This window comes from Larimichthys crocea, chromosome VI (genome assembly GCF_000972845.2).
Source record: "Larimichthys crocea isolate SSNF chromosome VI, L_crocea_2.0, whole genome shotgun sequence".
NCBI lineage: Eukaryota > Metazoa > Chordata > Actinopteri > Sciaenidae > Larimichthys > Larimichthys crocea.
The window spans coordinates 21179447-21251535 of record NC_040016.1 but is presented as its reverse complement, the minus strand read 5'-3'; the positions used below and the strand labels follow the sequence as shown (position 1 = coordinate 21251535).

The 72089-nt window shown below is 41.5% G+C and overlaps 1 protein-coding gene and 3 non-coding genes across 4 annotated transcripts; 2 read left to right on the top strand and 2 right to left on the bottom strand.

The window, feature by feature from the left end:
• Positions 1–39893: 39893 nt before the first annotated feature.
• On the top strand, positions 39894–48966 carry zgc:171566. The gene is made up of 9 exons (XM_010743497.3): positions 39894–40266; positions 41294–41408; positions 43275–43325; positions 44131–44215; positions 44703–44841; positions 46105–46211; positions 46912–47002; positions 47275–47412; positions 47871–48966. The coding sequence occupies exons 1-9, from the start codon at positions 40155–40157 to the stop codon at positions 47990–47992; spliced, it is 960 nt and encodes a 319-aa protein (XP_010741799.1). The 5' UTR covers positions 39894–40154; the 3' UTR covers positions 47993–48966.
• On the bottom strand, positions 42872–42928 carry LOC113745955 (U7 small nuclear RNA). The gene has a single exon (XR_003462538.1). It is a non-coding gene; the product is annotated as a U7 small nuclear RNA (small nuclear RNA).
• Positions 43705–43760, bottom strand: LOC113745954 (U7 small nuclear RNA). The gene has a single exon (XR_003462537.1). It is a non-coding gene; the product is annotated as a U7 small nuclear RNA (small nuclear RNA).
• trnat-cgu (transfer RNA threonine (anticodon CGU)) lies at positions 46662–46733 on the top strand. Its single transcript has one exon. It is a non-coding gene; the product is annotated as a tRNA-Thr (tRNA).
• Positions 48967–72089: the final 23123 nt, after the last annotated feature.

Below are 72089 nucleotides of genomic sequence, written 5' to 3'. Positions count from 1 at the left end.
CACCTCCTTCATCCTTCCCTCTGTCCTAACTCATTTTCTGTCTCTCTGAACAAGTACTGCACTTTAAAGTCAAGTCCCAGGCAACCTGAAACCAGTCCCTCCACCTCACGCACCCTGACCTATTCTTTAAGGTTTACCACAGTGATATGAGAACGAGGCTTCCTCCACCTTTGCTTGAACAAAAACACGGTTTTAAAAAGGTTTCAATCAACGACCAATGTTGTCATTTTCAAGAACGATCAGGACAATAAGGTAACGATGTAGTGGTTAAGAACATTGAAGACCATGACTGTCTAATATTAAATGGTACTTGGACTTTTATGGCCCTTAAGCAAAACCCTCTCAAACGGTGCCAGGTCAAAGTGAGCTACTCAAGAACTTGGCATTCTCCCAAATAACCAAGCAATGTCGATAGCAAGTCTGGCGTCATGAAGGCCAGCCAAAGAGTTATCAAATAACCAGTTAACCAGAAGTAACTTGCATGGCTCGTTGGTGTATTGTGCATCGGATTGGTGAAAGTTTTCCAGCCCCGTTTTCTGTTGATTAGAAATGTAAGTGTGTTTCCACATCTATGCAACCTTGGTGTATTGTTTCCGTTGGGCTGTCATCTCTTCAGATATCTTCAACTACTACAGATACTTCTATTTATTTCAACAAAAGTTACTCAACATAGCACCAAAAGAATGTCTCACTCTACAAATACGTGGCCTTCAATCAAACACATTCATCCATCCATTTTATGTAACTGCTTATCTTCATCGGGGTCATGGAGGGTTGGAGCCTATTCCACCTGACTTAGGGTTAGAGGCGTGGTACGACCTGGACAAGTCACTGGTTACATAGTCAAGAGTTACACTGAGACGGTGCTAACCACTGTGGAAGCCCCTATCAATCACAACCAAATAAAATTCCCAATAAAAACGCCCCCAAAAAATCAGTTTTTGATTCAATCATAAAGTTGAATCCAGAGCTGTGTTTACTCAGTTTGATCCATTTCCTCCTTCGCTTCCCTTTTTCTCTTTCACATTCTCCTTTTCAAATGACCCTTCAATAAGAAGGACTGGATTTTAAATATCAAAGTTAAGTTGAATTTATTCTTGCACAAGAAGGAGCGTTTAACAGCGCAACACAGAGAAAAAGGCTCCCTGAGGAGCTCCAACAGTTGGTTCTTATACACTGTATAATGGGCTGTGTCATTAACCTGAACTTTACCTTACCCTGCCAGCTTCAGCAACAAAATCATATTAGAGAAGTGAAAACAGAACTTGTGAGGAGTAGGAACTCACGTACACATCATATGATTTAAGACATCTGAAACATGTTTATAACAGCCCCGATCCCATCCTCTCTCCATCATGTGCACCATCCGAGTGTTCAAATATAATTGGCATTATGAAAAGAAAAAACTAAATACTGATCTCTGGTTTGTGTCTGTGTGTCTATGCTTCAATAGGGAGGTGAGCTGAACTGGAACAGACACGGACCAACATGCGGCGCACCCACTGGCACAAATGAAGACTCGCTCACACGTGAACAAGCAAACGCAGGCCGTTACAAAACGCAGACACAGACACCGCCTCCGCCTTCCTACCTACGACGAGGGTTGACAGCGGTCTGACGTCTCGGTGTCAGCGAAACCAAAGCAACATGCCAGGAGGAATTCTTCGTCGGTGGGCTTTAATTGCTTTGTTCAATTATAAAATCAAACTCAGTTATGATTCAGAATCGCTGTCTGACACTCTCGCGGCTCCACAATGTAAAAATTGCAGCATGTGTTTCAGTTTCTAGTGTGGAGCTGTCACTGTGTCGCACCAATAAATTACTGTTTTGGTAAATCAAGTCGTTGTGATTAGGATATTTAAAAGTCCATTATGAAATGTCGGCTTGTCAGCTGAAGAACCATGAAGTGAACATCCATGGAGGAGCACACAGCATGTCTGATTATTCTGTTTATGATACTGGAGAAATGATACGCTTCTCTGATCAGCACAGTATTGATTATGAAGTAAGTAAAGCCGCAAATTTCACCGGCACGGATGCGATGCATTCTGTGTGCGATGCAGCCGTTCTAGTCAATGTTTCAAACACCACCGGACGACGGACAACGGACGCACAGAGCAGCTCACGTCAATCTGCACACAGGAAGTTAGAGAATCCACTCGGTTTTCAAAATACTGTACAAACTGTTGGTCGTAAAAACAGACAAAAGGGGAACACATTAACTATGCAGCATATTTAAACAATTAGAAGCACATGTAGGAAAATTACGTAAATCAGTCTGCCACAACACTCCCGTTGGGGTTTGAAGTCGTGTGGAGGACGGGGGTGTGGAGGATTTTGGGGTTTGAGCTTCTGTTATGATCCCCAATAATGAAAACCATTTCTAAAGGTCTCCCACTGAAATCCCATAACCAAAAGTGTCACGGCTTTGATCAGGTTCATGAATCATGTCCTTTTCATGCACTTAGGCATCAAACCAAATGGGTGAATCCGCTCTGTCAGTTGCATTGAACCAATGCAGCAGCTAAATGTGTAAATAAATAAATAAATATATGAATAAATGTGTTTGTGTGACCTACTAGAGAGACTTATTTATTTCTTTTATCAGTGGCTCAGAAATCCACTTAAGTGGTCCTTTAAAGATTTAATATTAGGAGGTACGGCGGAGGTTTGGGATATTCTATCCTCTGTGTGCTGAAGCCAGAGGATGTGACAGAGAAATGATCTTTCAGAGAATGATGTGAGGTGTGGAGAGACGAGCTGACAGGGTGACCACAGGCCACACACACACACACACACACACACACACACACACACACACACACACAGTCGCAAAATCATCACAACACACGGTCCAACACGACCCATCAGGTGTGAATATTGGTCTGCGGCCTATTGTTTCCTTCCTGTACCAATTCCATATTGTGGACTCAGCCGAGCGTGTTCAGCAAACACCTGTAGCGAGCACGAAAATTGGCGCGTGGGTGGAGGTGTGAAGATCAATATTCCAGCTTTGTAGAATGAGGCAGATGGATTGTTATGGAGCATTACAAAAGTTTTAAAAAGGATGGGGGAGCGTTTCATTCGAGTGAGTGCAGTTTTAATGAAAATACAGTAACCTATCCCCGAATTGTGGCCAAATCTCTTGCCAAGATTTTTAGATATCCAGCTGACTAACGGACAAAAAGATGAGCCAACGAAAAGAAGTAAAAACATCACTGCTGTTTGAACTCAAACATAAATGTAACGAGTTCAGATAGCGAAAGCAAACCACATTTAAAAAGAAACGAGAAATTAATATTCCATAAAGTTTGGGAGATTTAATGATGCTCCTTTGCAGTTTGTAACATCCTCATCATCTTCAGAGTGGCTGAGCTGTGGACTTCACACTTAATAAACTCATCTGGATATGTAAAAACAGTGTTCTGTAATTGGATTTCATTACGGTATAAACGAACTTGAACCTTGGATAATAGAGTTAAACTGTCGACTGTCGGGTATCGCATCATTTCCTGACTCCCTGCACTCCCAGCATCACTGGCCTAACCATGTATGAAGAGCTACCGCCTCAAACATAAAGAGATCATCTTTATTTTTTGTCTTTTAACTTCCACTGTAGATCACAATCTACTCCATGCAGCAGACGAGACAGCTGCCTGTAGGGGGAGTGAAGCAAACACCCCTTATGTTCACCCTCTTCTTACTCTCCGTGTGAATCATATACCGAGCGGTGCAGAACAACAACAGCTACAGCTGTGAGATAATATCAGGCCTTCAGCAGATAAGGCGCTCGCACGCAGTAACATACTGTAAGCGCTAACAGCTCTGCATGCACACTTGGACGCGCTATCACCGGTAAGAGGATCAGGAGGTTGTGTGAAGTTCAGCGTGAGGTTAGCTGCAGTTCACATGTAGATACCTTGAGAGCCGACACGCTTCCGGGATCGTGCATCCCTTTTAAATCGAGGTGGAGGTGGATACATTTTTCACACCAGTACACACCTGAAATATTTCACAGAGCTTGGAGCTTTCTGTTCGGCAACGACTGGTGATTAATTCCCAAATACAGAAACTATTTATCCTGGATTCCTGCGGCTAAAACCAACCCACTCTGCCACTGCTGGTGCCTGGCTCAATGGTGCGTGAGAAGAGATGGAGACAGTCGTTGTTTTAAATTATACAGAATTTATTGACCTGCTCTACAAGTCAAACAGGTGTGTACTAAATGTGAAGAGCTGGCTACTTGTAACTCAGTAAAAAATTCACCATACATTTTAGCAAAGAGGTTTGATTTAATTTGTTCTTCTAAATCACTAAAACACAGTGCTGTGGTTTTATTTCCACATCATCAACTTAGTTTAGGTTTTGGAGAGACTGAAACAAACATTAAGATGCATTCACTTGTCTTTAGTTTTGATTTACACGGACAACCCTAAATTCAAAAACAAGTTGAGATTTGCAAATCGTTTTTGAAATATATTCAGTACAATATAGTACAAAGAACACATTTAATGTTCAAACTGATAAACTGTATTGGTTTTTGTCAATATAAACTCATTCTTAATTTGATGTCTCCAACCAGTTCCAAAAAAATTGGGACAAGATTAACCAAAAAAACAAAAAACATACGTTTGGATCATTCCACGGGTAAACAGGCTCTTTGGTAACTGTGTGGGCAAATTGTCCAACAATTCAAGACCAACGTTTGTCAGTGCACAGCTGTGAGAAATGGATGGACAGATCTACAATCCATTTTATCAATAAAAGATTCAGAGAATCCAGAGAAATCTCTGCACGTCAAAGGCCAAAAAAACCTTTGACCCGTCAGACGGCACCGCATTAAACTGACATGACTTTGTTTTCAAGCTCATGTAGTGATATCCTTTATACAAAGAAAACACAGTTCGACACTCCATCTACAAATACAAGTTAAGACTCTACCATGCAAAGAGAAAGCCATTTATCAACAACATCCAGAAGCACCCCGAGAACTGTTTTTGGGTGTTGTGTCCTCCAGGATAAATCACATTTTACAAAGTCCCAAACTTTTATAGAACTGAAGTTGTAAAAAAAGTGAGAACCTTAGAAAAAAAACATAATTTAGAAACAGTAAATGTTTTCTGCATAGCTGAAGTGGAAGTTTTTGTATCAGTGAAAACAAAACGCAATAAAAACAAGTTTAGTGATTAAATCATGTCGTACATGAAGCTTGTGACTTCAGGTGACGACTGACTTTTTTCTCTGAGCGACAAAGGTGGAAGTAGTGCGACGTTCTAACAATGTAAAACCTCTTCACGTGGTCGGCGTGGACAATTAAGTCAACAGAGCGTTTTGACATAAGAGTCCACGGTTTGCATCCAGCCTTGGAAACCAATAGTCAAGTTTCCATTCAGATTCTGAATTTCCATAAAAGCAGCATGCAAATGTAAATGAATGTTCATTTTAGTGTAAGTTAGGAGCTTCAGGTCAGCTGCCGTTAAATCTTTGCAGCAGAGGATTAACGAGATGACGTAACTGAAAGATTGATATTGTTTTATGTTTTAATTTAAAGAATGGGACTTGCTATTTGCTGAATTTTTTTTCTGGTGAGGGCAGTAACCGTACCCTCAAGTCAGAACTGTTTGATGGCAATATTGGATTTATGAACAGGAGTGTGGACACACATCCAGACCAAAAGAGGACAGGTGGTGAGCCGAAAATGAGCAAATCATGAAATAAACCCACAAAAAAAAAAACCCAGCTAGCACTCACAGGTGCAATAAATAATGAACGAGCTGTTTGTTCATTTCACAATATTGGCTTTTCGGACAATGTGATGAAACACAAACCTCAATTATTTCATTAACTGGATCAGCCAAAATCAATAACATTCCCAGTTATTTGATCTATTCTCGTATATTTCATTTTCCGAAGATTTATACGTATCTTTGCGTATGATAAAGATTTAATTGGTCACTTCAGTTTGGAAATCAGTGTATTACTTCACAACACAAACGACAGAGAGAGAGAGAGAAAACAAAAGGTGCTGTTGGCTCTGAGAAAACTGAGCTGAAAAGAAACTGGCAGTTTAGTGACGGCAGATGGAGAAAGGAATAAAAAGCAGATGTAAAAATCACTTTGTGTTAATCCTCCACACAACGGGCTTCACGGGAAATCACTCCCATTTGGTAAAACACCGACTGACAATGCGGTTTGTTTAAGACAGACTCAGAGTCAGCTCAACTCAACTGCCAGTCCTTACATGTGTCATTTAACTCGTCATTCCAGTGTATCCTAAAATCTGATTTTCAGTCAGCTGACATGTAAGCGAGTACGTCATTATAAGATGTCACAAATCCCACGACCTATAAAACGGAACCAGCTTTTGTGTTTTGCAGATGCCGGGTTGTACATTAGCCACCTGCTCATCTACTGTCTCACCAAAAAGAAAGAAATAAACACACGCAACCCAATTTCACATGCCATGCAAATTATTAGTTTGGCAGCATGCATGAGAGTCGAGGAGAGGCAGGCAGTGTGTGTGTTTGTGTGTGTGTGTCTACTAAAGTGTACGTGTTACTCCTTTTCATAGCCCACGATCAGTTTAGCCTATAATTGACTTATAAGCTGCGTGTGGGTGTGCAATTAACTGAAACCTAATTAAGGAACTGCCTGAAATCTGCATAAGCAGTTAAGCCAACCCAACAACAGCCAGCATCCACGGTGGAGCCTTTTATAGACGTTTGATTAAACAAATACACTGACATAAATAAGCCCTTTGATCAACATGCTGTTGACAAATGATGCATTATATTATATATATATCTATATATATATATATATATAGTTTTATTTGTTAAATTCTGCACATGGTCCTTAAACTTGCATGAGCAGTTCTGGTTCCACGCTGCTCCTTGAATCATTTCCATCCTGACATTTCATTGGCAGGATACAACATTAGATGGATAATTATGCTCATATCCTTTTAAATGCTTTAACATTTAGAAACTTAATGGGAAGTATCCAAGAACACGAAACAGATTAATTAAATATGAGTGCTTTGAAAATGACTTTATAGTGTTATTGCTTCATTCATCTTTTATAGGGAACCTGCTACAGAATGATTCTGTTGGCTATTGTATGAAACGTGTCATTTCTAACATCCCCCCCATGAAGCCACTTCAAACTATTAAAAATATATTTCTCTTACTCTACCCTGAGGTCCTCAAACAGCGATGTTTTGTTGTTCCAAGGTCAGATACCAGCATGTGTTGGACGTCCGCCACCTGAGCCCACGTAGAGCTCCGACTATAACAACATCTGTATCGAGCTTTTTAATGAGTAATTGAGATTTATACTTGACACATCGGCCCTGCTGTAAATATAACGTTTCGCACAGGGTTGGAATTATAATTCGGCATTGGATTTCACGTGTTCGTTCGACAACTGTAACACCAGACAGTTCTGTTCTGTTCTTTAACCCGCTCTGTGATGAAGAGCAACAATGGTAGGGTTCACCTTGTCTCTTTATTAAACAGTACACTGCACAGTTGCTGTGTCTTTTATTCGAGCGGGGATCACAATGAGCAGAGGCGTGTTTTCTTCGTGACTAGGACTGCATCACAAACTCGTAGGACAGCATAAAAGCAGCCGAGGCTGGCCAGTTACACTATTTGTGTTCTGCCATGCTGTGCCCACATTATCACAGCAACCACATAACAACTGACTACTTGGGCCAGAACCTCCCAAGAGAGTTAATAGTTTTCTAAACTGGAGAAATGACAAAGAAGAAATAAAAAGAAAGACCATGGCAGTACAGTACGAGACATAAAAATACAAGCAAAAAAGAAGTTTCTATCAAAAGTCTGATGTCGCAACACTGCCAATGGGACCATGTGCCTACAGTGAAGGCGACACCACAGAGCATCGTGCCTGTGGTTGCATCCAGCTGGCGGCGGCATCTGCAGAAAACACAGGCAGCACCTGCAACACTGCCAGCACGGCAAAGAATGGGGAATGTTTGCTGTCGACTTTTACAGAATTACCATTTTTCTAAAATTTAAATGTCATAACGGAACAGGGGGATTTAACCCATAACAATACTATTATTATAAATTCCAAGACACCTGATGGGTGAAATGGTTTTTTTCAGTGCATCTGGAGCGACTCACGTTTTGCTCTTGCGTGAGCCGCTGGCTGGGATTGAACTCGAGAGCGTGGGATGGGAAGGCGGTATCTGCAGCCACCAGGCCACTCTCTGCTCAGAGTGCAGATACCGTCAGTGTAAGTGGCTTCAGTGCTGATCTTGTCGATGGGCATTTTGTGCAGAGAGGGGTGGAAGCCAAATGAGAAAACTAACTGCACGTGGTTTGATTCTATTTGGAGGAGCAGATGGCAAAGCCAAGTGTTACACGGGAAATATTAAATAAATCATTTAGCTTTTTTATTTTATTTTATTCTAAAACAAAAGGATTTGTTTTCATGTGGAAATAGGACTTCGGTTTGAAACGCATGACTGAACCATGTGCAGCGCTGCAGAGGCGAACGAAGCAGACATGGAATACACGTTGGGTTTGTGAGGAGATGGAGAGACGGATGAAGCACACACACATGCAGACACAAGCGTGCAAAGACAAAGGGCAAATCAACATTAACAACAATGTCACACACGGCAAAGTCACGTGCGTGCACTGTGCATGCAGACATTTGTCCACTCTGGCACACACACACACAAGATATAAAACTACATGTACACACACACGCACAGTGTTGCAGAAAAGGCCATAAGGCATAACTCTCTGTGGAGCTGCCCTGTCTGTCTGTAGGTCAGCCAGCTAAAACTACAGAGCAGAAGGGGCCACACACACACACACACACACACACACACACACACACACACACTCGTTTGCGCTCTCGTCTAACACATGCACGCACACACCCACAAACAGTGAGAATGCTCAGGACTTTTAAGGATACAAAAAGCGAATCCACATGGCCTGAGACTGAGACAGTCAACACACACACACACACACACACACACACACACACACCGTGATTTATTCAACTAGAAAGTTGAGTTCCAATGGAAAAAAAAAAATAATCAATAACATTTCCTTTACTGAAATAACGCTCGCTTGAAATAAAGAACGTATACAGCGGTAATATGCATCTGATGAATAGTTCAATTTAGTAATTTAAAAGTGGCCTAAAATGTCTTCTGTAAGGTATCTGTCTGCCTCGTGGTTGTATGGCCGTTAGTTGAAACATTATCCATAACTAGTAAATATGTTTTCCTCTCATATGAAAAGTATGAATTATGGCATTATCTGAATGCAAATTCCCAGTCGTCATAAATTGTTCATTTCTCTTGTGGCTGCATGTTTTCCAACACTCCGGGAGCTGATTTATTCTCCTCCACCTCGGTCGAGTCACATTTTATTCCGTGATGTTTCGGAAGTTCATCCCACAGTCGGATTGAAACAGTAATTCCTCCTCTGTCATTCTGCTTCTCTTTGTCTCTTCTACTTTGTTAGTCTCTTGTTTTTTTATCAGTTGGAAACAGGCTGATGTAATTCTTCTTTAAGAGCTTTTCTCTGATTCAGACACGGTTGACTGAGCGCTGCTTCACAGTCTTGCTGTGATTTATTTTTTTTTATTGAACCCCATAATCTGTATAAAACACGGACGTAGTACCAGCGATGCCACCCACAGGTTTCTGAAGAGCTGTAGTGAAGCTCAGAGTGTTGGTGGATTTGGCCCTCACCATCACCACAGGAACTTACACCAGTTTGACACGTCACCACTTTAACTTTTATTTGTCAATTCCCTCCGAACTTGAACGAATTCTTGCATTTCTAATAGATAAGAAACTACGACATGGAAGATGAAACGTACTCTACAGAAACGAGAAATTCTGCAAAGATGTGCTCAGACTTAATATAAACTCAAGCTTAGACTTGGGTAATAAAGTCACACGAGTGGACGCCAACACCCCCTGGAGACACGAACTGAGGCGAAGACCCATCTGAGCGAGCTGAGAACGTTTCAACTTGAGCGATGACTGTGATTTGCTTGATGCTTGAGTGCCGCCAATTCATGAACGTACACGGACTCCTCTGGACTTCTGGGAGAAAATAACATGACAAACCGAAAGCTCCCTGATAAATTTGAAATCAGTCAGTCAAACAGGAAAACACTCCAGGAGTTAAACTTGTTGTGAAAAAGGCAAGGGAGAAAACTGGCTTTGCGTTCAGTCTGAATACGCCTAGATGTCTGATTTATAGGTTAAAGACAGACAACGATGGAAGACAAAAGTATTTATGGCTCTTTTCAAATGACCACGCTCGACGTTGAGGTGAAGTGCCTTTGAACACGGGTATAACCAGGGGTTAAACTGGACCGGGGCTCTGGATCTTTTGTCATCACGCAGAGTTGGGCAGCCGTGCACGCTCAGTACACAAGTTGTGTATAGGGCAAATTACATGCCATCCCTCGTGTCTCAGAGAGCGGATGAAGAGAAACCGTCCTCCCGTCACGAAAAACCGTGAGCGAAATATGTGGAACACCACTCAAGTAAACTTGTGTTCTCTGCTCTCCCGGTTCGATTTGGGGTTAAATTTCCTGCTCGGAAGCTCCTCGTCTGTTGCTGAGGGGGGAGCGAGCGCTCGTTCCATCCATCTTCTGCTCCGCCGTCTGCTTTTGATATCTTTCTCTTCCCCCCTCCTCCTGTTCCCTTGCTGGTTTTACTCCGTTGTATTTGATGTTGTTGTTTTCTTGGACCACGTCGAGGGAGAAAGGCGGCTGATGTAACTCTGCGTTTTGACGCATTGAAATGCAGCTGTAACATTCTGCTGGCCGATCGATAAAAGGGCATTTTAAAATTCAATTATCTCTTTTTTTTCCTTCTTCCCTCTTACACTCGGTCCCTTACGACTTTCTCTCTCTTTCTATCCATCTATCTATCTTGAGCTCATTTCTTTTTCCCCTCTGCTTGGCTCTCTCTGGCCCTCTACTCGCCCCTACCACCACCACCATTACACACACACTCAATTCTCTTATCCTCTGATATTGCTGAGCTCTGGCTTATACTGTGGAACCTGCAGCAGAATTTTGAAGTGCAATGGAGAGGTTACAGCAGCAGAGTGACAGGGACATGTAGTAATATATAGCTCTTCACACATTCTCATCCCCCACACATCGATTTTATAAACTATGTTACAATATTATGTCGTGGTCTGCAGAGTATGTTGTTCGTCTGAATCAGACGTATGGGCATCTTTGACTGACTGCCTGAATTACCCGACTGTTACAGCTGTGCCAATGTTCGTACCTCGCAGTGGTTCCAACAGCTGATGGAGGAGGTACTGCAGCATAGATAGAGGGACATAAACAGGACAAATTAGACCAACAGGGATATGGCTAACCAAACCTGTCTCCTCTAATTTATGTACACATATTATTTATTTCTTTATTTCCAGGAAAATAGGAAAATAAGTTCTGCTGCTGTTTAGTTCGTGGTCATTCAGGGAGGTGATCGTGGATTTAGACACTTAAGTCCGACGTTTGCCATCCAAAGTTCTGCATGTGGTTGCTGGATGTTTATCCTACGTAAGTTAACTTTGTATAATTTGATATTGTAGGAAAACAAATTAAATACATTGTCATTCAACAGTTTAGCAATTAGCAGCATATTAATGTCATATATTGAATACAGGGTTGTTGCATCAGTAGATCGCTGTATAATAGGCGACCCAGTTTCCCTTGAAATGTACATCATGTTCAACACCAACATTTGGTGTTTTCCAAATACAGCGATGCTGTCCATCCAACTTGAACACCAAAGGATTGTACTCTGAAGAAGCCGGGTCTTAACTTATATAAGTTTGTTCAAGGGCAGGTGTCAGAGAGAGGGTAGAGACAGAAGTGCATAAGAGTGGCATGCCGCTGACTCTAACTCTTGTCCCTCAAGTATTTTATCCTCGACTCTGTCTCCTATCTATTTATCTAAATGGACTGGATACAGACTCGGTGCATGATTGGCGAAACGCAACAAAAAGGACCAGACAGGACCCATCACAGGGTGAGCGCTGTTATGGGGAGATGAGAGAAATGACTGCAAGTGAGTCAAGCTAATTGATAATTAAATCCCCCTAACAACAACTAATTTTACCAGTACCTGTGCTGGGACACCATGTACTGATAAAATGTTCTAAAACATTGTCACCACGAAATCCAGCTGTAGCCAAGAAGTAATGTCGGGGATAGCAGGGACGTTGATGGGCGGCGGTGTGGCTGGATACAACTGTGAAGTCTAACTCACGATATATCGAAGGAATAAAGCAGGTTTCAGCCAGAAAACAGCGGTTATGCAATCACAAACTGGATGTCTCATCAATGGGAGTGTTGGAGAGATTCCTTTAATTTAATGCATTAGGCAAAAAGCAGCACGGCCTAATGGCTCATCAGCACCATTTATCTGGCAAATAAAGACGGTAGCCACAGAGATGGTTTGGCCAGTGATTGATCAAGGTGTCAAGCAGTTAGCTACAAGTGACTTTCTTCATTTGAAATGCCTTGGAAAAGATTTATCAGACAATACAGGATGTAGAAAAGTGAAGCCTAACCTTAACCCAACAAAAATAGGGAGATATTAATAGAGTGCACTGCAGAATGTGCAGTGTTGATGCTATAAAATAGAAAGGGTACAGTACAGGGTATAGCAGGGCAGAGTTTGGGCAGTGTAGCGGGGCTTGCAGCGATTTAAATTTAGGACGCAGTGAGGACAAATGCACATGAGCGCAGATAACGCTCCCTGCTCAGGACAAATGATTGCCGCTGTTAGCAGATAATGACAGCAGAGATGCAGATAGACTGAAGAGCACACGGATATATGGGGTGTAGGAGAGGAGTAGATTGAATGCTTGTGCGAAAAGAGAGGAAGATGAGGACAAAGAACATTGGGTGATTGCCGTGCATATGCAGTGGACATAGAAACATAGGGGTGGCTACAGAGTGTTGTTAAAGCATCAGAGAAATGAAAGAGAGATGTTTGAGATGTTCAGAAAGAAGAGATAAAGATAAAGTTTGATTAAGTGTAAACAAGTAACCCGAGATTAGAATCTGTTCGAGAACCTTTGTTGTAGGTCACCCTTCTTTTTCCGTGTCCCTCTTGACTGCACATCCATGAAAAATAATAAAAATGCAGACAGGGCTGATGTGAAAGGAGGTAAAAGGCCCAAAATGAGAAGGGGAAAGAGGACAGAGCTCAGACAAAAGCAGAGGAGAGCAGATGAAGTAGCGAGGCTGATAAGTCGATGACCTTGGTGATATGGGAAATGAGGGACTTGTACAGGCTTCGGGTCTGCTCCATCAAAATACTTAAAATGTCTGTAAAACAAATGGAGACGATGATAAAACCAGTCCCCTCGATGAGGAGTGTTTCGTTATGGAACAATGCTTTACACCGCTTTTTAAAAATCTGCCTTCTGGGTCACGCACTGACGAAAATTTCATTCTGAGGCTCATAAATCTCTCGTCCACGGGGATAGGGCTAATCTCAGTTTGGCGAAGGAAACCACATACCTCTGCAAAAAATACACATTTCTATCCCCTGGAATAAAGAAAAAAGAAGAAAAAACTTGCCGACACCAATGTGTTTGTAAGATTCGACAAGATGACTCAAATAGGTTTCAAAGGCCCAAGGATCACGAAACAAATCAACAGAATTGCAGTTGCTCTTTGTGCGAGAAGCTCCGAGGTGTGCAGCTCAGTCGCACAGAGGAGTGCCTCGGAAAGCAATCAGCCCCAAGACAAGCACGACACACTTTAATCAAGAGCGAGGCAGAGAGACAGACAGCGGGTCCACAGTTGTAGTGTTACATCACTGAGCATGTATGTGTGGGTCTGCCAGGTGAAAAACAATCTGCAGCCGGCCTGTCTCGAATATATAACGATTCTGACCAGCGCTCGTGTTTACTGGGGAAGAGGCAGGTGAGAAGCAAAGTTTGTTATGTCCAAGAGAAGCTGATTGAATCATCTTTACTGTCCCTGATGACGCTGGAGGAAGGAGGTGTGATTGTGTTAGACGGTGCTTTTGTCTGGGTTAGATAAAATTGTGATGCAACCAATGTAATATTGTACTTGTTTTTTTATAGTTAAGCCCAGTATAAACTCCATGAATGGATGACCTGCAGGCTGACATCTCAGATTTTTTTTCAGCTATTTAAATGTGTCACTCTCACTGGTGGCTGTTTGTTGTCTGAATTGGAAAAAAGAGTGGTACCAAAAGTGTATTTAATGACTGTAGCTGTACCAGTTTTTATACAAAATGATAAAATAACCTGCTGGTACATACAGTGTTAACTCCATCCAATGGAGGCTGGATGTGGCTGAAAACATTTTGTCTGATTTTTATTTGAATTATTTTGCCGATCTTAAGTTTAAACTCGTGTTACTGCAGGTTCTATGGAGACTTGATATTACATTGGCAGGTTGGATCGTCACTCACCACTGAAACAACACAAACACCCCTAATGTACACGTCAGCCTGAATAAATAAAGTGGAACAAAATGGCAATGCGGTCTGATTATGAGACTAACATCATCTATTTTAATGCCTTCAGACGGCGACAACAGGTTGTTCTGATGAACAACGGAAGCTGTAAAGAAATAAATGAATAAATCACTTCTTTTCTGTCGGCTAGCTCAAGTGGAATGGATTAATGCAGGATGTGGATGCGGAATAGAGTTAATTGTTGGTGTCACAGCTTTGATCAGAGCAATAGAGATCAGGGAGTGATCCCAAGTGAGACTTCAGGTAATCTATATAAACATATAAGCAGAATCTGCAAGTGATGGACCAAGATTCTGGTACAGGAAGCTTTCTGGTTTCTGTTTGTAGTCCGAGTAGTACTGACCAATCACATCTGCGTAAGGTTTGGTTGGACCAGTCTGTGTGGAGAGCAAAAGAAGTGTCCGAAACACAATTTAGGACCCCAGCTGTAATTGGAGATTAGCAGAAATTAATCTCATGACTCTTATGTATCAAGTTATTATTCAGACGAAGTCTTGGCCCTTTATTTGTTTAAGAACAGGCCCAGGAACTTTGGCCATTGTCCCACCAAGCCTAACTTGTCATCAGGCTAATGCCTTCTGAGCGTGGACTACAGGTAGATGCTGACGTGGAGACAGAGCTTGAGACAACGTGTCTGAGGAGAGAGATATACAGTGGAGTGTACAGTTGTGTAGATGTGTAGAAGTGACATGCAAACTTTGTTGATAAAACTTAAATTCAGAATTCTATACACACATCATGCTGTGGCCGGCTTCAAATCCCTGTTGACATGAACATACATTTGTTGATTCCATCTGGCAATTTGGCAGCGAATGAGGCATCATCTGGACATTATTACTTTTTTAATAAAAGAAAAAAAATGAATTTGGCTAGAGAAAAATACATAAAGTAATTTTGAAAAATAGCCCAATATCTATTCAGGCAGGGAAATTATTATATTCAAAGTGACTGAAGGGCAGAGGAGAAGAGGAGAAAGAGGGACAAGATTAAAAAGGGGGAAAGACAAGAATATGGAAGAAAAAACAAAACAAAAAGGAAGAAAAAAGGAGAATGAAGAGACTAGAAAAAATTTAAAAAGATGGGGATTAAATCAGAGGCGACACGGGAGAGGAAAGCTGTAAAAATGTGGGAAGAAGAAAGGAGGAAGAAGACAGTAAACAGTTAAGATGCAAGAGGGAACGATGCATGATGTGATAAGAAAAGAGGAGAGAAGAGGAGGAGGCAGAAAGACGGTAAAAGACAGAAAAAGAAAGGAATCAAAGGAGACTGGGAAAAGAGAGTCTGTCATGAGACGGCAAAAGAAAGAGAAGATGAGAGGAGGAAAGAGAAGAGCGTTTGTTTTTCCCCTGTGCATGAGTCATCGTCAGATCCTATTATGACTGAACCAGAGCTACCGCTCTCGCCCACTGCTAACCTACGGCTACACGCCTTCAACACGCATCACATGCACACTGACATGCACACACAGGTTCCCACTGCTATTTTTGGAAGACTTTTCTGCTTTATTTGCAGGGTCCACAAAAATACATTAACAAGAACATTTTTTTTTAGATACACTGACTACAATAAGATTAGGACTCGTGGTTTTGTACATTTGACAGCAAAATGTTCACAGTCACTTACATTTGCTTTGTAACCCTTGGACCTCATAATTTAATCAATAGCTTAACCTACACTGTTATATTGTGCTGTTGTACCATTTGTATCTCCCTATGTGTAGTGGCATTTTATTACTGCTGGGCGTCCCCCACAGTGTATTACAATAAGTCCTCAATTCAAACCATGAAGAAGCAAACAAAAATACGGTGAACTACAGTGAAAAAGTGACTCCTCATCTGTCTAATAGGCTGGTGGTTAGTGATTCTTCAACAACTCTGGAGTTACTTCCAGTAGTCCAGCCAGTGTGACGCGGATATATGTGATGGCCGGGTCGTTGGGTTAAATTCTAGTTTTGCCGATCCATCTAACGAGCTATTCTGGTTTAGCAGAGTATGTTATGCTCTGCTGTCTCTGTCATTTTAGACGAGTTCAAATTAAGTGCCAATAACTGCTAAAATGGCCACCACTGGGCTTCTGCCTGCCAGCCCTAATCAGCAGAGCAGTTACTGAATACACATATAGTCTTTTATTTTGAAGGGACTCTTTTTTGAAAAAAGCCCCTCCCCTCTCTCCTCCTTCAGGCAGGCTTGAGGTTGCTAAGCAACCAGGACCAACTGCCGGCCCTAATCAGCAGAGCAGTTACTGCACCTGTTAGAATGTCAGTTGGAAATGCTGACAGAGAGAGAGAGAAAATGCTGAGACCACCCCTCGAACAGGAAGGATTTCTGGCCAAACCGTATTTCCAATCATTGAACCGAAATCACTGGGAGCATCCTGAGCCCTTCCTGAACGTCTACATAGTTATTTTGTGTTGATAAAGTGAAGAAATGTGACCTTTAGTGCGATTCAAAGAAACGTTACTTCTGCTTTCCTCCAGAAATGTTCCCGCCTTTTTAACATGGCAGTCTATGAGGCTGTGGATGGGTGTTGGTGGCGCATCTTTGTGTGTTACGCCAAAACTATAAGGCTGACAGCTTTAGCAGAAGAATGTGAGTGAGAAGACAAATTTTCCTACGTTTCTATGTATAAATCATGTCTGTAGTGGGGCATTTGAGGCCACGGTAGTCGAAATACGTTTTATTTTTTCACTGATTTTTCTCTCTGCTCCTCACTCTAGCTGATGATGTCATCCACTCTAGCTCAAACATTCTGTGCAATACACACCCATTATAAACCCAGAAATTTGAGTAAAAACCTGCTCAACTTTCAGCCTTGATAGTTTAAAAATGGTAAAAGCTGTAAATCCCTGAAGAGAAGGCAAGAGTACCTACATTTTAAAGTTTAAATGAAGTCTCTCGGTGAAAGTATGCCAGAGCAGTTCATTGTTGAAAATGTCAAATGGAGTTGGAGAAAATTCGGGATTTGGGAACAGAATAACTCTTAAGGGCAGACTGGGCTTCTGTCACGGGTAGGTACATGTGCTGTTTTTTGAAACACCGGCATTACTGGTTGTTGTAAAATGCGTGGTGCTCAAGCGTAGGAAAGTCACCACAGGCGCTGGATTTAAAAACTGCGTATTCTGAGAGATTAACTTGGTGGTGATGAGAGGCTTAATCACTTTACCATCTTCCTACTGGATCAGTGTAGAGTGATGTTAGAATCTCCTCACCGGAAAAAACAACTGAATTTGGGTTACTGGTCGTCGTGGACTTGGACACCAGAAACTTTTTAAAGGAAAGTGTAGGTGTGGGCATTTACAAAGCATTGAGGCCCTAATTAAAGATGGTATCAAGTTGCATCGATTTAGACCGTCCATTTTTAATCTTGGTCTTGTAAAATTCACCTACTTTATGGAGCTTCACCATATGGAAAAAAAAAGTTGGCCTCTTTCAGTAACATTTCAGTGTTATATGGTCACAATAACCCTTTAGGAGAGCAAGTCTGGATGGATTGTTCAATAAATGCATGGCAATAAAAAACAAAAAAACTAGGGTTTGCATCCTGTTCATTCATCCAGTTGCCTAAACTTAAAGGACGATTGTCTAGAATTTAATGGCATCTAGTGGTGTAGTTGCAGATTAAAACCCCATCACCTCACCCTCTCCTCCTTTGCTGAACATCAGCATCGGCATCGGTGCATCCCTACAGTTCAATATGGTGGACAAAGACCTGCGGCATCTGAAGATATGAAAGGATACTTATTTTCAGATGACTGTACACTATTTATGCATTTTATATTCCATTTCTGGATATTAAATCGAGCCTCCTAAATCTTACACACTGGACCTTTAATGAGACCAGGGGAGGAAATGCAAATGCAGTCATTGCAATGGTCATATCGGTAGTTTTAGAAGGCACTGACAAACAACCTGTTTGTTGTTTACCTGAGTAATGTGCCTGTGAAGTAATCTGTAGATCAATCAGGTAGATTCAGGCAGTAACACTGCCGAGGTGAAGGGGCTGATTCTCACTGGAGCACTGAAAGAGGAGATCAATCTAAAATGTCTGGAGAATACAAAAAAGTCACACTGAGATGGCTTCATTTCAGCTTCTTTGCTTACTCTTGATGTTCTTTCTTCTCTCTTTCTTTCTTCCAAGCTGCCTGTCTCTCGCAGATTACACATTTCCACGATCCCTTCTGGTGTTATGTACCACACATACAAACATGGAGATAAGATGCTCTCCGAATGCTCTCTCGCTGAGGAGACACTACAGGGACAAACAGGATGAAACCATGTGCCGGAGGCTACCTCCACATGACAGGCGGTCTGAGCTGCACTCTCTGCTGGTTTGAGGGCAAAGTCAATGCAGGGAGCTCTGCTCGAAGCCGATATGTCATCATGTGACTCATACACAAGTATCAGTTCTTGCTATACTACATCCCTGGAAGTCAGACAAATTGTAAGCGTCAGGAAACAGTTTTAAAGGTTCAAATAATCTGAATTTTCGGTTAGTAGCGTGCAACATCCAAGGTGGCACCTTCGGCATAACCTCTTTCTCCACAGGAAAACACTTGTTGATATGTTTGGAATCAGAGTAAATACCGTTTCAGTCTCTTTTGCACGACTTCTGAAGAATGACAATACGCTGTCTTAAAGTCTTCAACAATCCACAGTATTCAGTATCCCGTAGATACTGCACAGGCACCTACAAGATAGGTGCTCGCCGATGTGTGAAAATCTTCCATCGCTGGCAGATTATTCAGAATCAGACACGAAATCAAAAGGAATAAAGTGTGCATCATATCAATGAGCCCTTCTCACATTCAAGTCCTCTGTTGATCTGATATCAAAGAACGTTGTGTGTTTGCAGCGTAGCGTCTCTTCAGTCTTCAGAACAAGCACAAACATACAAATTATTAGGAGCCTCTCTGAGCTACTCAGATAGCTTCACTGATTGATACATTTTTCTTTGCTCGCACAGAGCCGATGCTCTTACTGAGAGCACTTCACAATCACAGAGTGTTTGGTGAGCTCCGTGTCTTACTGACAAACACTTCAGCGCGATCGCTGATGGATGTATGGGGGCTGCTGCCATCATGTGACCTTTTCAGCAAAAGGTCCTGCATGTGGCATTTCCAGACGTCAATACATCATTGGAAAATTGATTGTCATGAGATATGATTGGTGTAAATAAATGAAACCTGTCTATCTAACGGCAGTAATAGAGTGTCATGAAGTAGGACGGTGTACATCAGCTGGCCAAGACATAACGCACAATGAGTAAGTGCATTAAAAAAAAAGAAGATTCTGGATTATTCATAAAACTCAAGGCCATCTTTTCCCAGTCAATAACCAATGAGGCTTAGAGGTACTCACATGCAGTTCTCTTTCCAGCTGCAGCTAACAGTTATTTTCATTATTGAATATTCTCTCTTTTTTCTCTATATACAGTTATTGAGTTCTCGTTCCAATAAACTGCCGCACAATACTGGAACAGACTACCAAATGCATCTAGATAGCTTGTTTGGCCCCACCGGTAGCCAAAATCCATTCCATCCATCCACTAGCTGCACCTGATTATCCTTTGGAGCCGATCCCAGCCGTCACTGGGCGAGAGGCGGGGTACACCTTGGACACATTGACCCGGTCAATCAATGGGCTGACGCGTGGACAAGTTACACACTCACATTGACACCTACAGGCCATTTAGAGCTGCCAATTAACTTGACCTGCATGTCTTTGGGCTGCAGGAGGAAACACTGCACCACTGTGCAAACCCAATCCAAAACTTCTGACACGTTTATTAGTGACGAGTGCCTACGACACGGGTCAACTATTAATCTTCTGCGTGTTTCTTTCCTATTATTCATCTTCCGCCCTTTTTCATCATTTAATTTTATATCATATATTTATATATCAAAACGTGTGTTTTCATCCCGAATCCCGTGCTATTACTTCTCTAAGAGATTCGAGAGTTTTTTGCGAATTTATTCACGAATAATTTGTTATAGCAATCAATGGGAAAGCAGGAAAAAAAAAATTCAGACATTTTCAACAATGAACTGCTCTGGAAACTAGACTAGAGACTTAATTTAAACTTTAAAATGTAGATACTCTTGCCTTCTCTTCAGTGATTCACTTCACTCATTGACAGCTTTTACCGTTTTTAAACTATCAAGGCTTAAAGTTGAGCAGGTTGTTACTCAAATTTCTGGGTTTATAATGGGTGTGTATTGCGCGGAATGTTTGAGCTAGAGTGGATGACATCATCAGCTAGAGTGAGGAGCAGAGAGAAAAATCAGTGAAAAAATAAAACGTATTCGACTACCGTGGCCTCAAATGCCCCACTACAGACATGATTTATACATAGAAACGTAGGAAAATGTGTCTTCTCACTCACGTTCGTCTGCTAAAGCTGTCAGCCTTATAGTTTTGGCGTAACACACAAAGATGCGCCACCAACACCCATCCACAGCCTCATAGACTGCCATGTTAAAAAGGCGGGAACATTTCTGAAGGAAAGCAGAAGTAACGTTTCTTTGAATCACTCTAAAGGTCACATTTCTTTACTTTATCAACACAAAATAACTATGTAGACGTTCAGGAAGGGCTCAGGATGCTCCCAGTGATTTCGGTTCAATGATTGGAAATACGGTTTGGCCAGAAATCCTTCCTGTTCGAGGGGTGGTCTCAGCATTTTCTCTCTCTCTCTGTCAGCATTTCCAACTGACATTCTAACAGGTGCAGTAACTGCTCTGCTGATTAGGGCCGGCAGGCAGAAGCCCAGCGGCGGCCATTTTAGCAGTTATTGGCACTTAATTTGAACTCGTCTGTCTAAAATGACAGAGACAGCAGAGCAGCTAGCATGTTAGCTGTAAAGACATGCTAATTGCTAACATTAGCGGCCAATGCTAAAATTAGTGCTGACACATTAGCAATTAGCATTAGCCACTAAGAATTAAATACATGCTAATTGGCATCGGCACCATGCTACCGTGCAAGGTGCTGGCATTGTTTTTGATGTGCGGATAATGGCCGGAAATCGACCCGTCAACTTTACAATTAACGGACACAGCAGTTCATTAAAAATATTTAGAAGAATAATAAATCTGTGATTTAATAGTAAATTAAATGTTAAAATACAAAAGAGGAGGGAGAATAAATGTAAATCTATCATCTAATTCTTCCGTTGTTCATTGAATTGCACTTTTTGAAGTATCAGATAATAAAAGTTTGACAAATCGTGCACAGTTTTGCGAAAAGATGCGAACTTTAGGTAAATGATCCGCTCCAAAAGTCCATAATACATTCATGTTTGCTCCACGGCGATTTGATGTAAGTCTCCTCACATTAATACGCGTGTGAAACATCATATCTGTCATGTTTTCTGCATTCTGTCGAGGTTCAGCTGGCATTCTTTTAATTACCTTTTCTTTTTTGCGTCCTCTTCTTCCAGTTTTCCAGCTGGACAATTGGCGCCACCTTATCTCGTGAACCAACTCAGTCGCATTATGGCAGTGGATGGATGCATGTTCTTTTGCCAAATCACACAAAATTCAGTAAAAGTCTCAACTTGGCTGCAAACACAGCCATATTCGCACCATTAGCCGGACAGATCTGCCTCATAGGCCTCGGGCTAAGTATCACAGGTGTAGAGGTCAGTAGACACTGCTTATTTTCTCACTAATAGTCTCATCCAGTAATTACACTAATGCCTATAAATATGCACTTTAATGATACTGATGTTAAATGTTGCCAGTAGCACCTTCGCTGCTGTGTTCTGCCCTCTGACTCATGTCTTTCCTCTCGTCCTCCTTTATTCTCTCCCGCCGCCTCCTCTCATCCTTCTGCCGTCTTCCTCGCTGCTCTCCGCCCGTCCATCAGCGATAACACAACTAAGCCTTATTAAAACGGGTTTCTGGGGGTTGAAGCTAAATCACACACAGTTTATTAAACACCCACACGTACAGTCGCACGCTGGCTCTTCACTAACCACCACATTTGATCTTCTCGCCGCCTGATTAATGGGATCTCTGATAAAACTACAAACCAGGCCTTCTATCCTTCTCCTTCACGCTCCCATCTGTTTTTTGTTTTTTGTTTTTATCTGTTTCTCTCATGACTTCCTCTCTCAGGTCTCGCTCACTCAGACTTGATTTTCATTTGCCTCTTTGTCCTCTCTCATTTCCCTTTCCTCCTCCTCCTCCCTCTGTTTCATGCAAATCACGGAGGCCATTATTATTTGTACCCTTAAATTTCCCCACATCGGCTGCATGATGGATGAGTGACACAAACACACACACACACAGTGACAGGGTTGCTTATGCATAACCTGTCCTTCAACGGGGGAATGAGATGTTTTGATCAAACAACTGTTATGCGATGGTTGGCAAAGCTACTTATAAATGCATTAGAGTGGTCATTTCCTTTTTTCTTCTAACCAAACACACAATGCGGTGATATATGCAAAAAGTGACTGCCATTCCCATCTATCTATCTGTATATCTAGTGTTTTATATTTAACAATGCCTTAGGGGTTAGATACCCAACCACAAACCTCAGCATGGCTGTTTTGAGTCAGCTCAGGGTCTTTCCTGCATGACTTTACCGAGAAACTGGGAACTCCAGATCTCCACACGTCACTTTAGTACTGTGCCAGTGCTGGAGAAAGGTTTATCTGGACCTATTATCATTATTCTAAGAATAATGCTGGCTTATTTGTATTTCTTTAAGCCAATCACAACTGTCTTTGGCAGCATTAAGCCCAGGATGCCCTGACGTTGCCCTTGCAAAATAGTTTGAGAAAGCAGAGAAAGGAGACGAGAATTCCAAAATAAGTCAACTCTTATACCCACAGTCTACTTCCTGTGAGCAAGACGAACGTTTTAATAACGCTGCCTGATGCTGAAACTGTATTACATAAATTTGAGCTAACTGTTTGTAAGACTGAGTGTGTGAAGGTGTGTGAAGAGTCTGACGGTTAACAAGGGAAAATGGCCAGTTTGAGGAATTTGAAGTCAAAAACTCCTCAAATCTAAAATATAGCGGCTGGATTTTTAATTTATTTTTTATTTTATGTTGCTAATTTGATGGTCTGACTCCAAACAACAGTGAGAGTACACACATTCACCAGAATATTTTCACTCGGCGGATTAGAGGTTTACCTCAACCAAACTGGAGTTGCTGATTGTTTGTCCGACAGTTGAAAGACAAACCAAGATGGTTTTGCTGAATTTCATGACGTTCCTGACTTAATGCTTGAATGAAGTCTGTTTTATGACGAGTTAACGAGGTAGTTAAACTTGTCACAGTTTGGAAAAATAAACTAAAACTCAATGAGGCTGAGTAAAAGTATAAAAAATATTTAATTTCTTGACATTTTGAGAGCTTATTTTCTTTATTCATTGGAACGCAGGGAACTTGCCACTCACATCTCCCGGCCGAAATTCAGAAAACCTATTTAAAAATGTATTTCTTACAGTTGTAGAGAAAGTCAAAAACTCAACATCTTTATAAGACAAAACCAGGCTGATCCAAATCTATATCTACAGCTCGATTTGTTTATCCAAGGAAGGGAAGAAGCAGTGCCTTGCTCAAGAGCAACCAACATAATAAAGAAGAGGATGAACTCACCTCCACTTTTTGAAACGTATTTTATGAAGTGCCCCCCGATTAAAAAATGAAGGACTTGTATGATTAGAGGCCTCAAAAAGCCATTGATGGGTCCATAAGGCAGTTATCATTGCACAGCAGGGTCACTGTGTAACCAGCATACTGATTTAAAAGCTGCATACACACTAACACATACACACACACACACCATGAGCAAACACAATTCTCGCACAATCTCACTCCGTGTCTCACACCTCCTGCTCTCTCTCTCTCTCTCTCTCTCTCACAGACACACACACACACACACACACACACACATCATAAACAGACATCATTCTCGCTCGCCCCATCTCTTTCCGTCACACACACTCATCTTGTGCAAACACCTTTTCTACTTAGTTGCACACACATAAATATAGCCTTACACCAAACACACACGGACACACACACACAAAGTCTACACTTAAACACCTATTCTCATCATGTACTACCTCACACACACACACACACACACATATTAAAGTAAACATGCAGAGGATTTTCAATCAGAAGATAAACATCCCTGCAGGGTTATAGGGTACATGGTCTGCTGGTACACAACAACGACGGAATAAATCACTGTTTTTATGGGCGGATACAAAATACAATGGGTGAACACAACAGAACACATGTGCGGCGACACAAACAGATGCATCACTCCATCACATAACTTCAAAATAATGGTAAGACTGACGGCAACAAACAGTCGAGGTCATGACAGAGTTATGAGATACAGCGGGTACATTTGTAAATGAATCAGTAAGTGTGCATGTCTCGATAATGTGGAGAGGAAAAGCACAGAAATCAATGAACTCCTGTATGAGAGAGAGAGAGAGAGAGACGTTTGGGGGCGAGTTGTAGTAGGATGGGACGGAGCTTGGGGGCTCATTAGACCTGAGGAAGATGGCCGGCTACAGAGGGAGTGAGTGCAGAGGAAGAGGGAAGCACAGGCCGGACCAGGGAGGTTTATTGATTGGTCTACGGTCTTGCTTATTTGTCCGTTTGTCTCAGTGCCACCCCTGACCTGGGACCTCATTCCTCTCTGCCTGGAGTCTGGAGAATCCCAACTGGGCCACCCACTGGTCATGTACCCATAAACAGAGGATTTGATGGGTAGGGGTAAGAAAAAGAGAGGAGAACAGAGAGTAGTAGTAGTAGTAACAAGAAGAGGAAGATATATTTCTTTGGTGAGGTTTATACGGTATATTGCAGTGTTCCAGTGTGAAGAACTGTTGGGAAGTAAAACAAGAAGAGACATGAAAAATAAGTAAATCAATAAAACTACAACCACAAAAACAAACAAATAACTAGACAAAAAAGAAAAAGAAAAGTAGTGGGGAGGTTATCTAGATTATTTTTATTCATATCATCATCAACATTACTACTACTAATATTAAAATTAAAACACTAATAAAGACTAGAAAATTCCTGCAGAAATTTGCAGTTACTGCACCTGTTAGAATGTCAGTTGGAAATGCTGACAGAGAGAGAGAGAAAATGCTGAGACCACCTGTCGAACAGGAAGGATTTCTAGCCAAACCGTATTTCCAATCATTGAACCGAAATCACTGGGAGCATCCTGAGCCCTTCCTGAACGTCTACATAGTTATTTTGTGTTGATAAAGTGAAGAAATGTGACCTTTGGAGCGATTCAAAGAAGCGTTACTTCTGCTTTCCTCCAGAAATGTTCCCACCTTTTTAACATGGCAGTCTATGAGGCTGTGGATGGGTGTTGGTGGCGCATCTTTGTGTGTTACGCCAAAACTATAAGGCTGACAGCTTTAGCAGACGAATGTGAGTGAGAAGACAAATTTTCCTACGTTTCTATGTATAAATCATGTCTGTAGTGGGGCATTTGAGGCCACGGTAGTCGAATACGTTTTATTTTTTCACTGATTTTTCTCTCTGCTCCTCACTCTAGCTGATGATGTCATCCACTCTAGCACAAACATTCAGCCCAATACACACCCATTATAAACCCAGAAATTTTAGTAAAAACCTGCTCAACTTTAAGCCTTGATAGTTTAAAAACCATAAAAGCTGTCGATGAGTGAAGTGAATCCCTGAAGAGAAGGCAAAAGTACCTACATTTTAAAGTTTAAATGAAGTCTCTCTGTGAAAGTATGCCAGAGCAGTTCATTGTTGAAAATGTCTGTTGAATTTTTTATTTATTTTTTTGTCGGGCTTTCCCATTCATTCCTATGAGAATTTTTTTCTCTCAGGAAATCTCTTAGAAAAGTAATAGCACACCATTCGGAAAGAAAACGCACGTTTGATATATAATTTGTTGGGGTCCCGCATTAAATCGGCGAAAAAGGGGGAAGATGAATAATAAGTAGGAAGAAACCTGCAGAAGATTAATAGTTGACTCGTGTCATAGGCACTTGTCACTAATAATACAGATTGAAGTAGGTTAAGAAACCAGAATCATGATGTCATGATATGATCATAAGAGACATAGATCCAGAGAAAAACAGGTCAGAGAAGAGAGAGGTTATGTTTTGTCATGAGGATTGAGAGTTGGGTGCAGGAGCGAGCAGGAAAGAGAAAAAATGTTTTGTTGTTTTATGTATTGTGGCGAGTGTGAGTCAGGCTTTTGTGTAGTCATGGATCAAAAACCAGTTTTTCCATTTTTATGTGCTCTATTGTTTGTGTTGCTTTTGGATTTCCAGTTTTAGGAATATGGTGTTTTTGGCGATTATTCAGGCGGTGATGAGGATTGTGGCAGTGATTAGACACCTAGTCAGAGTTTTGGGGTGAGCAGCACAGTGTGTGCATCATTTGATCAGTGACTTGGTACCGAAAGTGATTAATAGGTGGGCAGTGCCAGGTGGCTTGCCGGGAAGTGTCTACTGAGTTTTGTGTCCATGTGTCTGATCAATTAAGTCCCGTTTTTAATAGTCTTTCCTCCTGGGTTGTGTTCTGTGTGAAAGCTCAGAGCTGCTAATGCAAAGCCAGTTTATTTCACACACACATCAATCCAGAAACTGGCTTCGGTACCGATAGCGAGACCTCCAAATGCAGAACTTCATCATCAGCTACGTGCACCAGGTGTGTTAAAACTGTTTTCTTTCCACATCGTGAAATTGGGAGGTTTGTTTGTTTCCCAGAGAAACCCTAAATTGATCCAATCCGTGGAAGGTGTGCATTCTGAGTTGGTTTTCCAACAATCTGTCAAAGTTGTTGCAATGATTCGGAAAACAGCCGTGTGTCCTAATGGCTGGGCTAACGAATGGAAATGAGGAAATCCTGGCATAAGGTCTGTTTGGGAATAAACCGCTTTAACTGTGAAAGCAGCACCTTCTGCCATTCATTTCATTCACACAAGGGAACCCCTCGCCTTATTTAACGCCGTATAACACACTGCCATCACTGTCCTGTTTTAATGGAGTAGATATTAGAGAAGTGTATGACCGAAAGTATGCGCACACCCGAGCATCAATTCTCCTGCCTCATTCCAAAGCGATTAATCTGCTGCTATAAAAGCCTCCAACCCGACTTCTGGCTTCAGGCTTTCCACCAGATTTTGGAACCTGGCTGCAGGGATTTGCTCCCATTCAGCCACAAGAGCATTAATGAGGTCTGTCACTGATGTGGGGCGATAAAGGCTGGCTCTAAGTCAGCTTCATCCTAGAGAAAAAATAAAAATGTTGGACTGGGTTGAAGTCAGAGCTCCGTGCAGGCCAGTCCTTCCACACTAAGCTCTGAAAAGCCATTTCATTTGTGCAGAGGAGCATTGTCATGTCAAGAGAGGAAGATGGCCCACACATACTATTCTCATAGAGTTGTAGCATTAAGATTTGCCTTCTTTGGAACTGAGGAGGAGTTCAAACCATGAAGAAAACATCCCCAGATGGAAAGTAGTGTCCACAAACAGGCCACGTTCTGCACAGCAGAAGGCGATGTTGTGCCGCTCTGGGTTTTAGGGAGCAGTTAGTTTGTTTTCTGCTGCAAGAAGACATTAAACAAAGTAGATCACAGTTATCAGCGAGTGTTTTTATCACATATAGCACTATGCATCAGCAGGATCCGACCCAACAATGACAAAAAAAGTTATTTTAAAGACATTTTGGGGTATTTTAGAGTTTGTCATCGTACACTCAGGGGGGTATACTAATTTTGCATCCAGTGAAACTCTTCATCGTTCATGGTGGATCTACGGCCGGGCTTCAGTGATTACTGTGCGAAAGCACAACTTTGTTCAATGTTTTTGGCCGCACAGCTTCAACTCCTTCAGAGTAATTTACGATTTACAGAGTTTCCCGATGGTTTGACCAAACGACTTCCGACTGTAGCTGAAGGAACTGTATCTGTCGTTAGCAGGCAGCAGAACTGACCAACCGGGACTTAAATTACACTACCAATGTGACTTACAGTCTTTCCTGATAGAAAGATTGCTAAGAAGTGAACTTCTAACTCCATGGATGCCAGGAGCCAAACCCGGCAAGAAAACCACCTCAGCCGGTCACTGCAGGCCCTGTCGAAGTGGCCCACGCTGGTTTCAGAAGTTGTGTTGGCCGACTAGAACTAGTTTATAGTCCTACCTGCAATGCACAGCAGTGGGGCTGTAACACACACTGAGCACTATCGGCTAATGCAAATGCCGATCAATACCCGCAACATATCCACCTGTTTCTACAGGGAACAAATATCGTTCTGCTTTCCATTTTATGGGAAAAACTTTAAAAGATTATAGAAAATAAAACACAAAGGAGCTGTTGCACACAGCATTTAAAGTATATCTGTCTTGTGTTTTCGTGACGAGTGGAAGGACAGTGACACACAGACAAACTTTTTTTTATCTTGATTTGTTTAAGTCTCAGATGAACTCTTTATGTATTTGTGCTCTGAATAAGAACTGTTTATTTGGTCGCCCATCACCTGCATTGAAACAGCTTTGGGAACAGATCTCTGAACGGCCACACCGAGCAAAACAAGAACACATAACATGCACAATAGAACTGGTTGCTATTATATTTATGATATTTTTAGAAATAATGTTTAAAGCTTTACCTTACACAGACATACAGTTTTGTATTATTGGCCATTTTATCTCATCGTCATACATGTATTTGATCATAAATATTGAAACTGACGCTCAATGTGAGGATGTTTATTTAATAATTCAGACAAAATGACAATATACAGCTGACATAATCTTGTCCTGAGGGTCTAACTTTAACTCTAGTGGCACATGACCTGAACCTCCACAAACACACAGTCCTCTCTGTGCCATCAACACACCACCCTGTGTGTGTTTGTGTTCACATGCGACACTTCCTCAGCTCCACACACTCACATATGCGCACAATCACGCACGCACGGGCGCGCTGTAAGCTGACCAACATCATCAATGTCTGCCTCCTCCTGCGTTCATGCTGCAGGACCAACACGCAGCGTCTCTCCCTCTCTCTCACACTCACACACACACACACACACACACACTTAAACACGCACGCACGCACGTGCACCCTGACCTGCCAGCATCAGTAGCCTCGCGCAATCTCTCCTGAAACGGCGGAACAAACCAGTGGTGACACGTGTGCGCACACAGCGCGCAGCTCCAACAGACCAAGCGTGTCCACGCACACACATAGGCTGCACGCATGCACAGGCGCACGCACACACACACACACACACACAATTAACCAAAGCTGCAGGTGCTTCTCAATCAGCCCACGCAACACACACACGCGCACAGGAAAACGCGCGCACACACACTTCCCAGTGAACCAGAAAAGTCTGAACACATGAAGCAGAAACTACAAAGTGTCTCCAGAAACAAACTGGAGCGAGACAAAACCCACGCCCGCGTAAAAAAAAAAAAAAAAAAAAAAAAAAAAAAACACGCACTGGCACACACGCACGTGCTGGCGCAAACATCAGCGCGCGCATATTCATTTGTTGTTTTTTTTTGCTTTCCTACCTTCCTCGTGCATCCGCTGCAGACAGAAAGTGAGGTTCCTCCGCCAACCCGGCATGGTGATGGAGGAGAGGAGGAAGTGGAGGAGAGGTCTGAAGATGAGGAGGAGGAGGAGGAGGGATGATGAAGAGGAGGGATGATGAGGAGAGAGTAGATCCTGTCAGGTGGAGGTGATGACACGCAGGAAAAATATAACGATTCCCACTGGTTCTTCTTCTTCTTCTTCTTCTTTCCTCCTGCTGTGTGTTTCTCCCCCGGTTTGTCTGTCGGTAAACGGCGAGCAGCAGCTGCTCTCTCCGGTAACGACCCCGCTGACAGTCCGTGTGACAGTCGGTCCCGCTGCGGCACCAATGCTTTCTCTCTCTCACCCTGGCGCGCTCTGCTAACCGAGTCCAGTCACCTCTCTCTCTCTCTCTCTCTCTCTCTCTCTTTCTGTCTCTCTATATTTGTCTCTCTCTCTCTGTCTGGAGTTCATTGTTAGTTCAAATCTTTGTTTTTATTTTCCTTATCAAGACCAAATTAATTCCAAGACAATTTCATAAATAAATGGGAACGCTTTTATCACTAGAAGTTCACATGTGGAGGCTACATACAGATGAATGAATGTATTGACTTAATATGTACACTGACATGTAGGGTCCTACCAAGAAACAGCTGCTGATGGTCTATTTATTAACTCATTCTGGGCTTGGGAACCAGAGGGTGTCCGGTTCAAGTCCCACATGGACCAAAAATATGGAATGTGGACTGGTAGCTGGAGAGGTGCCAGTTCACCTCCTGGGCACTGCCGAGGTGCTCTTGAGCAAGGCACCGATCCCCCACAACCGCTTGCTGGGCGCTTCTCATGGGGGCTGCCCATCACTCCACCATCTCTCTCCACATTTGCATGTCTATGAGCCCTTGTACCTTGTACTGCATGTGTGTGTCTGGGTTAAAATGCATGTCAAAATAAAAATAGAGTGAAAAAAGCCACATCTTGGTTTTCTTTTTGAATTCTTAAGGAGATTCCAAAGTTGCCGAAATATCAAATATGTCAAGCTGAAGTTTTGGGGAATGACGGATAAAAGGTTGGAATGAACTCGATGATCAAGCACTTACATGGCAAAATAAAACATACAGTGCATGTTCAGAGAGGAGCTGGAGGAAGTTGTTTCTTCCTAACACGTCTCTGCTCAAAGTGTTAACACAAAATGTGACATCGCGTGGAAGCTTTTTAGGAAGAGAGACACTCCAGACGCCCACGCAGGTGTTTTGACTTGGTCTAATTAGACCTCTGCTCAGGTCAAAGTGAGCTGCAGCCTCGCTGTGACTGTGTGAGGGCACCAAACTTTGTGGACTGATTGATCATTTTCACAGAAAACACAGACGTCTGGCTTTGTAACAGGACACTGGACAGAATTTCTTAAACCTGTGCTTTTCCTGCTGTGGCAGTTCAAAACAGGGTGTGTGTCCATTACCTCTGATGTGATGACACATAGCACAAATCAAGGCGTGTCACTCCGCAGTGCTGGACTGGTTAGGATGTGCCGTAACTGCACCAAATAGCCTGCACCGCTCCCCATGTGGTGGAAGCGAGGCGCCGCTGACCTTGTATTATGTGCGACAGCATCTGTGCTTGTTTTGTTAATTGAGCTGTCACCAAGACAAATCCCCAGTGCTGTCTCCTAAAAATCCAGACTGGAGATTACATGGTGTACCGTGGGCACTAACTAAAAGAAATATTACCGTGTTTGTCTATCAATAATTGGTTTATATGGAGACGGCATTTCCAGCTGTTAGTAATATTAAAGGCAGTAAACAAATCTGTAAAGGAAATGCATCTGGACATTAAAACTCAGTAAGAAACTTTAAAATCTGGAGGACTGAAGAAGAAGATTGAACAAGAACAACATTGCTCATATACGGTTTAATAATGTTTCCGTACTTATAGTTTTAGTGGCATCTTGGTAGATCATCTTGAATCAATTTCTTATTAGCGTACTACAAGAGACTGAAGCAACAGGAAGTCCCATGACGGATCCCTCTCCCAGTCGTTACTGAAATACTTTCGCCTCATGGAGATCTGGTTTGCTGTTTTAGTTCTGAAGATGATTAGTGACCCACAGCTGATTTCAACATGTGAACACAGAAGAACTAACATGTTGGAGAGGAAAAAAAGCCAATCAGGCTTTCTTGGACGCCTGGACAGCTTCATGTACAAGACAGATGTTGGAAAACTTGTTGTTGGGGTCAAGGTTCTGAAATCGTCCTGCTTTTAGTTCAACTTAGTTCAGTTCAGTTTTATTTATATTGTGCCAAATCATAAAAACAAGTTTCCATATAGAACAGGTCTAGGCTGGACTCTTTATAATAAAACTTAGAGACTCACAATTCCAACCATGGGCAAGCACTTGGAGACAGTGGCAAGGAAAGGAAACATTATATCCTGAAGTAATTCTTCAAACAACGTGCTTCTCAGATGGTTGAACAATGTCTGAAAACCTCCACACATTTCCACTATCAGAGTCTGAAACCAACAATCTGACAAGCACAACAGTGCAAACAAGTGTTTGGCCTGGCATACAAAGCTGAGAAAGTACGCTGTCTCTCTTACGACTATTACTGCCATTTCTCGTGTGCAAAACCACAAAACCAAAAAAGCTTTTGAGGTAAGACTGTGTGCATCTTTACCTGAAGACTGCAGGCTTTTTCAGATATATTGCCTTTAGATGTGGTTAGATGACACTTTGTATGAACACCGCTATCAGAACTTATTTAGTTTCCTTTTTGATGCCCTCACTTACTTAAGGAAGTCATGTTTTCTGTCCACAGGGTGAATGCATATCCAATATTCACTCTTGTTTTCACGCTGGTCTGGTTTCCTCCAATTTCCACGATTTTCCACCATTGACCTGCAGAGCTACAGAGCTGGCGACGGTCTCTGTGGTTTCAGCGAACCGCCCTTTTTGTCTGCTGTCGATACAGAAAGTATTGATTAGCGATGCTTTAAGCTTCCTTTCACATTTAGAATTCAAGAGCGTGTCCAGTCAGCACACGTAGCTCCACTACCACACTAATCTACTGCATGTTCCCTAATTCAGTCTATGTGGAGTTTGAGTTTACATCGGCGTGACATCGCGGATGAGTGGAACGGTTCTTCTTCATTTGTCGATTGCAGAGACTGAAGAGAGAGAGAGTTCAGAAGTACAAACTAAACTGCCCCGAGGCCTGGGAAGAGCAGATTTGAATACACATCTGCAATCATGGCGCAAGTTGGCATGCAAACACACACACACAATCACACATATTGTAGCTGTCCTTGAACGTATTGCATTCTCTCTCTTCGGCACACAGACTTTATTTTACTGTCAAGAGCAAAGCTCAGTTCTGAAGTCATTATGTCCCTGCCTACCTACCATTATGTATCTTTTTATGAACACTTGACCTTGGAAATAGCAGGTTGACATAAATTTCTCCCAGTATCTTTGTAGGCAAATAGTTTTAGTTTACTATTTCTTTGGCCATTCTGCTTGGATGTGTGGAAATGTTGGTCTGCTGGTTTCGATCCACCACTTTGATCCAGACTGAAAGTACAATCAATCAGTTTGATAGGTTTCTGAAGAGCTGTTGCGAAGCTCAGAGTGTGGTCGCTGGAGCGTGGGTGGAACTGAGGCGGGCTGAATAAAGCCTGATTGCTCAAACAAGCCACCTGTAACGGCACTCACCTGTCAATCAAAGCGTCCACTCTCTTAACAATGCAAAACTTCAACCCTTGATATGATTTCAACAGGTTGTACCAGGCTGTAAACATGTTTATTTTAACATGGGGACTTATGGAGACTAATTTCTGCTGCCAGCCTCAAGTGGACGTTTGGAGAACTGCAGTTGTTGGCATTGGCACTAAACACTGAACATTTGCGAGTTGTAAACCAGCACTGAACATTATAAAGGCAAAAGGCAAATCCCATTGATATGGAGTGGTAGGGGACACCAAACGTTTTGTTAAGCAGCATTCGGCTCAGAACACCTTTGGGATTCATTTTAAGATGCTTAGATCACCAGAGGACGCTCAAACTCCCGACTGAAAACCAGAGTCAGCAGGTTTCTCAGGCAGGTTTCATTGCAGGTACAATTCCCACCACTCTTAACTGTTTTCTTCGGGTAGACACATAAAAAGAAAACCACACAAAACAGTAAATACGGAATTGAAACATTAAAACAGTGATTGGATATCGTTAGTATACCAGAACGCTGCGTTAGACATGTGATTAAACCCATTTATTATCCAATAACTTGAACCAGAGTTACATTCAAGGCTGATATCCAACTTTGAATTAAAAAAACTATCTTGTTTATTGACTGGGATAAATTCTCATGCAGTTATGGTCTCTGGATAATGTGCAGAGTGCTGGAGGGGAGGCGTTGTTTGGTGGAGGACTCTGACCTCTTGTGGCTCTTCAGTAGAGGTGCAGTACAATTCAACCCCTCCTCTGCAATGTACTGTAAGTGAAGTCACTGATCCATGGGCTACCTGCATTACCAACTTGCTGACTTCATCAAATTAATACACACATACACTTGCACACAGTCTAAAAACACCTTCTCCTTACTGCAGTGCTCACTCCAAACACATCAGGCCACACACACACACCCTCATCCACACACACACATTTCTATCTAGCTCTCTGTGTCCCATCGCCAGCGATCAGATGTCTCCCATAGGACAAATGAAGAGGAGAACTTTGATGGTGCGTGCTGTACAGCTGAAATTATACCACCCACACACACAAAATGAGATAAGAAGAGAACATTTTAGAAGATACAACATGTAATTACAGCGAAAGGACCTGCTGACACAGTGACATGATACAACAAATAAGCAGAGTGCTCTGCTCTTGATGACAAATGTGCAGGTCAGCAGAAGTTTTGAAGTTTATAGACCTACAGAGATGCAGCATGGGCACAAATACACAAGATTGTAATGGAACATATTTTTTATTGTTTTGTTTTTTTTAGTGCAATTTTTGTCACATTGAAGAAATAAATAAAAGCTTAGGATTGTTTCTCATAACAGCTGCAATGCTGTGATAAGCTATACACCAAATAAGAAGAATTTACTTGGTTCAAAAAGTCATTCAGTAAAATATTCAAAAACGTGACCCTTCACACTCGAGGTGCAAACAATCACTTTGTCACAGAGCATTTTACCTCAACATACACAGGAGAATGCATTTTTGGTAATGCTGATGTTGTTTCATGTAGAGAGCGGAGCAGTGGTGGACACAGGATGTCTGACGGGCAGGGGTTAAAAAAAGTACTGTGGTGGGCACCAGCAACCAGAAGTCTTGATGAATTTATGGTAAACAGTTCCTCACCCTGGATTTTATACTCATTTATAATAAGTACTTAACATCACTAAGCCAGATGTTTTTTGGAACCATCATAGCAGGTGATTGGATGATGGTCCATGAACTCTAACCAATCGATCAACAAACCACTTGGTCAAACTCTTACCAAAGCCGTTTTAAAGGAGGAGTATGAACATCTTTTTCATCCAGAAAGCCCTTCAGTTCTGTCCCTTGCTCTTCTTTTGGTGAAGAAGAACTCGCTGACCTCTTTAGCAGCCGCCGTGAGTGTTCAGAGTGTCTTCTCACACACCACGTAGTTGCCAGTAGTTCCTCATAGGGCACTGACTGGACACACATGGCTTGAAGCCGTGCGAGATCATCCATCTGCTCATGCACAAGACTCATCGCTTATATCCCACTGTGTGCCGGTGTCTGTGTTTCTTCAGAGATTCTGTCCTTTGCCTTCTTATTTCACCATGTTCAGGATGCTTCTATGCATCAACCTTTAGTCCCCAGCAGGGATGGGAATTGAATTTTTACGATTCCGATTCCAATATCGATTCTGCTTAACGATTCAATTCTTTATCGATTCTCTTATCGATTCTCATTTGGGCAAAAAAAAATGGGACAAACAGTTTGATCAGCATCAACTTTGTTTAGTTAGAAGTATCACGCCCTTACAAACAAAGAGGTCAAAAGAGGCCTCACAGCCTAGTAACGATGTGTAACTGTGGCAAGAAGCACATGGTGCTAACATAGTAGGCAGTGTGTTATTTACCTTCTGTAGTAACCACAGAGGTGTTCATAGCCTGGCTGCTGCCGCTGCTGCTAGGTTGAGATTCATCTCCAGTCTGAAGCGTGTCAAAAACACGACATTCATTTAAAAATATTGCATGTTGTGTGCGCAAATGTTTCTGCATGTTTGTCGTGTTCCCTCCCGACGCTGTTATCTCCACTTTACAATGAATGCAAGTCGCCCTGTTGACGTCTGTTTTGGTGAAATGCAGCCAAACTTTGGAGCGTTTGAACCGAGTGGGTGACATTGTTTACGACTGATTGCACTGCAGGTGCGAAACTTGCGTAAGTTACGTGGCGTAATTAGTCATGCTTGCTGGAATTGAGCGTGCGTAACTTCTTGTGGAAGTTACATGACATAATTCGTGCTTTTTGGAATCGATAAGAGAATCGTTAGATAAACTGCCAAACGATTCCATGAAATTGAAACACACGGAACTGGTTCTCAACAAGGACCAGTTCTCGATTCCCATCCCTAGTCCCCAGCCGATGAGCAGGGTGTAACAGTATTAAGAGGAACCTGTTGAAACAGGAACCAACATCGAATGTTGCCTTAACCAACAGCAAAACTTATTTTTCTTTAACCATTTAGAGAAAAAAAGAAGATTTTAGCTACAAGAGGGGCTTCCAACCTTCACAACTGATCTTCAGAAATCTATTGGTGCCGTCAGTGATATGACATCCATCGTTTTATACAATCGATGGCATGGACACGGATTCTCAGTGGAACCTCATGGTTAGCTCGGGAACCGGAGGTTTGCCAGTTCAAGTTTAGCATGTGTTTAGCACAGTGTACGGTGTTCATTCGAGGACATCTTCAGATCTCAGACTCAGGTATCAGACTCAAACGAAAAGGCATCAGTCGCCTAAAAGACGCTCAGTCTCAGAAAAACCTTTGACATCTTCAGACAAAACGGCCTCTTCCTCACACAAAACAGCCTCATCCTCACATGAACCAAGAAACGAAACCGACACCACACGTCTCGTCAGTCAACTTAACGCACAAAATCATAGCTGGTTTCTAGTCTTCTAGCAAATTCACATGGATTGCTACAATATTGTTGCTGTTTAGGCTGTAGCTGGCTTTAGGTCTATGAGAACTTGTTTTTTTGTTTTTTCTTAATCGGAACACCCATAAAGGGTTCATACAAAAAGACAAATGATTTTTCATTCTAAATTATTAAATAAATTATTTAGTGTTTATTTTGGTCTGTTTATTTTGCCTAAACAGGGTTTTTCTGAGACTGAGTGACTTTTAGGCGACTCTGATGCCTTTTCGTGTGGACCTCTAACTGCTCCCAGGGTGCCGCTACATCGTTGCCCATCCCTCCACCATCGCTCCACATTTGCAGATCTATCAACACTTTGTGTGCTTTGTGTGTCTGTTTGTATTTCAGACCTATGTATGTAAAACCTGAGTGAAAGAAGATTTTCACCACTGACTGATTGAGTTAATCGTCTTCCTCTTTTCTTCTTCTTCTTTTTATTGAGCTTCAGTTGTTCTCCTGTTGCAAAACAACCACCAGTTCTTATTTTCTTCATTTCCACTGAAAGGAGTCAGTAAGAAGAAGTCCCAGTATTTATAAGGAGTAGAATTAAGCTTACACTGTAAAAAAAAAAAAAAAAAGATAGTGTCAAGTTTATTACACTTCGAAACAGGAGTTGATGCAACATGCAGTCTGTTGACTCAACTTCCTGTATCAAGTAAGTTGGACTTGAAAATATTATTTGAGATAACTTAAAGAGATGCTGGTTGAACTTATTTTATCAAGTTAGGGCAACATTATTATTTTTTGCCTCATGCTCTATTGCCAAGTTACTTGAGTTTACAGAAATTGCTACATTTCAAAACGGGCGGCAGATTCAGATCATTTAGAAATTAACGAGCAGTCAACGATCTGACAGAAATGTGAACAGCTCCGTCAAACAAAAATGAGAACAGGCCGAAAAACACAAACGATAAAATCTGTCAAATGACAAACAGCCGAACTATGAAAACACTATTCAAGTGTCACAGGTCTGAACTCACTTCACCATCGTCACTTCCATTTACTCTTCAGAGTCATTCAAACGGAGAGAAGAAGATTTCCAAACATCTGTCCGACAGTCGATTTTTCTCTGAGGAAGAAGACTCCCAGTTACTGATTACTTAACGCGTTACGTTACACGAAAAAAGTAATTAGAGTACTTTACTTTGTAACGCTGGCCGTGATGAGTTCTCGGCCTCAGGGATTCAGACTCCAGAACATGGATGTAACAGATCAGTGCTCTCCTCCGCCGTTGTTATGGTAACCATGATGCCCACTAGTGATGTGTTGGTCGCGAACGATCCGGCTCTAAGATCCGGCTCTTTGAAATGAACGACGGGAGCCGGCTCCTTGTTCAGTGCCTCACTGTCTCCTCTCCCTGACACGCTCGCTGGTGCCTGATTAGGTCTTTATTTTTATACTTTATAATTTATTTTGTGGCATTTTTTCAAGGTTGAGTGTGTTTGTAAAATAAAGCCATAAATGATAAACATTTAATGTCACATATGTATTTTACATTAGTAATTCATTTCTTCAGGCAGTTTTGCATTTTTTTTTTTTTTGGTAAATTAATTAAATAGTTAATAAGTTTTATTTATATAGCACATTTTTACACAGCATGTACTGACCAAAGTGCTTTACAATGTCAAAAATAAAATAAAATATAATAACATTTTAAAATAGATAACATACTAATAAATAACAAACAAGAATAATACCGGCAACATTATTAGGTAATATAACTACTAATAATTAATAAAACCAATTAATAAAATGTAAGGGAGCCGTTTGGGAGCCAAAAGAACCGGCTCTCCAAAAAGAGTCGAAACTCCCATCACTAATGCCCACTGCAAAGTGACTAACAGTCGAATAAATTATCGCTAGAGGAATAAAACATAACTTGCTTTTCATTCAACATAGATTTAGAAAGCTAGAAATGTGCTCAAACAATGCCAGATATATCTTGAAATGTTGTTTTTTTACGGCCAGAAAGCTGAATAAATATAACGTTAATATACACAGAGAACAACACTGCCACCTAGTGGATCACGATGATTTGTTTGTGGATCTGTTGGATCTCGACAAGAAGAAATCTCAGAAATACATAACTGAGGAAAGAGATGCGTGTGTGTGAATGGTGAACCACACATGCTGAATCACGCTTCACAAGCAGAATTTCCAGTTTTTCAAATGGGAAATTATATATTTACAAAATACACGTGTATTTGTAAAAATCAAAACACAAGTTACAAATAAGAAATTTGTATTTGTGGATAGCAAAACACGTGTGCACATCAAGGGACATTTGTAGATCACTACAATAATAATAACTCCATAAGCGTTGCCCTTCACCTCTACTGCTGCGCGTTGCCATGGATGCCGAGTGTGTAAGGTAATGTAATGAAATAACTTATAACGCGTTATTGTGGGTTTTAATGAGTTTTAATTAGTTTTTTTCAAGTTGAAGTTGTTGTAGCTCTTCTTACTTTGTTGTAAGGGGCAATGACTTTATCTCAGCTTGACATCAACAACAGTCCTTGTGACCTGGAAGATTCAACCTGAGCGTTTCAGGGTCTAGGGAGGGCTCGAGTTGCATCTGACTGATCTATTTCTATGGGAAAGAGAAAAAGGAGGAGGCTTGTCCAGCTGACGTGGGTGTGTGAAGGGGAGTTCCACACGTGACTGACTTGATGCTCCTGTTGAATAACCGCCTGGACGGAGGTGAAGGAGATCATCAGAGAGGAGAGGAGGAGGATCACCCTGTGGATTTTGTAAAGTTGTGCCTTTAAGAACCGAAAACCAGCAGCGGCATTTCAGTTCTGTTCAACATCAGCCCGCATCCTCTCCATCTCTCTCCGGCGGTCTTGCGGTGCGCACATCCCGCAGAAGCGCTTTTGAATGTGTCGGCCGGCTGCAGCGGTGTTGGCGGTGCTGACCGCCTGCCTCTGCTGCGGTGCGCGTCTGTGCGCGGCGGGGAGAAGCCAGCAGCTCAATCAGCGACCCATCATCGGTAAGATGCAAAAACGCGTGAATGTCTGGCTGTGCATGTCGGAGATCTCTCATGTGATTCCCCATCGAGAATGTTCCAGACTGGAGGATGTGTGTGTTCTGGCTGTATGTCATGATTATTGCATAATCTGGAGGTGCTTCTCGTATGATCATGTTTATGGCCCATTCCCCCTTCATATTTTATAGATATTATTCGCCATTCAAATGAAAATCAAAACGTCCTCATTTGTTTTTCCAAGGTTGAGTTTCAACACAACATAATTACAGATAGCATTTATGAATATGAGCTAGAGAGGGACAGAAGAGGAGATGCGTGGATGGATGAAAGGAATCAGTTCTGATTTGTTCATGTTTATAATAATGCTGTAATAATCACACACAGACACGCTCAGCACATATTTTACATCTAGTCATCAGGCTTATGTAAAAAGAAGTGTCTGCAGAGGCTGTGAGGTGTTATTGTAAAAATAAAAACTGCTTCAGTCACTGTGGTCAGACCATGTTTCCAAACCGAGGCTGAGACTCATGATCTGTGGTTATGACTCAAGTCTAAGTGTGTAGCATTGCACATCATACCACAGCCATGTTCAGGTGTTTCTGTGGATGCAGAGTATCAAAACATTTCTTAAGTTCCTTGAGGATTAGCCATTAAAACTACTCTGGAGCAAGCGTGTGATGTATTCTTGGTGTCAGAACAAAAACTTGGTACATTATATAATACTATTCTATTGGTACCAGGTATTTGGGGCTCAGCACCTGGTATTATACATTATATTCATTTTCACTTGTAGTATGACTGCTAAAGGTGTTATGTGGCAGTCATCTGGACGTTATGTAATTAAGACATATGAATTATGATGCATTGTTCCAGAGACCTTTCTCGAAATGAAGCGTTATATGTTTGAGAGACGCACAGGTCACAAAAGTCAGCACCTGTGGGAGATCTGATCTCTGTTCTCGTCAAAACAATGAAGTATTGTACTGTATTGCTGCTTCTTAATCTTTCGTCCGCTGTCTGTTCACTCCAGGTGTGTTGGCGCAGGAAAACCTTCCAGGAGACCAGTTCGCTCGTGGCTCCTCTTACATCGCTGCTTCCTATGTGAAATACCTGGAGGCAGCTGGGGCGAGGGTCGTACCCGTCAGGTACAGCAGCCTGCTTGTCATGCCACAGGAACTAGACTGTGCAGTGCAGTGCAGTGTATAACACAGCTGTGTAGAAATACATTGTGTTTCCCAGAGCTCTTTCACAATATAAACCACCGGGCTTTTCAACAGTTGGACGCCTTTGTTGTGAATCAGCTGCAATAGTGGAAATGTTCCTTTGCATTATTGGTGATGTAATAGAGATATGGTAAATAGTAAACACTCATCTTCTTCTTGTGAAGATTAGAAACAACAAAAATACGTAACGCTCATATTTTGCAATGTTTTAATCGAGACGTGAGCCTTTTGGCTAAATCCTTGTTTATCCCTCAGTATTCAAACCTGCCAGCTGACAGTTATTTGAGTCGATTATAAGTGGATCAATAGAGCAATCAATAGAAAGATTTTGTTCCACTAAAGTGTGTTTCTATATTCAAGTACTGTAAGGGTCGCTATGCTACCTCTGTCTCTGAAGATTTCTTCAAGGTATTTTGCACATGCAGCTGTTAACAAGACAATCCACTTTTTCTCAAACTTCAACTGCGTTATGACTAAAACATTCATAATATATGCAATGATGCCGTCAACCAGATGATTCAGTTGTTGCTGAAACTCTGTCTGGTTTCAGACTTCAAACTGCATCATCATTTCTCTTCTTTTAAAATGGACCGTTTGTTTTGACCGAGCATGTGACGTACAACGAAAACCAGCAAGAACAGAAAGGTTCACCGAGTGAGTAAGTGAGTTCTCGAGGAATAATGAGATAATGACGTGATCTAATCAGGATTTTATATCAAACACAGCACTTGTCACATTGAACGATACATAACGATACATGAAGGTTCAGGCCGTTTTAGTGACAGTGCAGTTTCTCACTTCCATTGAATTAATTAACAATGGGTCAAATTAGCATCTCTTAGCTACGGTTTCTGTTGAATGATACACAACCTCGTTTACACCCAGAGCACGTGGTGTCCACTCACTGTTAAAGGCTGTTGTAATCTGACTCTTTCTTCATGGCCTATTGATGGTCACACTCACCTCATCCCACATGTGGTTCCGCCCATGTCGGACCGTGTCAGGCAGCTCGACACTGCTCAGGGAAGTCAGATGATGATTACAATTTCAAAATAAAAGAAGTAAAAGGTAGTGTGCTGCATTTGTGTTAGATGCAGAAGATTATGTAATGTCTCTGCGATGGAAAAAGGGTTCAGCCATGTGCAGCAAACTCTCTGGTGCGTTAATGATAGCTGCACTCGGCTCAGGCGGAGGTCCTGCTATCGTGCTTGCTGTTTTAACGTCACAGTTACTGGGAGCCTTAACAACAGTAATGACCACTCAGCTCCATTAGGTCCACCTGTGTTTCACCTGCTGTGACAAGTAAAAATGGTCAGCTCACTATGTTTCCATAAGGTAGAATAAAACATGCTCTGAGGTCGAATTCTTTGTCATTTACATGTTCAGGGGGACTTCTTTTACAGAAATCCTGCTTGAAAATTACTAAAAGAGCTTATCCACTGCCAAACTGTTTCATCCATGTGACTCACATTAGTTTTAGTCATGGTGTGGTTTCTGTGGAAATGGGAGTGTAGTGATGAACCTCCCATTCATCGCGTGTCAACAGGTCACTCCAGTGTGAGACATGCATGTTGAGTAATTTGAGTACGGCCTTTTTAAGTCACCTCAGTGTTTTTCTTCTCTTGCTCCTTATGGTCATAAATGGTGTTCCAGTCTATAATGTGTATTCTTATTTATCCAGGCTAACTTTTCATTGGTCGCCACAGGTGTGAAGACATCTATCTGCTGCTTTGTATTTGAATGCATTGCAACTGTTTTTTGTGTTTTTTTTTGTTTTTTGTTCAACAGAATAAACCGCACAGAAGAAGAATATGCAAAGATATTCTACTCAATAAACGGGTGAGTTGTGAGTTCAGTGTGATGCACAGGCTGCCATTGGTGTAATGATTAAACAAAACCAGTCTCTGCAAGGCTCTTGCTTTCCATCATACAACTAGGCACTGTTTCTTTAAGTGTAACTAATCCAGTGCATCCAGCGAACAGGACACTTTGACATCCAGTCAGAAGCAGAAGCAGGGGATTGAACAGTCAACCCTGTGATTGCAGGACAAACGTTCAACCTCTTGAAGATACAGCAGCATGGAACAGTTGATGTACAGGGAACAGTGTTCTGTGATGTACAGGCAATACTTGCACACATTAGTATTTAGTGTACTACATCTACTGGAGTTCCCAGACTGCAGTTGCACTTAATTATTATTTTATTTTCACAGTTTCAGGGGGATTTCCTTTATAGAAATCCTGCTAGAAAATTACTAAAAGAGCTTAGTTCCAACATCCACCACGCGTCGAACTGTGATCTCCATCGCACTGACGTTACCTTCGGTCATGGTGCTGGATGGGGTTTCCTGTGGGTGGAGCCTGCAGTGATGTCCCTCTGTAGAAGCTCCAGTTTGGGTAGAAACTGATAAGTCAACCAAAAGTGATTTGCAACACATAAATAGGGACCCAGAGATTGTTCTTTCTATGGACTGTGGCTTTGACCTATTCTTGTTCTCTCGGTTTGTTGATTATAACATTTTATGCATTATTAAAATTTCGTTAAACACGTGAAACCTGTGGAAAAAGAATTGGATCAACCACTGAAGATTTCCCACCAGCATTTCCCAGCATGTAGCCTAAATATCTAACATGTCTTTGCCAGGTTGTTGCTGCCGGGAGGAGATGTAGATATTCAGACGTCGCAGTTCAGTCGAGCCGCCAAGATCTTTTACAACTTGTCTCTGAAGGTAAGACATTTGACAGGTACAGCCGACTGCAGAGATGGAGTGACACCTCAGGGTGACACCAGTGTGTTATGTTCCTCTCATTAAAGGACAGGTTCCCATTTTCTAAACTAAAACCACACTCACAGCCCCACATGTGCATTCAAAGAGTTTTTGGTTGCCGTGTTTTTCCCTTCCCTGAAGAGATACATTTCTGATGCAATTCCTGTGTAAGCGATGGGGAAAAATCCAGTCAGCCTTAGACAAACTGAGAGGATGTTTTCCAAAAAGTCTTTTTAGTACAAAATGCCCTCTTGGTTTCTTCGAGCAGTGCTATTTGCCGAGCTGTAGTGGAAGAACGGGAAGAGGTGTGGGGGATTTTGTGCTAAAAAAACACTAACATTAGAAGATTTGTCACCCTGCTTATAATGAATGTCCGCAACCACATGAGAGTGAAGCAGTTGGGTTGTAGGTGAAAACAAAGAACTCATCATCCTCTTACTCTCTGCAGGCCAACAATGCTGGGGACTACTTCCCTATCTGGGGAACTTGCCAAGGCTTCCAGCAGCTGTCTGTCCTTACAGCCAACAAAAACCTGCTCACCCTCACTGATACCAAGGCTGTGGCCCTACCTCTCAATCTCACACCAGGTATTCTTTTCTATCCTTATCTTAAATGTATTGAAACAACATAGTCATAAATGAAAATAGGTTTTATTTATTTAGACAAGATGAGGGGGGATCCCTTTTATTGGAATCCTACTAGAAAAACTCAACAAAGAGCAAGATTTCCTACCTGTATCACATTTGAATCTGTGATATCCATCTGCCCCACAACAACATCAGTCGTGGTGCTAAATATTGTGCAATGTGGGCGGATCCTAGACACGATAAACCAGGACAGTGTTTTACATTACGATAGCTGTCCTTCTGTTTGTCATTGCTATTCGAGTTGAATTTGAGTACACGATGCAGGAATCAAAATTCAGAATGAAGTGTGATGTGGGCGGATCCCAGCGCTTCAGTCTGGTCGCTGTGTCGCATAGAATTCACCTAAAGTCCTGCAGGTGTCACTGTGTTAGACGTGTAAGGTCATGAAGTTCAGATTTCTACAGCTCGGATCATTTTGCTGATTTAAAATTCCAAATATTCACCATGTTCTTTTGAAGGCAACACGACAATCAAGGTTCTCACCTCTTCCTCCATTCATTTTTTGCTTCCAGAAAAAAACAAGTTAATGATTATCGGACAAATAAAACGACCAGTTGTCCACAAGTCCAGCAAGGAGGGTCCCAACAAATTTAAACTCAGGTGTTTTAAAGTCTGCACGGCATACCAAACCATCTATCGTTACACCTTTGTCAACAATGTGAAACTTGCAGAAACAAATAATTACATGTATTGTCGGACCGGTTCCCACAGCAGTCTTAGTGTAACCTAACACTGTACATTTATGCAGATTGAAAGGAAACACAGGAACAAACGTCCTACGTTGGGTCCATGCCAAGTCTTTTATTTCGTGTTTCCTCGGTATTCGATACTTGCTTGAACTGGACGTTCCTAATTCTATCAGGTTTCTAAACTGTGATTTGCATTAAACCCAAGTGCTAAACGAGGGCGGATCCAATTCAAATGAGACAAATATACAATTACAAAATAATTATTTTAAGTTATGCTAAGCTTTTAGTCTATCTGCAGAAAGAAAGTACACATGATAACGTATTATAGAGAAGAGTGTTTTAAGTAATCATTACCTTATCTCTGATCCTTCTGTGAAAGGACTTCAGTAGTAATACTTTATTCAACATTTTTTTTTCAGTTAACTATAACAGTAAATGTAATTCCCTCTCCACTGTGTTGTGTGAACTGCTTGTCTGAACCTCCTGCCTTGCCACAAATCTGTGTATCCCCTAGCGGCCCAGTCCAGCCGCCTGTTCCAGGGTTTTCCTAAGGATCTGTTGCAGTCTCTTGCCGAAGAAAACATCACTTCCAACTTCCACAGCTGGAGTCTGTCTATGCAGGTAGTCGACTGTTGCTGTTGGCTTTATTTCCCACCCTGTTTTTGTTCTGTTGTTGGATCATCAAACTGTTTCGGAAACCTCGTTCTTACATAGGAATTGGAAAAGACAGCGTCCATCCTGTTTTGTAACTGTTAGAAACCAATATTCTGATCTGGCACCATCACTGTTCAACCAGGTCCATCACCATTTTTGACCAGAAGTGTTCACTGTTCATTGCCTTTCCCCACGTCACAGTGGGCATATACCATTGCCTTTAGAAGTGGTCCCCCAACATTCACGTGAAGGTGATAAGCATGTCCAACCTTTGAGATCTCTTAGCTCTCTCGTTTCTCACATCTGATTTTAGAAACTGCAGTGTGAACAAAGATAATTGTATACAGCTCCCCCAAAGTAAATGCACCCGGGAGAACAATACACCTGAGTGGGCTCAATTGATACTGGGCTTTTGTGGGCGTGGTGGCCAAGTGGTAAGGCGTTGGTCTCGTAAACCAAAGATCATGGGTTCGACCCCCATCCATGCCTTGATCAGGACCTTGTGACTTGAAAGCTGCTTCATGAGGTTTCTGAATTGACAACTTTTCTACTGTGGCGCAATTAATGTACTTGTAACGTTATAATGTACAAGCTCAAATCTCCATATATCGCTGATTTTGTCCAATTTTCTCAGTATTGTTTGAAATCTCTGCCTTGGAATCAACAGAACTATAGCCGAAATGCCAAGCTGAAGAGGTTTTACAAGGTCCTGTCCACTAACAGTGATGGCAAGAAAGAATTCATCTCCACCATGGAAGGTACCATTCCTCACCGACTACTTTGCACTTTGAGTGCCACATAATCCATAATCACACTGTGAATTTTCAGCTTTTACAACTACTGTCCACCAGATGGCAACATCGGCCAACAACTGAACTGGTGTTTTTGGTGTTTTCTAATAATGAGAAACATTTTGAAATTTAAAGATGAAACAGGGGAAATGTTGACGGTCCTATTTAAACATTATAGTTTTTCTGAAAATCTTTGAAAGATTTTGTCTGCTGACACGGTTTCTGCGTTTTTTTCTCAGCCTACCGATACCCATTCTATGCAGTACAGTGGCATCCAGAGAAAAGCCCCTTTGAGTGGATAGATAAGCCGGGCATGGTTCACTCCACCTCTGCTATAAGAGCCTGCTTCTACACTGCAAGCTTCTTTGTCTCTGAAGGTAACATATCTCTCTGTATCTCAGAATATTGCTAAAAGCCAGTGTCAAGAAGGTCAAGTTGTGATTTATTACTCTATAACCATATCTGTTCATGTTTTGTAGCTATTCTGGAGCTTTAAATTGTATCACACGATCTTCATCAGCAGTAGGACTTCATATGCATCTTTTTTTCTGAGCACCAGGAGGACAATTTCTCAAATAAATTGATTATGTCATTCCTCTGACTGCTAACCAAACTGCCTTAATGCTTAAGTTGCACGAGTACAACTGAATTTAAATGACGTGCACAGATCAAATTGAGTCTATGGAGGTCCAGACAAGTGTAAGACAGACTAACAAATGCATAGTCCTCAATGAATACTTGAACAGCTTGTCTGCGTTATGAATAAAGAGCAGCTGCAGGTCTGTATGGGTGAAGCTCAATAATTACACTCTGCTTTGTTCTGTCTCCTCTCCAGCCATGAAGAATCAGCACAACTTCTCCAGTCCCGTGGAGGAAGAAAGAGCGCTCATCTACAACTTCTCTCCCGTCTACAGAGGCGCTCACGCCGTTTTTGTGCAGAACTATTACTTTGATTGATGGACAGCGCTGAAGACTGAAACAGGCTCAGTCCAGCCAGAATGTGTCATTGACAGAGCATCTTGGCCCAAGTTGAAAACCAAACTTGAACCAGACTTGATGGTGTTGTCACTCAAACAAAAAAGAAGCAGTTTAGCTTTGCTCAGCTTAGCTTTACGTAGTAATACGAAACTTAGACAGTGATGAAATGAAGAGAAAATCATGTTACATTGAAAAAGAAAAAGAATATCTAATATCAGATGAAGAAAAAACACGAATTAAAAAATGTAGAATTTCTACAAAATTAGATATTGCATATAGGTGAAAATTTAGGTTACAGTCATCTTTTGACACGTTGACACTCATCAGCTCTAAATATAAAGAACTACGAGCCAGAATAAAAATTTAATTTATAAGACATTGCAGGATTTTATACATTCATAGGGTTTAATGGTTACAAAGGTGAAATGGTTTATATTTTGTAGTAAAGTACATTAGAATCTGTCACATATTAGTCTGGTTTCATTCACAGGATATTATTATTATTCTTATAAATCTATATATTTCATGCTTAAGTTTGCATTTTCACTTTTTTTCACAGTTCTTTCGCTTCTGAAGCACATTTCGATGTATGCATAATTTAATTATAATTAAATTCCTTGAACAAATTATGACATCGATGACAAATACATTATGCAACTCAGTCTACAAAACCTGTTCCTCTCTCAACTTTAAAACTTCTTTTCTGTGGTATTGGAGTGCTAGTTAATTTACATCAATCAAAAGTTACTATATTTTTAACATAGACTAGCAAGCATATATCATATCTACATAGGAAAGGAGAAATTGACCAACTGTTATTGGATCACAGTGCAAAACAGGACAGGGTTTTGGAAAGGGCCCACAGCCTCTTTGAGCTCCTAAAAAAGTCCAGGAGAATAAGTTGATGCATCTATGTTAAAATGTGGATAACTAATAAACAACGATTCCCTCTGCTCCCGTGTGTGTCATTTCACAGCAGCAAAAGGTTTCTGAAGGTCAGTTTGTGACTGAACTGAACATTTAAATAACCAACTTTTTTTTTTTTTGAGATTGTGTAATCATTTTGTAACAATGTCTTTGATTCAAAAAATGCAACAATAACTCAAAAATCTTTATAGATGGAGTCCACCTTCACATGCAACCCAGTTGTCATAATCCAGCACAGATGTCCCAGTATTCATTCAGATCAACAACACAATGTCCTTTACAAATTGTGGATGTTTTTTCAGCACATGTGGACGCATATGCAGAAGATCCATATACAGTATGCCCAGGATTCAAGCACCACTTTATATGCTGTATACAAGAACAACATCTCAAACCATCAACAGTGTTTTGAGTTCATTCTTTGACTTTAACAATTGGCAAGGACATTCTCCCCAAGAACACACGTTCATTCTTTTCATTCTTGGTCTTGAGAAACATTTAAAGCGCAACTCATCGTATTCATACATCGAAACCACAAACACTGGAGGGTGAAATAAGTAACATCAACACAACTTGCAACCATTGTGATCTCCAAAGTCCAAGTACAGCATGTGACCTTTCAGTTTTCTGCATACATCACCACATCAGTGCACTTCACGTGTTGTCATAGACATAAGGTGTAGGCATTCATGGCCTATGTGGTGTGTTGTAAACTGGGAATGTTTTCCCGTATGAGCAGAATACATTAGTTGACTTCTTCATCATGCTATGACCCAAAAATGGAACCAGACATTGGACCCAGACCCCATTAGTGACCCCACATTCTTTCAACCTTCAACCGTCACAATTTTCCCGAATCCATCTGGACTTCTTTGACTCTTAGTATCAAGGTCAAAGCTAAAGAAAAATAAACAAATAAAACATATTTCATTCCACACTGAATGTTTATAACATCAGCATTTATATAATATGTTCTAGTTGTCGATGACAGCAAACTGAATATCTTTGGATTGTGGACAAAACAAGACATTTAAGGACATCAGCCTGGGCTTTGGGACACTGGGATCAACATTCTTTCTCATTCACCAAACTCTTAGGAAGATCCTGTAAGGTAACGACAGTGGTTAGACAGAAGCATCACTTTGCCAAAGGCGTGTGGGTGATTACAACCAATCACAGCTCTGTCTGGATTTGGCACACATGTGCAAAAAGATCCACTAGATGGCAACATGACACCACTGAATGGTCGCTATGTTGAGCAGCAGGAGAGACATAAGCTCAAATCCTGGATATCAAACCTACAAACACTGATATAACTAACAATTAACTCACAACACCCCTCCAGTTTCATTAAATGTTCTCAAGTTTCTTTCAATATGCTGAACTATATTTTCCCTATTGACACACTTTGAGTAAATTCTGTAATGCTGTAAAATATGATTCTGTCCCATATCAATTCCAACCCATTTGGCATTTCAATGAAGATCTATGGGATGTGAATGAAATTAGATTGAGAAAAATCTCAATATGGAGTGCTGATTGAAGTACTCATCTATTCCATGATGACAAGGTAAAAAGGAAGCTTGCATGATAAACCCAGAAGCTCCAGAACATCTACTAAATGGACCTTTGGTGACCTTGGGTTTTCAAGATCAAGAATGAACTCATTTGACATTTTAACAATATTGTATGAAATCTCCACTAGCCAATGAAGACCAGAACGTCTACTAAATAAACCTCGTTGTGAGATTGTTTTGTTGACCCTGTGTCTGTGAATGATACTCTTTGTGACCCAAAAATGTCACTGCTACACCCCGCAATCTGAGCTGGTTTAATATTTTATAGATGTGTTGACAATAGTACATTTCCCTACACTACACAAGGCGCAGTGAATGCCTCACTTCAAAACAGTATGTGGGACTTGGGGGGGGTGACTGTTTTATTCTGCCGAGCTGTAAGAGCAAAGCTGAAACTTATTTTTTACAAAGACATGGACGGCGAATCAAATATTTATTCGGGCATAAACCGTTCTTTGGTCACCACAGTTTTATACATTATACATAACAGTCTTGGCCATAGATCCTTAGATTGTGCATGCATTTGTGTGTGTGTGTGTGTGTCTTTGCTTGGCACTCTTATATGTGACTGTAGATATAAGGACTTGTCTAGACAACAGATCAGCTTTATGTGTACACTGGGCAGCTTTATATCCACACTGACTTACACACACACACACATTTCAGCTTTTTCATGGCTTTGTTGGGTTGTTGTGGGACCATTTTCTTTTATCTGATGTACTGAGGCTTCAAGGACCTTCAGACAAATAAGCAGAGTTTCTTTGCGAGATGTCTTGAGCAGAGAGGAGAGGGTAGGGTGAGAAATAAGGGAAGGTGGAGTGGATGGGAGAAGAGTGGAGATGAGAGAGGAGAGAAAACGACAGAGAGTGCAAGGACGGGATGAAGCAAGGGAGCAGGGGGAAGAGGAGGAGGAGGAGGAGGAGGAGGAGTGAAAATAGCTGTCAGGACAAAGAGAAGTTGGAAGAGAGAACGAATGAGGCGAGAGGGAATTAGGCACCCAGCCAGCATGTCGATGTGGGACACAGATGAGTTTGATGGGCCATATTTGTCCACTGGCTCCATACAGGCCTGATGTGTGTCTGTTCATGTGGAGGTTAATGGGGCCAAGCTGAGTTACAAGTGGGGCCTGTGTGAGCAATGATCCTTAGACTCCACGTGGGCCTGTGTTTGTGTTCACTTACAGTATGTGGGCTAATTGATTGTGGGAAGGTGGGCTGCATGTGGGTCAATACTGTGTCTAAAGTATTTTATCTGTACTATATATGCATATTAAACTGAAATACTGGGTTAAATATTTAAAAAGTCACTTAAATAGACACAGTCAGTCACACAAGATGCTGAAAACAAATCAGAAACATTACTGGCTTGGTTTTTCGGTATGTAACAAACATAACATTTAAAAAAAAGTATATTTATGTTTATGTTTTTTAAATGAAAGGTGCTGTACAGCTCAATGCTACGGAAGCCCTAAAAGGCCATACATACATACATTTTATTCCACCCGTTTTCCCATGATAACGAGATAATTAATTCAAAATCTAGAGAAAACAAAACAATAGTCATAATGCCCTTTTTAATTCAAAATAATGAACTTTGAGGCTGAATTTCTGCAAAATGATACAGTAAATATGCTTTATACTGAGTGAGTGAACAGTCAGGATGGTCCTGAGATCATCGTCAGACTATCGTTTTGTTTTCTCGAGAACTTGAATTAATTATCTCGTTATCATGGGAAAACGGGTGGAATAAAATGTATGTATATATGGCCTTTTAGGGCTTCCGTACAATTCAATTCATCTTCACTGATCTTATATTTCTTTTTTTTTTAATTGACAGATAAAAAAAGGTTACGTGTTGTACTCTTTATATTTACGCAGGCAACAGTTGAACAGGAGCGAATACCGTATGATGAACTCCAGCACATTTCACACACGTGTTATTGTTAATGTCAGTGTTGTGCAATTCAAATGTGTTTCACAGATAATAGGCAATATAATAAGACATAAAATAATAATAAGAAAATAAACAGATAAGAAGAGAAGACAATAAGAAAACAGACAAGTCTTACTGCTGATCACTCATCCTGTGACTCTATGATAAAAACCAAAAGTTATCGTTCTGTACGGAAACCCAGAGAGGAAATTGGTCCTTGAGGCCACGTTTTACTACATTTTGTGCACATACAAAGTGCACAGAGAGCTAGCACAAGCTGGAAGATACAACAGCTGTCAACTCTGAATATAATTTTCACAATTTAATCAAACATTTTTTCTCTCATTGGTCACTTCAGGGCTCCGTAGTGGCGCTCCGCTTCGGAACAACTCAAAGATTTATGCCAGGTAATAAATAATGGAACGGATGTAAATGAAGGCTGATGATAAATAAACATATGAAAAGAAAAAAATGTTAATTATTTACAATTAATACACAAAAAACGTGTTGTCATGGTTACACCGGTTGTCAAACCGCGTCTTCTGTGTGTTTGCGTCTGTTTGCATCCCGTTAGACCATCTGTCTTTGTGGCCACCTGATTGACCTTGTAATAAGTCACATGACATTAGCCCATTAACATAAATACTGTAGATGGAAACGTGTTTCTGCATCATCTTAGTTGTTCCCTTATAGATTTGCTTTACTTCTTCAGCCCGTTTCCTTTTGCTGTGGATCTTGCCTTTCTTTTCATGTCAAGTGGATTTAACCTTGACCTTGACCTTCTCTCTGACTGCAGCTGTCAAAGCTTCCTCTGAGGTCCGGTCTACCCTCACAGTTGTGTGTGTGTTTCTTTTTCCGACAGAAAAAGATGACACAGTAGCCTGTAATAACACTTGCGTCCAAGGACCCACTGTACCCCACGGGAGTCTGGATTCAATGTCAGGCTGTGCTGCCTTGGTGAACTCCTTACAGACGCAGTTTTGGGGTCCGGGAGCTCCTTTGGAAAGTCTAGACTCAACAACAAAAATTGCCACTGACTAATTCATTCCAGCTGCATCAGTTAATTTGCAAAATTGAGCTTCATTTACTTTACCACATACATGTAATACGATGGTACTTGATGAATGATGCACAATGTTTTTAATTAAATAGTGGATCAAATACGAACTGCAACCAATTTCCTATTTGTTCCCTCAGACTCATTAATTACACACGGCTTTCCTCTCATCAATTCATGAAATAACTCAATTTCCTCTGCATTACTGAAGCACATGGGATCCAATCAGAGTATCTGTAGTTTATTAAATGATTGATTGTGGTGGGTTGGCATGGTACCACAAGCGGGGTAATCTTCATAAGACATGCATTTTGAGTTACCGTGGAGCTTCACCCGGGCCCAAACATTACCTCTTGGATCCACAACACGCGTACGGTATCTCCCATCAGCCGTCAGCCATCAATATACATACACACACTTCCTCACGCAGAGTAATTCCGATCATCACCGTGATGATCGCCATCTTCTTGGCGGCATTTCGACGGCAGCAACATTCATCTTCACACCTCATTAGCCAAAAGACAAGGATGTCGGGATCATCACACACACACACAATCACACAAAAAGACACACATGATGTATACAAATGCTCTTGCACACATGCACAAAAACACACGCTGTCATGCACAAGCAGACAATCCTCACGCATGCACACACACTCCACCTCCCGCAAAGACACCTGCAGCATGCAGAGCAGTGTTGTTCCATAATGAGCGCCCACCCCATTATTATCTGTGTAACATATAATCACTGCAAGTTAGCCTTTGTTATACACCATACACATGGTTATACGTCATGGTGTCTGTGTCTTGAAATGATAATGATGCTGCTACGTTCACACACCAAGACGCAGAGAAACAGGTTTGACTTTTATAAAATGGAATGGATTTTTATGCTTTTAATATAATATTTAATATTTTTCAGCTTCACGATTGCCAAGACACGCTTAATGAAACTGGGATCCAGCTGATCTTCATCTTCACCTTCTTAACACAGCAGACGTCTTCTCTTGCAAATGTGTTAATACATTTTTCACACCCTTTCTTCAAAACTGTTCACACATATCTCATCGAAAGACCCGACACACTATTGGACGAACTATGTTAAACAAAAGGACAAAAAAAGAAAAAGAAAAACATCTTCACAGCTGATGGAAACTTGAAATAATTATGATTCTATAATGCGCGACTGTGTGTGTGTGTGTGTTGTTGTTTCTCCCCACCCCTCCCTCTCTCTCTCAGCACAGAGGAGACCTCAGGTGAGACTTATTATCTCGTCAGCTTGAGCTGACTTAAGGAGGTGTCTCTCTCTCTCTCTCTTGTCTCTCTCTCTACTCTTTCCCTGCAGGTGACCTGGTGAGGAGGTTGAGGCTCTGGTTCCCCCATGCCAGGAGTCCGTTGAGCTGTTTGGGTTTTGTTATTTTAGTTTTGGTTCTGAGGTTTCCTGGTAGTCCTGTTTTCGGTCTTTTCCTTTCATTTCTGTAGTGGGTTTTAGGCAGGTTTAGTTTGGGGGTGGATGCTGGGTGCGACGGCCGTTGGCTGGCTCAGTGTTCTCTTTCTTGTTTATTTTGGCCAGGAACCTCCAACCCTTTTGTTTGGTTGTTTTCTTGGGGTGTTTTCGGGCCTTGCGAGCCCTTGAGGTCCGTAACACTGCTTCTTATGTCCATAGAGGCTGCTGAGTCCAGTTACAGTGCCGGTTTGCCCAGCTCTGGTTCTGATACGAAACCCCCTCTTCCAAAACATCTGTGGTACAAACACTAAAACTCCACCTCTGATCTGAGCTCACAGTCTGGCCAGCCTGGCTTACAAACTGAGCATCAGCTAACAGCAGCTACAGTTCGCTGTTCACTGTCCATCAATGTGTATGTAATGACTCACAATATGCATCATGATAAGTTTAAATATAACCATGATAATAATAGAAACTAAAAGTCAGTCCCAGATTTACTTTTGTCTGGTGCATCCTCTTCCGTTGCCTCTGTCATTATGTCTTTAGAGCCCAGTTATATTGTCCATTTGCCCAGCTCCTGTTCTGGCACGACACCGGCTCCACTCCCCGTGCCTGAAAACTTGACTAATACCACTGACTAGTCCAACAGCAAGAAGCCGGTTGCTCTTGCCTTTTCTCTTCTTAGCTTCAACATCCTCTTTGTTCTATTCTCCTCTGCCCTCGTGTCCATAGAGGCTACTGAGCCTAAATTACATTGGCTACTTGCCCAGCTCAGGTTCTGGCACGACACCGGCCCCACTCCCAACTCCCCAACCAGTGGTCCAAAACATCTGTGGTACAAACACTAACACTCCTCCGGCCCTCTAAGCTCACAGTCCGGGCAGCCTGGCTAACAAACTGAGCTAACAGCAGCTACAGCTGTCAGCAGTTTACTTCACTGTTCATCAGGAAACTCTGTAAATCACAGAGAGTTGAGGCGGAGCAGCCGGAGGACATCAGAGGGAAAACCAATTAGATAATCACTTCTCTCGTACTTCCATGGATAATTGGATTTATTTAGTTTTTTACCTGGACTTATTTATTTATTTTTTGTTTACATGTGTTTTCATTAAGTTATTGAAGTTACCTTTTGTTCACTGTACAGTACCGACCCGTCTGCATTTGGGTTCACTTCAACTAAACCGTAACCCACCAGGGTTTTCCCAAAATTCCCAAACGGTAAAGAGTAGGACACGACGTCTGTGCTCTCTTCCTTATGTCTGAAGTAAAAGGCATGTATAACTACTGCTACAAAGTGATACACTATAGAGACCAGGTGATAAAAAACAGCTTTATGTGCAAAATGAAAGTGACTAAAGAGCACAGAAACAACAAATTGTAAACAAAAGGGACAGAATGCAATTTAATCCAGAGACCAGGATCTATCAGGTTTTTTAATTTCTTGCTATATTTTGGGAGTAAACAGAGCGTTTGATTTATATGGATGAACAGAGGAGGTGTTTATTGTGCCGTAGGGCACTGTGATACACAAGGAATACATTATTAGTTTATGACTTAACAGAAATCTGGTAAACTGTACTTCACCCCAAAACTGACAGACAGTGCATCCTACTTTAATGCGTCAGTATTAATGATTATAATGAGATATTAAGACATAACCACACTGAGCTATGTGCATACTTTCAGAAAATAAACTTTTTAGAAGTTTTGTGCCATTAGACGAAGAGTTTCTAAAAAGAAATATATGATACAGTATGTACTAGTTAGCAGTGGTGTCTCGATGGGCCATAACAATGGTACCAAAGCCTGAAGAATGGGCAAACAGCTGCAGTCATTTCTACTAAGTCAACTTCCCTTTGTGCACTGCTTTATGTAACCGTCATTAATTATTTAGATAAGTAGTGAGGGACCAATAAAGCTTAATTAAAAACTGAACAAGGTGATTGAGGCAAAAAGCAACAGAGTGCTGGTACTGTTTCAGCTGCATGTCCTCAGTAATTGGGTGATCGAAATAGATGAGACAAAAGATCAGAGGACAGGGAAAAACAAGCGTGAAGTAATGAATTTGTGAGTCTCATCAGAAGTTAGATTGGAGTGGATTAGACTCTAGTAATATCTACAAGATTTAAGAGAATCTACAACAGTCTATTATCTATTACATCACATAATTAGATGTCTTGAGGACCTGTAGCTGTTAAAATGAGAGAGTGCGGGCCAGAGCTGGCCCACCAAAGGGTCAACTCTGGCCCACACTGCATGACAGAGGTTTTCCAAGAAGAAATAAGTGGATCAGTTCTGTTTTTTTAAATGATTTTTTTCCAGTCAACATGACGAAAAATGCAAAAACTGGCAAGGACAACTGAGAAAAGAGAACATAAACAAGTTGTTGGCAGCTTTGAGGAAACAGCAGTCTGTATTGAGTCATAGCCAAGAGATCGGCAATGCATCTCTGAAAGTTAGCTACCTTATTACTAATGGTATAGCTTTAGTATAAAGGCCATACTCTGGAGTTGAAGTTGTCAAGACATGCATGCAGAAGGTTGCAGAAACCATGAAGATAGGACAAACGTAGGGGGTGTTGTTATTTCTACATCATTTATACCTGAGATCAGATTGAACTGTATCTGGCCCATGAACTGAAATGAGTTTGAAACCTCTGATATAGACAGACTCTTAGAGACGAGACATTATATTTGATAAAGGCTTGACAAAAATGAGTAGCTCACTGATCCAAATGCAAACAAGACCAATTGAGTAACAGTTCACTTTGACGTTGGCTAACTCCTTTAGGCACATCTGATTGCTGTCAGTCACGCTGAGCCATATCTCTGTTTATATCATCAACTAACAAATTACAAACAATTCCTCTAGAAAGATGAACACCTGAACATATGTCAGCATGACGAGAGCAACCTAAAGTGACAGAAAGCACCTCAGGGAGCTGTCGGGACGTCCATCTTTGTATACGTCTATGCTCCCACACGACTCTCTATATATTTATGGATGTTTGTGCAGTTTCATTCATGTCTGACCAATGGGGAGGAATAAACAATGAGTGGAACGTGTCGACGTTCAAAGCAAAAAAATGCAGGATGCGGTCCTCATATGTATAGAAATACAAGAACACAACATACATAAAGTGCCTGTGCAGTCTCACACACACACACACCAGGGATTCAGGCTCTAAGTCCGGATGAGGCGAGATACTTTGGTAGGTAATTGCAGCTCGTCTCGCCTTTGAAGTGAGGTGAAGCATAGGTCGGCCGAAGTTTCAAACATGGAGGAGGCTGGGGTTGGTGGGGTGAAGTGTGTGTGTGTGTGTGTGTGTGTGTGTTGTGATGGTAGACCGGGAGAGAAAAAAAGGCAAACTGTAAGTCAGTTTAATCTATTGAGACCTGGAGGTAAAATACATCAGCTGGAGAAACCAGGGGCTTTTAGAGAGAGATAGAGAAATATGGAAGACCCAGTGAGGAGAGTGAGAAGGAAAGGGACAGAGACAGGCGAGATAAGGTGGGAATAAGGTTAGGAAGATAGAAAGAGAGACACATATTTCTAAGGTTAGAAAAATATAGTAAAATTGAGAAATTCAAGGACGACTTCATCATTCCTAAAGACATCTTCTGAAGCGTGATTATGTATTTCTAAGTAGAAACTGACACATAAATTCTCCATGAAAACCGCCATGTTTCTTTCTGCTTCACAGTGGTCGTAAACAAGGATCCAGGTTTTAACTAACATTAATTAGTGACGAGTGCCCACGACACGAGTCAACTGTGTTTTGGCGTAACACACAAAGATGCGCCACCAACACCCATCCACAGCCCCATGGACTGCCATGTTAAAAAGGCGGGAACATTTCTGGAGGAAAGCAGAAGTAACGCTTCTTTGAATCGCTCTAAAGGTCACATTTCTTCATTTATCAACACAAAATAACTATGTAGACGTTCAGGAAGGGCTCAGGATGCTCCCAGTGATTTCGGTTCAATGTTTGGAAATACGGTTTGGCCAGAAATCCTTCCTGTTCGAGGGGTGGTCTCAGCATTTTCTCTCTCTCTCTGTCAGCATTTCCAACTGACATTCTAACAGGTGCAGTAACTGCTCTGCTGATTAGGGCCGGCAGTTGGTCCTGGTTGCTTGGCAACCTTAAACCTGCCTGAAGGAGGAGAGGAGGGGAGGGGCTATTTTCAAAATAAGAGTCCCTTCAAAATAAGACTCTGCTCATTGTAGTAATGACATGATAATTGCTAACATTAACGGCTAATGCAAGAATTAATGGCTAGTGCGTTAGCTCTATATGCTCATGTGTGTAAATAAACATGTTAAAAATGACTATTTGAGGTGTGCTTTTTGAATACAGACCACTCGTCACTCTCAAACTTTTTGCAGGAATTTTCTAGTTACATTTAATTTCAGCGTTTAAGTTACTTACTCCTAACCCTTTCTGCAATGCAGCATTCAAATCTAAGGTTGAAACGTACCGTACCTAACTTACCTAACTCCTGGGTGAAAGTTTGCTTGACTCGTCCATCCAGCCCACTCTGTCCATATGCAGATGATCTCACTCTTTGTACTATGTCACCTGACTTTGAAGCACTAAACTACTCAGACACATCCAGACCAAGCAGCAACCTCAATGGCTGTTAAGTAAAGCCAATGTGGAAGTGTCAAAAACTGCAGCTCCCTGAACGCCCACTTGAGGCTGGCTACAGTACAAGTGAATCTCCATAAGTCTCTATATTCAAATGCCCAACTTCAAAGCAGAAATAAACATGTTTACAGCCTGGTACAAAACACGGTTGTGGTCTCTTTTGTATTTGGGTCTGAGTCTATGAAAAGATCATTATGCATTGAGCTATTCTGAAGCTAAATAAGTAATAACATTTAAGATGTGAACCTTGATGACAATGGATAATAGTGCAGCTTATGAGAAGATGCTGTTTTTGTATCATTGAAAGGGAATAAACATCCCCAGAATGATGTTTGGAGAATGGTTGCAGGCATCACTGTGGTTGATGGAGTGGAAGTCAGCTTTTATTGAAGTGTTTGGTTGTTTTATTTCCAAAAGCAATACCAAAGCAGTGAAAAAATACATGATTTGGAGGTTTATAATGTTGATGCTGCAGACTACTATGCAATCAGGGCCTCTGGCAAGAACAGGTCGCCCCATAAACCAAGCTGCTTTCACTGTGAATAAGGAGTCAGATTATAAAACTGGGTCGTTATTTGCAGGTTGTTCAAGGAAAAAAACCCAAAAAACTGTATTGTGAGGTCAAGAAGTAAAGTCAGAGAACAGTACGACACACGGAGGAGGAGGAGGAGGAGGCATTATTTGGGAGTTACATAAAAAAGAAAAGATTCCCAAAATAGGGTGCAGCTTTACAGTTACCGAGACAGAATACTGAGAGTGAAGTAGGGGGTTTAATTGGGACCGAGATAGAATGGGGATCGAGAAACAATTTGTACAGGAGATAAGTGGAAGGTTGCAGACCAGTGGGAGTCTGACTCGAGGGTTTCTATTGGAGGAGCTCAAGGGCAACTTGACTTGCTGGTCTAAAGATGTCTAGACGTCGGGTTTTAAAATTGAAAAAGAAAATGGTTCATTAGTTGGAGCTTTTTAAAAAAAAATTTATTTGTCGGTACTGTGAAAGAAGCTAAGTGCCACCAGAAATACTCCATTATAAGTAGTTCCATTATGTTAACACTGCCCTGACTAATTGGACTAACCGTGATTTTCCCCGTGCCTCAGGAAGACCTCATCTACCCTCCTCCTGCTCTGTTTGTTCCCATAACTGCACTTTTTTGGATACCTGTCACCACCAACCAGACGCCCCTGCGACCTGCACGTCCTCCACACAATAAAATATCTTAAAGTGATTCAGTCTCTCGGTTCGTGTTTTCACCTTGAGTCCTAATGCTGCTGTCTTTGCAAAATGGAGATGAATTACCGAGCTGATCACCAATTATGACACTAAACCATCGGAGGAAGTAATGCGAGGAAGGATTTACATTTGACTCCAGAAAGCATAAATAAAAGTGAGGCTGTTTGCTGACTCTGTAACTCTGACTGACTGATTCTCTGCATCGCAGTCCACATTGAAATATTGTAATTTAAGCAGTAATAAAACATCAGTTATGTGAGTTGCTCTTGAAGAGAAATTCACAACAAATTTTGGCTCCAACTTGATCTTGAAATTTTTAAATATGCAGCAAAGGAAGATGCACGTCAGATAATTAAAAGTGTCTCACTAATAAGAAGTTCTGTTTTAAGAACTGGGCAGACCAAATCGGAGATAGACTGAGAGAGCAAGGAGGGAAAAGAGAGGGAAGAGAGAGAAATGATTGGTAATTGAAAGATAAAATGGTAATCATCCAGAAGGGGGCGAAAGATTAGAACGCTCCTTTTTCATTTAGGTGGCAGGCACATGGGAGCAACGGAGACGGAGAGAGGGAAGTTAGAGAAGAAGAAGGAGGAAAGAGAGAAATATCCGAGAGACAACTAGGGAGGGGGGGAGAGAAAAAGAGCGATCTGCTCAAATTCCACTTTTCTACCACTCATCCTTCTTCATAATAGAACTGTCAAGTCAATGTGGAGCTTAGCGACAAGCTCCTGCCTCGCGCTCTCTCTTTTACTCTCCATCTATTTATCCCTCTTTTTTTTTTCTCCTCCTCTGTTTCACTTTACTCCCTTTTCACCCTCTCTCGTACGGTCACTCTAGTCCTTTCGATTCATTTCATGCTGCTGTTGCCATGGCTTTTTGTCCAACTTTTTACCCCCATCCTCATCCTTTTGCAGTGTTTCGCGTACCTCAGTCCGATCAGAGAAAACTTAGCTCGAAGGTGTTTTCGCTTCCTTTTATTGCATTTTGTTATTTCACGTTTAATTTGCCACTTCCTGCGCACTTCCTCTACCTCTGTCTGATTTCATCCTCCTGCTAATCTCCTTTTCTCTTCCTCTCTACAGATGTAGTTTACTCATCCCTTCCTCTCTCTTTTCTTCCCCTCACTCTTTAATCCCGTTCAATTTCCTCCCTATTTGGTGTGCGCATGTAAATCTTGCCTAAAAGCTCAGCACTTAAACAGCACCGTCTGCCCGGGTTCTGAATATTTGATACATCCCACTTTCATGCAAAACAACCCTACACTTTCTCCAGCTGTGTTGTTTAGAGGCGATAACGTTACATTGGGATGGAACAGCCTTGTGGTCCCATTAAACGTGACAAACACAAGTCTAGCAAAGGTCAGAGGTCAGTATTCATGAACTATACTGGTTGAACACAGACCTGTGGAACTCACTGCACCATTCACTATCATATATAACTGAAAACCAAGCTGCGACGTCCACGGCTGTGAAGTGAAGCCAGTGTGAAAGTGCCAAGAACTGCAGTTCCTCAAACGTCCACTTGAGGCTGGCTGCAGAAGTGAGTCAGTCTCCATAAGTCCCCATGTTCAAATGTCCAACTTCACAGCAGAAATAAACATGTTTACAGCCTGGTACATGAAAATAGTTTTGATCTGTATAACACCAACACTCCCAGGATCCTCCTTCTCCTTCTCCGGCCTCCACAGCCTCTGTGCCTGGAGAACAGACAGTAAATATAATTTTCAAGTTTTTCATTTTTCTGTTTTTGCAATCAAATTATTGACACAATTTCTAATCGTAACCCTGTTAGCTATTTATCTAATAACTGACTGATTAACTTATAAAAAGACAAATGTAACTTAAACTGCAAAGAGCCCTTAGGTTAATTAGACAGTCCCACCAGGATTTCGTGGGCCTTTTTTGAGATAGCTGCAGCCTAAAATGCCTGATGTTGCATGAGGTTTTAAAAAAAATTGCGGTGCTTTTTACATTTTTGTTGCGATTTTGTTGCGGGAGGAAGTGACGGGCCCCGGGAAGCGGCGAGGTCTGGGCGGGCGGGTGCTGTAAAGCTCGCGGCCAGAGCCATGAGCCACCTTCGCCTGGAAATGCGCCCGGCAGGGGGCCAGCCAGTGCCGGGGAGAGAGGTCCCACGAGGGGATCCTCCCGCACCGTGCATCCCACGGGCAGACTGCGCGGAAGAATCGTGGTGATGAGTTAAAATTGAATTCACGGGGGTTCACTGAAGTTGCGTTGAAGTTGCAAATGGCAACATCGCGAATTCCTGGAGAGTTTACTGCAGAACAACTAATTTTGTTAGTTTGAAACAGAAAATTAAAGTTAACGTACATCGCTCCGTGACTATTCTATCCCAGACTAATTCTCTCAGAGCAGCTGTCAATCATAAAATGAAATCCCCCCTTTTTATAGCATCTGAACGAATCATTAAAACCAAACTCATCAGTGAAGTAAACACCTGAACTGCCTATAGTGACAGAGAGCATCTAGGATTTTGATATTTTTAGTTTGCTCCATGTTCCGATTGAGATGTTTCGTCTTCACTTTCAGGGATCTATCACATCGACCAGCTTTAATTTTTTTTCAGTCACTGGTAAAAAGATTTTGAAAGAAGTGTTAGCTTTTTCAGTCACTGGTAAAAAGATTTTGAAAGAAGTGTTAGCTTGTGCACACACACATACACACCGACCATTTAAAGGATTTAACCCATGACCTTTCAGCTACACGACGGCCTTTCTAAACCGCCCAAACGGCCCCGCCAAGCTGATGAAAGGAGGAGGAATGAGATCCTCCAGCCGCGGCTCCCTCCTCCTGCTTTTCAATTCCTCTCTCTGTGGGTCCGTGCAGCAAAAACACTGTGAAGAATATTCGCCCTCCGTGTCATCCTCACTGCTGCTCGCCCTCTGCGATACATCGCTGCAGATTCACGTAGGGAGAATGATTCGTCTTTCTACCTTTGTCCATTTGTCTTCACTGTGGGCTGGCAAAAAGAAAAATGCCATGGAGGATAGTTTTCAGTTTTTCTCCTCTTGTCTTGCTGGCTTGCTTCTTGTCCTAGTTTTAATTCTTTATATATCTCTTCAAGATGTCAGCTAGTGTTTGCTTGACTGTAACAGAGCTTATCTGAATTCTACGTCTCCAAATTGTTTGTCAGGCTTTATTATGAAGTGCATTACTTTGTTGTCATCTGACTGTCATAGCAGAAAGTCAGTGGTATCTGACACTAGCACTCTTTGGCAGGTCTCTTGAGGAAGACCACATCTGTGATGGATGAATCATGAGGACAGTTTGGGGTAAACTTGCTCAGACTATCCAGAGCCATCCTGCAGTGGCAGAGCTGATTTGAGTTTAGAGCACAGCAGACTTCAGCTTTAGAGCTTCGGCTTTGCGAAACATTCGATTTTTGCATGTCATTTCATATTTGCAGGAGCAGTCAGCAGCAGCGATGACTTCCCATTTTCAACACCACAGGGGAAAAACAGCAGTATAGCAGACTGAAACAGTTCTATCTGAAAACATTAGATGATCTCCACTGCACTCTGAGATGGCAAAGGTTAATCTATGTCAAAGCTTTAGTACCATTCAACTCACGTAGAGCTAAATGTATTGACTAATCCGATGTTTGAGGATGTTCAGTTTTGGTTAAGCTATTTGCGGCTATGGAATGAAGCCATTCTGTTTTATTTTGAAAGGTAACTCTCCTCTCGTTTCAGGTCACTTCCTCATGTGTCACCGGTCTGATTGTCTTCCCTGATTCCCGATTGTGTCCACCTGTTCCCCTCTACCTCCACGTGTTCATATAGTCTGCGTCTCCCTTTGTCCACAGCCGTAGTATTTGTCTTCAAGCCTGTCTTCGCCTTAGCGTTGTTCCTTTTAAAGAGTGATTTTGCTTGGTATTGTTCTTAGTTCAGCTTAGAGTTTTTCTAGTTGTAGATTTTCAGTTCAGGCTTTTGTTTTTCCTCCTCAGGGGTGATTTTAGTTTCTCGTCCTCAGATTAGTGTGCCTCCAGGTTCAGGAGTGATTTTTAGTTTAGCATTTTCTTTATTAGATTAGGTTATCCTCCGGCTGGAGCGTCTTTTGTTTTGAGTCAGTGTTTCTTAGTCATAGATAGTTTGAGCTGTACTTCCTCCGACTGGAGCGATTATTATTTTGATACTGTTCATAGCCGGTTTATTTGCTCTCCTTAGAGCCGTAGGTTTCATTGCCTTTTGTTTTGTCACTTTGTAAGAGGTGAGCCTTGCTGCCACTTAATAAAGCCTGCTGTGTTTCACACCATCTCTGCACCTGAGTCCTGTGTCCTGGTCTGGTCTTTGACACATTCTGTTTATGATCAAATTGTATTTTCATTTGGTGGCATAGAAATGCAACATCTACAGAATTGTATGAGGATGTTATGCATGTTATCTGTCATCTGCACATATGTCTATGGGATGCAGTGAAATATTACTGATTTAAGAAAATAATAATAATTAAATAACACGTCAAAAACAATCTATAAAAGGTCCATTGAAACTAAGCAGAACAAAAACTTTAATTATATATGTGCGTGCGTGTCCACCCTGCACTTTTATGTAAATCAAACCCAGAAATTTCCAACTCAGGGCCCAGATAAAAGACATTAAACAGAATAAATTACACACGAGAGAACCATGAAAGAAGATAATTTAAAAACTATTTTCATGTCTTGCAAAGAGACAACTGTACCAGTGTATCCAACATGTAGTGCTAAATGTTTTCTGTGATGATTTCTTAGCACAGTTTGAAGTATTGACTCCGGCAGCTTTTCACCATCTAAGTAATATTCTCATGCTCAAAAGAAGCATAAAAAAATGTCTTTCAGTTTCAGTGGGAGATGATACGATGGAAAAATCACGTGTTTATTTCCCTTTTTTTAAGCGCAGTCCTTCTTCTCTGCAGCGAGAGTGATCTATCGGAGCGCTTTCCCTCTCTCACTGTTTCCTTTCACTGCAGAAAAATGTGCTAAAGGAATATTCTTCACCTTTTGTCTATGTGTAGCACCTCTCGCCGTGTGATACCGTATGTAGTAGCTGTGCAAAATCAAAAGTTTCTGTCTGCATACTCAGCAGGTATAAGCGTGTGTGTGTGTGTTCCTATCCTGCCGTTTAAATGACATCCTAGAGAGGCCCCCGAGGATGAGAATTGGAAGCAAGTTACTCATTCAATTCAGAGCGCTGAGACTGTGGTGGAAGAAAAAGAGAGACAGAGAGAGCGAGAGAGAGGGGAGGGGAGGGAGGAAGGTGCTGAAATAGGTAGAAGATGGAGGAGAGGAAATGGAGCGAACAGAGTGGATAAGTCAGGATGTGGTGGGAAAACAAGGCAAAGAGGGGAGAAGAAAGGGAAATGGAAATGGGGAGATGGAGTGGAAATCAAAGCTAAAAGGCAGGGAGAGGTAGAGAACATAGAGAACATGCAGGAAGGAGCTTGTAGAGAAGGCTTAAAAGGAAAGACTGAAAAGTGACGAGCTGAAGAAAATCAGTGATGCATTCAACCAGAACGCCTCAAACGTTTCCTCTAGTTCTGTCCATTTCTGTTTTTTTTTTCATCCCATTATGAATTTTTCCACAAGATTTGGATGCATGCAGGGTCTCATGCCGTCTACGAGCTGCTTGTAAGAGACCTTTGTGTGTGTGTGTGTGTGTGTGTGTGTGCAGGAGTGGCAAGGTGTCACTAATTCACGATTACGATGTAATCAGACCGTGTCAAGTTTGATTTGATCAGCACAGGCGTGTTTGTGCTAACGTTACTGAAGGATGCAATCACTCCTGTCACCGTGCCACCGCTGCCATGTCTCACAATTTAACTCAATCAATCACAAAATGAAACCTCTAAATGTTAAAGCAGCAATGGCAGATTTCTCATTGGCCAAACATATCGTGAACACAATATTGACTTTAAAAAGTTGACAAAGGAGCACAGATGCATCGCTCATGTTGGTAGTTAGTACATTACCTTAGCTGAAATACTCACAGAAAGACGATGAGCAGGTAATCAAAGCACAGAAACACCAGAAGATTCTGAATCACTGGCAGAAGTGGCGTGGTGTTTATTTAACAAAAATAATAAGCACGTAATTTCAGGTGGCGACTAGAGTTCAACATTTTGTAATTGTCACTCTTCAGCCAACCAACCGATGCAAGCCCAGTTTGTTAACGGTAGCGGAGTATGAATCCAGACCAACCAAGATCGTGCAGGTGATCCAGTGGTGGGGGTGTCCCGGGTCATGCTGTTCACAAATGCACGAGGACCCCAACACTATGCAGTCCCACCAGGATTTCGTGGCCTTTTTTGAGATCGTTGCGGCCTAAAATCCCTGATGTTGCATGAGGTTTTCAAGAAAATTGCGGTGAAAGTTGCGGTGCTTTTTACATTTTTGTTGCGATTTTGTTGCAGGAGGAAGTGAAAGTTGCGATAAGTTGCGATTCGACAGTCACGGAGAGGGCGCAGCGAGCACTTAGTCCACGGCCCCGGGAAGCGGCGAGGTCCGGGTGGGCGGGCGCTTTCCAAGCCGACCCAGAGCTGGTTGTGGTGCCCCGCCACGGAGGAAATGCGCCTGGCGGGAAAAATCGTGGTGATTGGTTAAAATTGCAACACTGCCCTGAATTCACGACGATTCACTGAAGTTGTGTTGAAGTTGCAAATCGCAACATCGCGAATTCCTGGAGGGTCTGACTATGTAGGTCCAGTGTCCTTCTCTTTTGCTACTGCTACTGTCTTCACCAGCTACTTGCCAACTTTGCCTCAGCATTAGGCAGTGTCTTCACCAGCTACTTGCCAACTTTGCCTCAGCATTAGGCAGGAAATGAAGCTGATGAGAGCCAAAACAATCAGCTGAAAGACGCTAAAGCACTTCTTGGAACTACTGTAAGGGAAATTGACCGATTGCTCTATTTGGGTTTGATATCATGAGTGATCCCTTTCACAGTACACGCAGTCATTTAGTTGTTAGTATAAAAAAAGATGTTGAAATAGGCAGACAGGTTAGTAAAAGTACAATTTCTATTAACTTTTGCAATCCGTAACATTTGATGCGTACGATTCGTGTCAAGCTCAATAAATGTGCAATCATGACGGAGTCGCACAGAAACGACAATAAAAGAAAAGGTGAAGAGTGAAGAGAGCACAAGTGAATGACAGATGAGAGACTCTGAGAGAAACATACGCAAACACATTTCCACATTAAAAAAAAATGATACGATCGCTCCGTTCCTTCTTGGAATCTCGGCAATAATCACTTCCTCTGACGCCCTTTATTTCTCCTGCGGTCTAAACTGATTCCGCTGCCCTGTTATTTGTCAGCTGTTTAACAGCCGTAATACTCGGCCTGTGCTGGCAGGAAATAGAGACGGACAGAACAGCAAATTATACACGGGGGACGCTCAGCCAAGCTGTCTGATTGTTAGACACATGGCTAATGACGATTGTGATTGTATAGACCTCCATGTTTCGTGTTGACTGAAAAAGAAATGCTAGGTTTCCTGCACATATTTCTTCTGGTCTTTACTTCAGCAGCATTTAGAGGGAGGTCTTTTAAACATAAATGGAGGTAGCAAATGTATAATTCATTTGATCTTTAAATAGTTTCACTGCTATGAAGCCAATCCATACAAAGAAAACACCAAATACTTTTATCAAAATGTCTCAGAAGTTTTTCTTTTATTTTTTTTTGTATTGTTGATCACACAGAGAATGAGAAATGTCATAATTAATGAGTGAAGAATGTTCTTGAAAGTACCTTTCAGTTTAAAATAGAGCTCACACTGCACGCTGGACTCTTAACTCTATCCGCTTGGAGCAAAACCTGGTACCTGGTTCCAGTGGGAGATGAACAAGTCACAGGGTAAGAATAAAATGAGGTTAAAAAGATAATATGAGCGTACAACTTTAATATGTAGGAACATCGTTACAAAGAAGAATACCAAGTTACAAGTGTTTTAGTCGGAAGGTCAGAGATCCTCAGGTGGTCCAAGGTCTGAAAAAAACAGTGAAAGAAATGCATATTTATACAGATCCTGCATAGTGGAAGTTCAGTTATCACATCATGAGGGATCTGATCCATACCTACAGTATGAAGGTTATCACCAAAAACTCCTCAAAGAAACTGAGCTGCAAGACGAGACAACTGCTGTCACTTTTCTAAAAGGAAAATACAAAATACAGTCTAGTTCAACAGTGTAATGAATACATTCTGTCACCACAGGTAAGACGTCAGTTGATGTTCCACTGATTGGTCGGGGTGGATTGTCAGCAGCGTCACACAGAGGAGTCATCTCATTGTCTGAGCTTTGAAGTAGGACTCGCTTTTGCTGTGACAAAATCATGAACAATCATGCTCCTTTTGTTCCTGCGTTTGTGTTGTGTTGAAGATAATATCAAGGTAATTTCATGCAACCTCACTATGACGATCAGCTGAAAATCCCACCAACACTGACTGCACACTCTCTGCAGTGCGAAACAAAATCAAGAGAAGCGCCTGGTACCAGAAACGAGTTGAGTCGAGCCGTATCATTCGGTGTAAATGCTTTTGTTTGTTTTATTTTTAAACTGACATTTGAACTTTTAAACTATTAAATGTTTGGTGGGAACCGACTGCAGGCAGCGTGTTGATATATTTCCAGAACAAAGATCACATCAGGGAGAAACAAACATTTGCATTCACGAGCACTTGATGTGAGAGATGTGCCGTGTTAATGTCATCCATCAACCTTCCTCACACAGCCTGTCTGTCCGTATTATTCTCCAGTGCTGTAGGTAATGACCTGTGCCTGTCTGTTAATGATCCAAGTGTTCATCTGTGCTTCATTGTTTCTGCCTATCACAGGTAAAACTAAGTCTGCTGTAGCTTAATTGACCAATTTTGCATTGATGCACTGTGTTTTGCATCTATACAGTACGCATATGAAACTATCTTCAAAATGTTTACACATGCAAAAACAAAAAGATTGTAAAAATGCACTTTAATATATAAAAATCAATAAATAATTTCACAGAATTAAAGTTAAATGCATTCTTATTGATATTAACCACGTACATTTACATTAAATATTAGTCTTTTCAAATAATACAACAGTGTTTACCTACCTGTCCCTATTTTATAACACATCCTTTGTTACTTCCTTCCTCTTCCCCTCCTCCTGACACTTCTTCACACATCATTAAAGTGAAGGGTGGATGGCAGGAATGAAAGATAAATAGGTGGAAGGATGAGAGAAGACAAACAAACACAAGCCAGTGAACACGCCTCCTCCAGCCTGTCTTGTCTATCATGCAGCAGGTGGAATCTTTGTGTGTGTGTGTTAATGTGAAGATGTGTGTATGTGTGCATATATATTTGCTGAAGTGTTTGCATACTCCGTGTTTGAATGTGGAGTTATTTATATTTTTTTGATTTGTGGCTTCTTCAGTCATAAATCCAAAATCAATACATGAATCAACTATTAGTCATAATGATGCAGACAAAGTCACCGAGCTGCTACAGCCTCGTAGACACTCTGAACTAAGTCCATTGAACAAATCACTGACTGACCAAAAACAGACGATACAAAGACAAAAAAATAAAATAAAATAAAAAGTCTTAAAGTTCATCCTAAGTTCAAGTCTTTGAAAAACAAAATCAAATCAGAAATCGTGGTATAATAGTGGACTGGAGAGTTTAACAGTCACCAACTTAATGCAATCAAGTCTGCATTGTTACGAGAATTTTATTTATTTTTTTGGCCTTTATGCTTTTAATGATAGTACAGCTGAAGATAGACAGGAAGCAGAGAGAGGGGAAGTGACACGCAGTAAATGGCCATTCGATGCAGGATTCAAACCAGGGCCAGCTGCAGCGAGGACTACAGCCTCCACACACGGGGTGGCCACTTAACCCACTACGCTACCAATTGCCCCGTTACAAGAATTTTTAAAGAAAAACCCTTGAATAAGGAGGACTGGATTCAAAGTATCAAATTTTAAGCTGAATTTATTATTCTTATATAAGAAGGAGCGTTTAACAGTGCAACATACAAAAGGGGTTACAGAGAAACGGCTCCTCGAGGAGCTCTAACAGTTGGTTCTTATACAATTTTCTTAAAATGGGCTGTCTCGGACACCTCCCACCTGATAATTTCCTTTTTTGGTTTTCTGCTTAGTAATCAACATTATGTTTCTTGTCCAAAATGACACTTCCTTTAACCCGTCTCTCTTGTCCTTGAACTATTTTTATGATTCTCTCTCCCTGCCAGCCTCAGTAAACTCAGGCCAGATAAGGGAAGTGGATGAGACATGGAAAAAACAGAAAACACACACACATATGAGTAAAAACATCTGCACCCCAGTATATTCCTATTTTTTATAACATGTATAACATCTAAAAAACATGAGGATTTATGTCCAAGTAAGTCTTTATAACTTGGCGTTGGCTCTTCCATATCCAGCAAATTGTATTAATTTCTTCTCAAGCCTGTTAGAGTCTAACAATGAGGAAAACTGAATGAGGAACGCTATAAATCTCTGACTGTCGTTTGTAACTGTCGTTTACAAAGCACTGGATGCATTTCAGTCCTATCGGTCATTGTATAGGAGATATTTTATCACGTATAGGAACAAAACTTTTGAAATCTATTTCAAAAAAATGCTCCGCGCTCTCCCGATAAAGGGAGGCTTCAGTCAGTGGCAGCTTTATCTCAAAGTCTCCAAGTGTCTCTGAAGTCCACATCCTGATAACCAAAGAGCAACTGATTCAGCACTGTAGTGAGGAGGAAAAAAAAGGACATTTCAGGTTTCAAATGAATAATTAATCATGACCGTCTACGTTCACGTCCTTCTGGTGTGTGACTGACAATCTGACGACAACACACACGGAGCCGAGTGGCATCAAGCTCTGAAATTAGTTTAGCCGTCAAAACTTTCATATTTGTATGAACAGTGATGAGATGGAGTTGATAGAGAATCCAGAAACTTGTGACTGTGGAATAAGATAAGAGTTTTATCTCTTCATTCCTTCTCATCTTCTCTTTTTCCTCCATATACTCTCAAATAGTGGACTTTATTTACAACTTACCAGCCCTGATGTAACATAAGCTTATATCAGAGACAAATCATTCCTGTTTTTAGTTTTAGTTATCATATTTCAGTAAAAAAAAGCCTGCATTGGTGGCAGTTTGGATTCATACGCAGATGTTTTACATTAAAAAACCAACAGCACTTTAAAGCCCATGACCCTTCCCATCACTACAGGAGGCTTTTAATGTGAAATGC

What these genes read in the sequence shown, in the direction of transcription:
- zgc:171566 (XM_010743497.3), top strand. Translation starts at nt 40,155, where the DNA reads ATGTGTCGGCCGGCTGCAGCGGTGTTGGCGGTGCTGACCGCCTGCCTC. An exon ending in TTTACAACTTGTCTCTGAAG is followed by an intron (nt 44,216 to 44,702) that starts GTAAGACATTTG and finishes TACTCTCTGCAG; the next exon opens with GCCAACAATGCTGGGGACTA. An exon ending in GCTGGAGTCTGTCTATGCAG is followed by an intron (nt 46,212 to 46,911) that starts GTAGTCGACTGT and finishes TGGAATCAACAG; the next exon opens with AACTATAGCCGAAATGCCAA.